This window comes from Mauremys reevesii, linkage group 22, assembly GCF_016161935.1.
Source record: "Mauremys reevesii isolate NIE-2019 linkage group 22, ASM1616193v1, whole genome shotgun sequence".
Classification (NCBI taxonomy): domain Eukaryota; kingdom Metazoa; phylum Chordata; order Testudines; family Geoemydidae; genus Mauremys; species Mauremys reevesii.
In genome coordinates, this window is record NC_052644.1 from 5,305,058 (window position 1) to 5,369,274 (window position 64,217).

The 64,217-nt window shown below is 58.3% G+C and overlaps 2 protein-coding genes across 3 annotated transcripts; both read left to right on the forward strand.

Moving 5' to 3' along the window:
* Nucleotides 1-275: 275 nt before the first annotated feature.
* On the forward strand, nucleotides 276-5,919 carry GNG8 (G protein subunit gamma 8). Of its 2 annotated transcripts, none has more exons than XM_039510744.1 (3): nucleotides 276-339; nucleotides 5,002-5,108; nucleotides 5,621-5,919. In XM_039510744.1, the coding sequence occupies exons 2-3, from the start codon at nucleotides 5,025-5,027 to the stop codon at nucleotides 5,747-5,749; spliced, it is 213 nt and encodes a 70-aa protein (XP_039366678.1). In that variant the 5' UTR covers nucleotides 276-339; nucleotides 5,002-5,024; the 3' UTR covers nucleotides 5,750-5,919. The 2 variants fall into 2 exon arrangements, with proteins under 2 accessions (XP_039366678.1, XP_039366676.1); XM_039510742.1 differs by lacking the exon at nucleotides 276-339 and adding an exon at nucleotides 3,315-3,376.
* A 25,950-nt stretch (nucleotides 5,920-31,869) lies between these two features.
* On the forward strand, nucleotides 31,870-47,042 carry PTGIR (prostaglandin I2 receptor). The gene is made up of 2 exons (XM_039510676.1): nucleotides 31,870-32,871; nucleotides 46,212-47,042. Exons 1-2 carry the CDS (start codon nucleotides 32,020-32,022, stop codon nucleotides 46,440-46,442), a joined length of 1,083 nt encoding a protein of 360 aa, XP_039366610.1. The 5' UTR covers nucleotides 31,870-32,019; the 3' UTR covers nucleotides 46,443-47,042.
* Nucleotides 47,043-64,217: the final 17,175 nt, after the last annotated feature.

A 64,217-nucleotide genomic window follows, 5' to 3' on the forward strand; every position in this document is an offset into this window, starting at 1 on the left:
TGTGCCCACATGTCTGTGTCTATCAAGGGGCTGGGGAAGGGTGTTTGCCCTTGGGTCTGTGTGTCCGTCCTGCCGTGTCTGCCCGTCTGTCCAGCCATGAGCGTGCTCACGTCTGTGCGTCCGTTTGTCCTTCCGTGTGTGAGCACGGGGCTCTGGTGCTGGCCCTGCCTTCCCCCACTCCGCCAGCCGCTGCGAGCCACCCTGCTGAGCCGGCGCCCCCCGGGGGGCAGGGGGAGGTGACACTCAGAGACGCTCCACACCAGAGGCTGCTGTGCCAGGGGAGCCGTCGCTGCTCACTCCATCCAGAGACAGCGAGAGACCCGGACACTTTGGCAACAGGTAGGAGCTGGCTCTGCACCCCCCCTCCACCCTGCGTCCCCTCCAAAGTGACCCACCCCCTCCTAAACCCCCCTGGGCTGGGGCTCTGACATGGGGAGTGCTGATCTCCCCTCTGGGCAGCTAGCGCCGAGTTGCAGAAGGCTCCCTGTTAGCTGGAGTGAACCCTGCTGTCCCCTAGGAACTCCTGGGACCCAGGGGGCATGGGTCCCCAGCTGCTCCCCGAGCATCTGACAGCCCAGCTAAAGCTCCCCCATGCCCCACACTGCTCCGTGCAGTGCCAGCGGGGGCCGGTGGGAGGCTGGGGTGCAGTCATGGCTAAAGGGGCATCTGGTCCTTCTCTGTCCTCTGGTCTCATAGCCTTTGCCAAGCAAGACTAACTGCCCCCTTCCCAGCATGCAGGTCAGGCTCCTTAGCCCTGTTTCAGGGAGGGGGACTCAGGGACAAAGACAGGAAGGGGTTTGCCCAGGGACCCCCAGCGAGTCAGGACTAGAACCAGGTGCTCTAGCTCCCAAGCCTCCCAGCTCTGGCCCCTAGACTCCATTCTGCTCCCAGAGCTGGGGCTAGAACCCAGCAGTCCTGATGCCCAGGTCCCTCACCTAATCTCTAGACCGGCCTTCTCTCCCGCTGCTGACACTTATTCCTTCTCTTGCACTCCCTCAGTGACAGGGAATAAAGTATCAACCTCCGGGCCCAAATCTCTGCCCATTCTTAGAACCGAGCAATCTTGCCCAGATACAATAGAGATGGCACTTATGTAAGAAGATAGATAGATAGATAGAGGGGGTGTATGGGGATGGATAGATAGATAGATAGAGGGGGTGTATTGGAGATAGATAGATAGATAGATAGATAGAAAGATAGATAGATAGATAGAGGGGGTGTATTGGGGATAGATAGATAGATAGATAGAGGGGGTGTATTGGGGATAGATAGATAGATAGATAGATAGATAGATAGATAGATAGATAGATAGATAGAGGGGGTGTATTGGGGATAGATAGATAGATAGATAGATAGATAGATAGATAAATAGATAGATAGATAGAGGGGGTGTATTGGGGATAGATAGATAGAGGGGGTGTATTGGGGATAGATAGATAGATAGATAGATAGATAGATAGATAGATGGGGTATATGTAGATAGATAGATAGAGGGGGTGTATGGGGATGGATAGATGATAGGGTGTATGGGGATAGATTGATCGATCTATCCCCAGAAGTTCTGAAAACTCTTTATCCCCAGCTCACCTTTGTTTCCAAGAGCTGCCGCCGAATAAACCAAATCACTGGTGAAGGTGAGTTCTAAGCCGGTCCGGATCCGTGCTGCAGGCCCTAAAACGGAGTGAGATTCCCGAATGGGTTTTGCAGGCTCAGCAGCTTCTGATCCATTTGGGTCAGCCCCAGAACCAGCCCCAGCCCCGGACTCTCCTGAGGCAGGGGGGACGTGTTCCACTGGCTCTGGGGTCTCAACTCACCACGCTGGAACTGAGTGGTCCAAGGATGTAGGAGATTTGATTTGTAATAACCCCCCATTCCCCCTCCTTCCTGCCCCATCTCTGCCCTCCCACCACAGACTTGCCAGTGTCCCTGCGGGTGGCAGCGCAGAGCCAGCTGTGCCATGCATTGGCCTGGCTTCCCAGGCAAGAGCTCTGTGGCTGGTGACCCTGCCCGAGGAGGCATGAGTCCAGCTGGATGTGCAGATCTGGAAGGAAGGAGGGCGTTTGTGCCTCCAGCAACTGATAGGGGTCAGATTCCAGGTCCCTGCAGCGGGGGACAGATCTGGAACTGAAAAACAAAGCAGCTGAGGCCCAGCCCCTCTGTTATTACCTGCTGAGAGCAGGGACCAGCATCTCCCCCAGCAGCAGCTGCGAAGCTAGGGAGGGCCTGGGGCAGTGAGAGGAATGCAGCTGGCACTTCAGGGCACCTGGGACATCTCCTCAGCAGGGTAACGTGTCTGCACGTGCCCACCCGTGCACGCTCACCGTTTGCAACCCCCCTGCATGCACACGCACACTCGTGTCCATGTGGAAGTCTTTGCACTCTCATATGCACACTTCAGCACACACGTACCTTCCCCATAGCCTTGTCCACACAGGCGCGTGCCCATAAGCCCATGCCCTCACATGCCCTTTCACACATACACGTGTGCAAATCCTTGCCCTCCCATGTGCACACTCATGCACTCCCATGCCCACATCCCCACAAGCACTAATGTCCGCAGGAACCTGCGCCCGGGCACACACACCCATTCAGACAAGCATGCAGGCATTCGTACACTAACACATGCCCTGGCACTAACTTGTGGATGCACGTCCGTGTGCCAGCGCACGCCAGCAACACGTACGTTTAGCTCTGCTGTTTCACGTGTAGGTGGCCTTCCTTGCTGGGGTGGGGAGCCTTAGGCTGCTGACTGGGGAAGCAGCCACAGCTGGGCCATGCCCCAATCAGGCCACAGCTGGCCCTTATAAGAGAGAGAGGGGGTGGGCTGCTGGGAAGCTCAGGGTGCCTAGAGTGAGGGAGGGCTGGGGAGCTCCAGGCTGGCAACTCCCCAGGCTGCAGGGCCTTGTCCAAGGCCCTATAGAGGCACTGGGTTGCAGAGAGATGCAGCAGGTCCAAACCCCCGTTGCCTGTGATGAGTGGCTGACACTGCAGCCTGCCCCAGGGCGCGGAGGCTAGTTGGTGACTGGCAGTAGCCTATGACTGAGGTGAGGTGGGGATAGTGGGTGGGGGCTCCCCAGGGAGGGGAGACCCTGAGAGTGAGGGGTTACTGCTGGGGGCAGCACCCCAGATAACAGGGCACCAGAGTCCAGGGGGGACGTGCGGGCCCAGCGGCAGGGGGCCTGCAGGGGGCACTCCGGTGGCTGAATGAGCTAATTCCCGAGACGACCAGTGGGAGGCGCGCTGGGTGAATCCCACATGCTTACAACCCTGCAGGCTCATAGGGCCGTGCAAATGAGATGCCCAGACAGCTCCCCTGGTGTTTTCTGTATGGAAGAACTGGATCAGGATGGGGGGCCTTTACAGCAGGACAAAGCAGGTGGATTTGACTTGAACCATCACCCCCCCAAACTCTAACAGACCCCTCTGAAAAGCTTCTCTGCTTCTCACTAACCTCCCAGTCACCCCCTTCCCTAGTATTTTAACAACTGCCTCTGCCCGAGGGGTCCTGGTGGGCCCCCATTCCTGATGGAGACTGTCACCCCAATATTCCTAACCCTGATGGGTGGGACCTTCCCCGGCGGAGCCATCTTCGTGGGATTTTACAGACCGGATCAGCACCTAGAACCGCCAAGATTCGCAGTGTTTCAGGCCTCCCTCCACCCCCGGTCCCCGCACAGCTAAGGGTGGGTTGGGTAAAGGCTGCCGGCACCGTCCCTTTAAAGGCCCTGCCCTGGGCTCCTAGCCATGCAGTGCCCCCTGCGGTGCCTTCCCTGTGCCAGCCCCGGGAACAGGTGACCTTTCCCTGCACCTGGCTGGGCAATTAGCCAGCTGCTTTGAGCATAGCTGATCAGGAGCCTCCTGCGGGCAGGGCTGGAGGGGAGGGGGATGCTGCTGAGCGGCCCTAATTAACCAGGCCTCCCAGATACAGCTCCCCCTCTTCCTGGAGTGTGGCTAATTTCCCTTCCTTGGATCAAGTCTGAGGCGGTGGGTTCCCCGCGGTCCCCAGCACAGCCGGCCTCCAGCCCCCTTCAGCTGCAGCCCCCCCTCCTGGCCCAGCGGCTCCACTGAGCTGCCTTTAAAGTTTAGCTCCGTGCTGGGGGGAGAGGCGTGGCTAGAGCAGAGGGGTTGGGGTGGGGGGCAGGGTGAGCTCATAGGCACATGCAAACATACCCGCATGCACATACATGTACTCTGCTTCCTTTCCCAGACGGGAAGACGAGCTCTGTGCAGCTCGACAGCGTGTATGCTCTGTAACAGATCCCCACAGGGTGACCAGATGTCCCTATTTTATAGGGACAGTCCTGATATTTGGGGCTTTTTCTTCCATAGGCGCCTATTACCCCCCCCCATCCCGATTTTTCCCACTTGCTGTCTGGTCACCCTAGATCCCCATCAATGCCTCACATAGGTGCCACTCAGCGAGGATGAGCTTTGCCTCCGACAAAGTGGGTATTCACCCACGAAAGCTCATGCTCCAATACGTCTGTTAGTCTATAAGGTGCCACCGGACTCTTTGCTGCTTTTACAGATCCAGACTAACACGGCTACCCCCTCTGATACTCAGCACGGATGATTCTGTCCTTCCTGATCAGGAGCCGTCCTGGAGCCAACACCTGGAGGGGAAGGGCCCCGTATCCCATTGCCTGCCCGCCCGAGCCAGCCAGTCCCCACCGCCCTGGGGCTGGATCAGAGCTGGCGCCCCCTATAGATGAGTAGGGTGACCAGATCTCCTGATTTTTGAGGGACAGTCCTGATATTTGGGCCTTAGTGTTATATAGGTGCCTATTACCGCCCCCCACCCCCATCCCGATTTTTCATACTTGCTGTCTGGTCACCCTATAGACAAGGGAGCTGGGAGGGGCAGGCTTGGCCCTGGGGCTCGGGGAGTCGTGTCCCGATGGTGACAGCAGCCCGTGACGAGTTACATCTGCTCTCTCTGCCCCCCCCACCTTCCCCTTACTCCCCCCGCTCCACTCGCCCCTCTCCGCCGGCTCCCTGCAGGGCAAGCGCCTGGCTGGGGAACCATGTCCAATAACATGGCCAAGATCGCCGAGGCTCGCAAGACGGTGGAGCAGCTCAAGCTGGAGGTGAACATCGACCGCATGAAGGTGTGACCCCCCCCCCCCCACACACACACGCCACTGTCTCCACTGCTGTGGAAGCTCCACCCCTAATGCCATCCCCTCTGCATGATGGCTGTGTGGGGAGCTCCCGGCTATGCCAGCCCCAGCCTCTCCCAGCAGGGGGCGCTGTGGGGAGTGGGGCAGAAGCTGGCTGGGGGGGAGCTCCTGGATACTCCAGCCCCAGTCTCTCCCAGCAGGGGGCGCTGTGGGGAGCGGGGCAGGGGCACTGGCTGTGGGGGGAGCTCCCAGCTACTTCAGCCCCGGTGTCTCCCAGCAGGGGGGCGCTGTGGGGAGCAGGGCAGGGGCACTGGCTGTGGGGGGAGCTCCCAGCTACTCCAGCCCCAGTCTCTCCCAGCAGGGGGCGCTGTGGGGAGCGGGGCAGGAGCTGGCTGGTGGGGGAGCACTGGCTGGGAGATCGCCCAGTGGCTCTGTTGCCAGCAGAGGGTGCTCTCCCTGGGCTCCAGCTGGCGTGTTTAACCCTTTCCTCCCCATGGCAGGTGTCAAAGGCGGCGGCGGATTTGCTGGCCTACTGTGAGGCGCACGCCAAAGAGGACCCACTGGTGACCCCGGTGCCCTCCTCGGAGAACCCCTTCCGTGAAAAGCGGCTCTTCTGCATCGTGCTGTGAGCCCTGCGGCCAGCGACTCAGCGCACACCCCCCCCCGGGTGCCGCTTCAGAGCGGCACCGCTAGCTTTAGTGTAGGGGAGCGGAGAGTGGGTCAGAGACCGGCAGGGGGAGACACTGGGGCTGCACACCTTGACTGACCTGGGGACTCTGCTTCACCTTTCCTCCTCTTCCCCCCCCCCCCCGCACTTAACATTATCTCTGTGGATTCACCCTTGGCTGCTGTTTTCAAGGTCAATAAACACATTGCTGAGTTTCCCTCCCTCTGCCCCTGCCCGTTCATTGCGTCCCCAGCCCCTGTCCCTCCACACCCCCAGCTCCTATCCCTCCCACTGCCCCCACGTGGTCACTGAGCCCCCAGGTCCCATCCCCCCTGCTGCTGCTACCTGGTCACTCAGCCCCCAGGTCCTGTCCCCCCTGCTGCTGCTACCTGGTCACTCAGCCCCCAGGTCCTGTCCCCCCCCGAGTCCACTCCTAGGGTTCATCTGCCACCACCCACTCACAGGGCCCCCAATCCCTGAATCCCCAGGTCCTGTCTCCCCACCCCCGCTGTCCCCATCCAGTCACGAAGCCCCGAGGGCCCGTCTCCCAGGGGGATGGGGGATGCCTAGAGTGGCTGACAGATATTCAGGGACTCAGTCCCCTCCTATGTAGCAGGCTCTGTGGCACCGTGGCCCTCAGTGGGGGGAGATGAGGCTGTGTCCCCATTGCCCAGGCCCCCGCGGAGGTGTTTGCTCCCCGCCGGGCAAGCGAGTGCTGTGGCTGTGAGGCCGTGGGGTGCCATGTGTCTATGAACAGGGGAGGAGTGGGGTGGGGGGGAGGGACCAGAAGCCGGCATGCTGCCCCTCCCCTGTTATAACAGGGTGACATCCAGGGCTGTGGGAAGAGATTGGAGTTACCGGCTTAGCCCCATAGGCAGGACCCAGGTCAGAGTGACTCTGGGTTAATGTGCCTGCCGTACAGCAGGGGCTGGAGCCACTGGCTGCACTGGGAGCTGTTACACACACACATGCACAACATCCACACATATGCATGCCTGGATGCGCACGCCTGCGCACACACGTATGCACATGGATGAACATACAAGCATGCACAGGCATGTGTGCATGTACACACCTGCACACAAGCCTGGATGAACAGGGATGCAAACACAGACACATGCCTGTCTACACATGGATGCACAGATGCATGCATGGATGCACACGCATACCTACCGACACATGCACACAGTGGCATTGGAACACGTTTAATGGCGGGGGTGCTGAAAGCCAGCGCCCTTACCTCTCTCCATGGCCCCCTCCCTGCTGGGGCTGGGAGCAGGGCCATGTCTCTAAGGGGGGGACGGACGACTGGGATGGGGTAAGGGGGCCAAGGCTGGGGCCACATCCATCTCTAGCGAGTATACACCTGAAATGGGGAGGACCCACAGAGGTTGGGGTGCTAATGGGTAATGACTTGGAGGACTGGCCGGATGGCACTCAGAGTGCCCTGGTCCTTACCCGGAGCCAGAGCCAGCGAGGGACATGGGACCTCCCAAACGGGGGACCAAAGCACCGAGGGTAGGGCTTGACAGGGCTGGGCTGGAGCCTCCGTCCCAAGGTGGGGAAACCGAGGCACTGCCAGCCGGGGCTGTATATTCCAACCCAGCAGCTGAATTCCAGACGGAGCTGCGGGAGGATCCCTCCTTAGAGAAGCTGAGGGCCCTGGCTGGCCACAGCAGTGCAGGGTCCCAGGGGGAGGACCACCGGGAGAGATTCCTGTGGGAGAAGGGATTCCTGTTCTGGGGATGGGCTGGTTTGGGGCAAACGGAACCATGGAAAGCCAGGAGGCAGGGAGTGGCCCCAGAGGTACCACCGCAGACTGTTGTACTTGGCCCACGATATTCCCCTGTTAGGGCATCCGGCGCTCCAGGCAGAGGCTGCTGCAGAACTTTTACTGGCCCGGGATCTTTGACGCTGCCCAACAGTATTGCAGGTCCTGTGACTCCTGCAGAGGGTGGGGAAGGCCCAGGATAAGTGTAAAGCAGCTCTGAGACCTTTGCCCATCATAGAGGAGCCTTTCCAGAAGGTGGCCGTGGACATAGTGGGGCCCCTCAGCAGGGCGACCTGGTCGGGAAAGAAATACATCCTGGTGGTGGTAGATTTCTCTACTCGCTACCCCGAGGCGGTGGCCTTGTCCTCTATTGAGGGGGAGACCGTGGCTGACGCGCTACTGACCATTTTCAGCAGAGTGGGGTTCCCCAAAGGGGTCCTTACAGACCAGGGTCCATCCTCATGTCAACCCTGCTCCAGTGCTTGTGGGAGACGTGTGGGGTCTGGCACACCTGGGCCTCGGCGTATCACCCTCAGTCCAACGGGCTGGTGGAGAGGTTCAATGGGACCCTAAAGATGATGCTGAAAACATTTATGGACCAGCATCTGCAGGACTGGGACAAGTATTTACCTGCCTGCTGTTTGCATACAGGGAATTACCCCAGGGGTTTCCCCGTTTGAGTTGCTGTATGGGAGGAGAGTGAGGGGACCCCTGGACTGGATGAGGGATGAGTGGGAGGGGAAGGCCTCTCCCGATGGAGAATCAGTGGTGGAGTATGTACTGACCTTCTGGGAAAAGCTCGCAGAGCTCATGGGCTTGGCCAGGGGAAACTTAGCCAGGGCACAAAGGAAGCAGAAGGTCTGGTACGACCGCTCAGCACGTGCCCGCTGCTATGCTACCGGGGACCAGGTGATGCTTCTCATCCCCGTGAGGAGGAACAAGCTGCCTGGGACGGCCCCTTCAAGGTCATCAGACAGGTAAACGAGGTGAACTATGTCGTGGAACTGTCCAGCCGGGCACACAGCCACCGGGTGCATCATGTCAACATGATGAAGCCGTACTGGGACAGGGAGAAGTTGGTGCTGGCGGGGTGTGGGCAGTGGGAGGAGAAGGGGTGGGTCTCCCACCTGAGCTGGGGCTGACCCCTCGCTGGAATCAATTCCCCTCTCAGAGCAGCTAACTCCTGTCCGGCAGGCTGAGATCAGAGGGGTGCTGCATTCGTACCAGCGGCTGATCTCCAACAGGCCTGGGCTCACTAACCTGGCTGTTAACCTGGTGGAGACGGGAGCCAACCTTCCCATCAGGTGTTCATGGTCACTGGGAAAACAGCCCAGGACCTGGTGAGAGAGGTGAGAGACATGCTGGCTTTAGGGGTGATCCAGCCGCCCTCCAGCCCCTGGGCCTCACCCATGGTGCTGGTCCCCGAGAAGGACGGGTGGATCCGGTTCTGTGTGGACTATGGGGAGCTCAGTGCCATCACCATGTCTGATGCCTACCCCATGCCTAGGACTGACGAGATCCTAGATAAGTTGGGGGGGCGCCCGGTACCTCACTACTATGGATCTCACCAAAGGCTACTGGCAGGTGCCTTTGGACCCGGAGGCCAGGGCGAAGTCTGTCTTCACCACCCCAATAGGGCTCTGCGAGTTCTTGGTCCTGCCTTTTGGCCTCAAGGGGGCGCCTGCCACCTTCCAGCGCCTGGTGGATCAGTTACCGAGGGGGATGCAGGACTTTCATCTAGTGTATATTGACAATATTTGTGTCTTTAGCCAGACCTGGGAGGAACATGTGCCCCGGGTGGAGAGGGGGCTGGGGCACCTCCAGGATGCAGGACTGACCGTAAAAGCTGGAAAGTGCAAGGTGGGCATGGCAGAGGTGTCATACCTGGGCCACAAGGTGAGGGGTGGCCACCTGAAGCTGGAGCCGGCCAAGGTGGAGGCGATCCAGGATTGTCCGGCTCCCCAGACTAAGAAGAAGGTCCAGGCTTTCATTGGGATGGCAGGGTACTACCAGAGGTTTGTGCCCCACTTTAGCTCCCTGGCAGCTCCCCTTATGGACAAGGTGGTCTGGACCGAGCGGTGCCAGAGGGCTCTCTGTGCGCTGAAGGGGGCACTCATCCAGAGCCCGGTGCTGGTAAACCCGGATTTTAACAAACCCATCCTGGTGTTCACTGGTGCCTTAGACACGGGGCTGGCTGCGGTGCTGATGCAAACTGATACTAAGGGCGAGAGACACCCCACTGTGTACCTGAGCAAGAAGCTGCTGCCCCGGGAGCAGCACTATGTGGCCATGGAGAAGGGAGGCCTGGCCGTGGGGTGGGCCCTTAAAAAGCTGCAGCCGTATCTATTTGGGCGGCGCTTCACTGTGGACACTGACCGTTCGCCCCTGACGTGGTTGCACCAAATGAAAGGGGCTAATGCCAAGCTGCCGAGATGGAGCCTGCTCCTCCAGGGGTCTGACATGGAGGTGGCACATGTGAGGGGGAGGGCCAGTGTTATAGCCAATGCTTTATCGGGGGCGGCGGCCCTGAACTCCCCCAGGTCACTGGCCAAGTGACCCTGCTCAGTTCAGACTCGAAGGTGGGAGAGAGGTGACAGTGGGGGGGATTTTCTTGTTTTTTTCAACATTTGCGTGCAGGAGGGTGGGACGCAGTTTCCCCGGGTGTTACTGGTTTAACAAGGTGAGGGGAGAGGGAGTTTGTTGGTACAGAGGACCAGCGAGGGAACTTGGGACCCCAGCCAATGGCCTGGAGAATGGAGACCCCAGCGACTGGGGACCCGGAGGCCCAGCTTGGATGCCACAGCCGGTTCTGGCCAGTGGGAGGACAATGGGCTGCAGAGAGAGGACCCCGGTGACCTGACCAGCCGGCTCCAGCCAGAAGGGGACAGAGGAGGACAGCTGAGAGGAGAGGAGGCCCAGGGGACCCTGTTTACCTGGACAGAAGACAAAGGACAGAGGTGGGGCTTGGAGGCAGGTGATATCAGATGCCCAGCTGGAAAGCACCCAAGGGGCTCGGGACTGGAGAGAGAGAGCAGGCAGAGCCCACCCGGATGTGCTGGGCTGAGGGAGGCCAGGCCTGAGGCCCTGAGAGGTTCCTGCTCTGTGTTCAACCCTCAATAAACCCTCCTGTGTTACGCTGGCTGAGAATCGCTCCGGGCTAGAGAGCAGGGTGGCATTATTCCCTCTGGGTGTGGAGGCCCCGGGGGTCCAGAGCGGGGCACTCCCTGAGGGGGCCACGGGGAGAGACAGGGGTGCTAAGGCTCAGAGAGGTGCGGTTCCAGGAGGCAGGGGGGCTTAACCCCCGAGAGAGAGTGGAGCCCCGAGAAGGGCTGTCGCACTGAAGGGGGTCCCGCCCCAGGGACCGTACGGGGCCAAGACTGGGCACGACCCGTGAGTCCGGGACAGTGGCCAGACACAGTGTCCTGTGTGTTTCCTCCCCAAGGGAGGCGGCGAGTCCCTTGCTGGGATTCCTGGTGCCAGCCCACCACCTAGTGGTCATCTGGGCAAGTGCTCTTCAGTGCAGCTGGCCGTGGGTGCTGGGTGATGGCTTGCCTGGCTGGGGGAGTGGGACCACACAGCACCCATTGCCCCCAATGCACTGCTGCCTGCTCCAGCTGGTCGTCGCCAGCTAAGCTGCGTTGGACCTGGCGAGAGCTTGGCTGGGAGCCACCCAGGGAAAGCTGGGAGCTGCCCCGGGAATGGAAGTGAATCAATGCCCGCCCCCCCACGCGCCCCCATCACCCCGCGGTTAAGGCTCAGCAGACCCAGGTTCTGGTCCCTATCGGCGACTCACTGCCCACTCCCTGCCTCAGTTTCCCCTCCCACCCACTGCGTATCTCGATTGTGCGCTGGCAGGGGCTGTCTCTCACTCTGTGCCTGTGAGCACCTGGTGCAGAGGGGCCTCCGGATGCTATCGTAATGCCCCTAATAGCACGCCCATTGCCCTGGGTTGGGGGCTGTGCTCAGAAGGGGGGGTCAGACCAGGCAGGAGCTGCCACCTGGTGGTTTATTGTGTCGCTTTGCGGGGTGGGGGCAGGGACTGGACACTGCGACACCCGGATTGGGGCACTCTCTCTGCTGTGCAAGCTATGGCACAAGAAAAACCCCAGCGCTAAAAGCATGGGGAATGCCCCCCCCAACCAGCCCCCTGACTCCCCTTTGAGCCCAGCCCTGCTCCCCCCCCAAGGGAAAAGGCCAGGACAGCTGCCTCGTCACTCAGTGGCAGGAAAAGGGGCCAAACTGACTCTGGGCTGCCCCCCCCCCCCCAAAGTGACTCCTGAGGCTGGGTTTCCCCCCAGTGAATCTGAGCTTCCTCCCCATGGCTGCTCCTGTCCTCCCCCCGCCCCCAGTGCCGGAGCTCCCTTCATGACTCCTACTAGGCTCCCCCCACCCAAGGTTCCTGGCTCCGTTCCCCTGTCCCTGTTTCTTGTTCTTCGCAGAGTCCCTGCGCTGCGCCAGCCCATAAAGCACCGTGACTGCTTTACTAGCCGGCCTCCCGGCGCGAATACCTTTCCCCTAAGAGGAAGAGTAAACAGGTCCCTGCGTGGCTGCCCTCCCTCCTGCGCCCTCGCAGCCCGGCTGCCCCTGGCCATGTACATTCATGGGCATGGAAAGAGAGGCAGCCAGAGGGACCCAGCTGAGCCCAGCGTACCCCAGCTCCGGAGCGAGGCAGGGCCCATTCTGACGCAGCCCAAGAGACACTCGCCGCGGATGGTCCAGGTTGAATCGGGGGGCTGATAATGTGGCCCAGTGCACCCCCTTGACTTGCCCAGTGCACCCCTTTTCCCAGGGTGTGCCCCCTCCTGCAATCTGCCCCCCCCCCCTGTGGAGCCAGCCACCTAGCGATTGCCAGTTGTCTATCCAGGTCTGAGGAAATGCACTGGGCCGTCGAGGGAATTAGCTAATGAATTAGCCAGTCACCTGCCCTGTTCCACATTTGTGCCTTATTTCTAATGGGAATTTGTCTGGCTTGAACGTCCAGCCACTGGTTCTCGTTCTGTCTTTCTCCCAACTGCTAATCTTTGGACTCTGTTCCACCCCAGACGTAGCCGCATTTCAGACCCCCAGCCTGGCCTGCAACACTGATCTCTGCCTGCAAGCCTCAGGAATTATTATCCGGCTTGGAGCAATCAGGGCCTCCCAGTACCTCCTTCGTGCATTTGGAACATGATAGCTAAATTGCTTACCGCTCCCGTGATTAGGCTCCAATCTCAGCCATGTTCAATTATTTACAGCCCTATTAGCCACTATTGATTTACAATCCTTCCTGCTCATCAGGGCTATAATTGCATCTGACTTCCCTCCGTCTCCCCCGCATCTAGGCCTCTGAAACTTGCATCATGTCTCCTGCTCTGCCTGGGATGCGCCAGCTGCGGTTAAAGCGATACGGCCCCTTTTTTCCTCCCCCACTCCTGCAACCCCGGAGTGCCTCAGCTGAGACGAGCAGCGGCCAATGCTAACAGCATCGACGTGGACTGTCAGTAGGTTTCAGAGCCAACGCTGCCTTGAGCTGATTGGAGGGCTGCCTTCGAGCTGTCGTTTCAGGCCCTGTGCAGACTCAGGCAGAGAGCTCCGTGCCAGGTCTGTTTGGAAGGCTTTCCTTGTGAACACTTCAGGGCAAGGAAAAATTGCCAAAGGCGCAGACAAGAGCCAGGGAAATGAGTCGAGGACTGGCTGCAATGGCTTATACTGAGCTCAAGGTGGTTAGTTTGTTGATGAGTCTGAGCGGTGACTTGCTTACAGTGCATAAGAAATTCCCGGGTCCTAAAGGGCTCTTTCATTTAGTCCAGAACAAGGACCAGCGGCTGGGAGTTAAAGCCAGACACATTTAAGTGAGAACTGCGGCCTGATTTTTAACAGCGAAGGTGACTGAGCACTGGAGTCAGTTGCCAAGGGACGTGGTGGATTCCCCATCTCCGAGTGCAGCCGGGCGGCCTTTCTGGAGATGTGTTAGCCAAACACGAGTCACGGGGCTCAGGACAGGGGGAGCTGGAGGAAGTTCTGTGGCCTGTGGAGATCAGCCCAGGTAACTTAATGGTCCCTTCTTGGCCTTAAACTTGATAAATCTTCCTCTGGGCTTTTGAAGTGCCCAAGGCCCTGTATGTTCTGAGGGCTGCTGGTGGGTAAATAGATGCTCATAACAACTCCCAGGGCTACTCAAAGCCAATTTAAATCCCATGGGATATGGTGAGTCAGCAGGGTCATCTTGGTTCAATCAAACCAGTAGGAATGTAGTACTGGGACCTGGCTTTCAAGGCGTGCTGGGTGACCCATGTCTTGGGTGTGTGATAAGGCGAGAGGCAGGAACCTGTGCAGCTAGAATCCATTAATAAAAAACAGTCACAGGGACTTGCAAAGTTGGGGGAGGGTCAGCCTGGTGGTTAAGGTACCTGCCTAAGCCTCAGGATACCCAGGTTCAATTCCTAGCTTTGTGATGGAGAGTGAGTGATTTCCTTGTGCCTCAGTTTTTCCTGTCTGTATAATGGGTGTGATGACACAACTGTAGCTCTAGCAATGAAAATGGCTACGTAAAAGTGAATTATTAGCATCTGAGCCACCTGTTCTGACTACCAGAGACCAGACTAGTTCAACCATTGGGATTTTCTGATTTGGCATAAGGCAAACCACTAATGAAGAAGTCAGTTCTTATTATTTATTTGCATTATGGTAGTTCCCACCTGGAATCAGGGCCCTGTCGGGCCGGGTGCTGCCCAGACACACAGTGACCGAGATCAGGGCCCCGTCGCACCAGGCGCTGCCCAGACACACAGTGACCGAGATCAGGGCCCCGTCGTGCCGGGCGCTGCACAGACACACAGTGACCGAGATCAGGGCCCCATCGTGCTGGGCGTTGCACACACAGCGACCGAGATTGGGACCCTGTCGTGCCAGGTGCTGCACAGACAGAATGAGACAGTCCCTGCCCCCAAAGAGCTACCGTCTACATGGACAAGACAGACAGCAGAAGGGTGGTTATTCCATGGGATCACACAGGGAGTCTGCAGCAAAGCTGAGAACTGACCCAAATCACTGGGATCCCTGGCCAATGCCTGAGCCCCGAGATCAGCCTTTGCCTCCAGCAGGGCTCTCAGCCTGGCCAGGCAGGGCTGGCGAGGCCGGTGGGAAAGGAGGACAATTGTACCTGAGCTCAGGAGGCCCCCACCCAAACCTCTGCAACTGGAATGACGTGGGAGGGGCTGGGGCCCCAGCTAATGGGGTGTCCCAGGACCCCGAGATCCTCTTGCTGGGCCTTTCTCCTACCTGGAATCGGCACCAGCTGAAATCTCACTTCTTCCTGCTCGCACCGAAGCTAACGGCTAAGGCACTGCAGCGGGGCTGGGCTGCGGGAGGGAGATGGGGATGGGGGAGCTCAGCTGGGGGGCTCCATCCTCGGCCAGCAATAGCGCTTCCCGCTGACAGGAAATGCCTAACGCCTGACATAACCCCAGTGCAGTCCTGGGGGAGTTAGAGGCAGAGCCAGCTCCTAAATCCCCTGCTCTAATCACTACATCACCCCGCCCCCCACCCCCGACCCAGGGCCAGAAATAGAACCCAGGAGTCCTGACCTCCAATCTTTTTGCCCGAGACCCCGCTCCCCACCCAGAGCTGAGGACGCAACCCAGGAATGCTGAGCCCCAGTCCCACCCCCCTCGATTCTAACCACCAGCCAATGCCCCCTTCTAGGGCTAGTGGCCCCCGGCTTTGACGAGCCCACCCTGCTGCCCAACGCTTGAGCAGCTGCTGCCAGCAGAGACCATCCAAGTCTGCGTCACTCCTCAAAGATCCCCATAGGGCGACGAGGTCCCAGCGCGCGGGGGGAGCGGCACAGATGAGCCCCCGGGTCACAAGCGGATCACCCTGCCCAAATCCAGCCCCACAGCGCTGTCACTCTGGAAGGCCACCCAGAACCCCCTCTCCAAGGAGCGCTTGCCCCAAGCCCAGCCCAGCGCCCACCCCCTCCACGCGGTGGAAGCTGGTGAGTGACGAGCCCCGGGGGGATCGTGTGGAAGGAAACATGCAGCGTGAGTCATGGAGACACATGGAAGCTCTTACAGCTGGGGGGATTCCTCCCCCCCCCCCAAATAACGGGATGCCCCAGGGCTTTGCTAACAGACAGCTTGGAAAATCCAGTCACACCCACATGGCCATTCCCCAACTGCTGCTCACAGCTGGTAGCCATCTGATTGGGAGGCAGACCCCTCTCTAGCCATCCATGTATCCATCCATCCCCCTTTATTTATCCTGTCCCAGACTCACCCCTTCCCCCTTCTCTCTGTCCCCAGGCACACCCCTCTATTGATCCAGCCAGCCCCATAGCCACGCCCCTCCAGCCCCATTCACACGCTGTCATTGATCTACCCCTCTGCCTATACACACTCCTCTCTCTATCTAGGCGCATACAGACCCTTTTACCTCCCTATCCTCATGCGTGCCCCTTTCCCCATAAATCCACCCGACCCTATACACCCCCATCTATCTAGCTATCTAGCTAGCTATCTATCTATCTCTCCTCATGCGTACCCCTTTACCCTCAATCCACCCAACCCTATACACCCCCATCTATCTATCTATCCATCCTCATGCGTACCCCTTTACCCTCAATCCACCCAACCCTATACACCCCATCTATCTATCTATCTATCTATCTATCTATCTTTCCTCATGCGTACCCCTTTCCCCATCAATCCACCCAATCCTATACACCCCATCTATCTATCTATCTATCTATCTATCTATCTATCTATCCTCATGCATACCCCTTTACCCTCAATCCACCCAACCCTATACACCCCCATCTATCTATCTCTCCTCATGTGTACCCCTTTATCCATCTCTCCATCAATCCACCCAACCCTATACACCCCATCTATCTATCCTCATGCATACCCCTTTCCCCATCAATCCACCCAACCCTATACACCCCATCTATCTATCTATCTATCTATCTATCTATCTATCTATCCACGATTATCAGCTCAGGAGTAGAACGTATCAAATTATAACCAATCCAACACCAGTTAGGGTTTTCCCAGCAACACACACAGCCCACTTGGTCCTTCCCAGCCCCGGTGAGGATACAGCTCCGACCTTCCTGCTTCTGAAGCCCAGGCCTCCCTGCATTTGATCTAAAGGAGAATCTCCATTTGATCTTAGCACTATAGGGCCTAGGACACACCGCTGTCATGCCAGCTCACGCTGGCATCTTGCGCTAAGCAGGGCCAGGCTTAGTCCACAGTTGGATGGGAGACTCACCAAGTCCCCAGCTCAGTGGGAAGTGGCGTGGATGAGGCAGGAGGGGGCGCTCTGCCTTCTCTGTACCCAAATTGACTACTTTCCTCCCCGCAGGGCTGGGATCTGGATCCATTTCTTCTTGGTCCTGCCAGTGATTGTGGGCTGGGATCTGTAACCTAAACTCCCCACGCAGGCACTTCCCAGGGGAGCTATTACTCTCCGTGTGTGGCCCTGACATGCGTGTTACATGGGCGGTTTGGCAGGCAGGGCCCCTGCACCCCACCCCATGTCAAGCCGGGTTATAAAATCAGTGATTGAAAGCGGCTGGGCCTGTGGCTCAGGAGGGAGGAAAATGGCCCTGCTGTGATCAGAGCCGGAGGTGAAGCCTATGTCATTGTTAATTTCAGCCCCAGGAGTGGCTCTCTGTAAGGCCATGGTCAGGGGGTCTGCATGACCAGGCAGGGCTGGGCAGGACATGCCTGGGGGGGGGGGGTGTGGCAGCCATTGGAAGTTCACCCTTCCCAGGCCCCATCCTTAGTCCGAGTAGGTCTGAGGTCCTGTGTCCTTGAGATTAGATCTTCCTGCTCCCTAAATCCGCTATCGCAGATTGAGGGCTAATCACCTTCACACTGCTGGCCAGTGCCAGATTAGCCAAGAGAGAGGGTTAATCCCCCCCTCCCCCAGCACAGTGTTGTCCTGGCTCCAGATGATCTGAGACTGAGGGTACAATTCCCTCACAGTGCTGTCCCGTGCCAGGTTATCAGGGCTAATCCCCTCACAGTGCTGTCCTGTGCCAGGTTATCAGGGCTAATCCCCTCACACTGCTGTCCCGTGCCAGGTTATCAGGGTTAATCCCCCGACACTGCTGTCCCGTGCCAGGTTATCAGGGCTAATCCCCTCACACTGCTGTCCCGTGCCAGGTTATCAGGGCTAATCCCCTCACACTGCTGTCCCGTGCCAGGTTATCAGGTCTAATCCCCCACACTGCTGTCCCGTGCCAGGTTATCAGGGCTAATCCCCTCACACTGCTGTCCCGTGCCAGGTTATCAGGGCTAATCCCCTCACACTGCTGTCCCGTGCCAGGTTATCAGGGCTAATCCCCCCACACTGCTGTCCCGTGCCAGGTTATCAGGGCTAATCCCCTCACACTGCTGTCCCGTGCCAGGTTATCAGGGCTAATCCCCTCACACTGCTGTCCCGTGCCAGGTTATCAGGGCTAATCCCCTCACACTGCTGTCCCGTGCCAGGTTATCAGGGCTAATCCCCTCACACTGCTGTCCCGTGCCAGGTTATCAGGGCTAATCCCCACACACTGCTGTCCCGTGCCAGGTTATCAGGGCTAATCCCCTCACACTGCTGCCCCGTGTCAGGTTATCAGGGCTAATCCCCTCACACTGCTGTCCCGTGCCAGGTTATCAGGGCTAATCCCCCCACACTGCTGTCCCGTGCCAGGTTATCAGGGTTAATCCCCTCACACTGCTGTCCCGTGCCAGGTTATCAGGGTTAATCCCCCCACACTGCTGTCCCGTGCCAGGTTATCAGGGCTAATCCCCTCACACTGCTGTCCCGTGCCAGGTTATCAGGGCTAATCCCCTCACACTGCTGTCCCGTGCCAGGTTATCAGGGCTAATCCCCTCACACCACTGTCCTTTGCCAGGTTATCAGGAATAATCTCCTCCTGGTGCTCTCCCATGCCAGTTTATCAGTGACGGTGCAGAGTAGCCCAGCTTGGTGGGTGAGAACCGGTAGCTCCCCCCGACCCTGTCCCACCCGGTGGGCAGACCTGACCCCCCCACTCCCAAGCTGCAAATCCATTATGCAGCCATTTGGGCGGGTGGCTGCCCAGGCTGAGGGCAGCAGGTCCCTGTCAGGGGCATTTGTGCACCAGCCAGTACCCCAGCCCCACTGGCGCCGATCTCCCCTGGCCACATGCAGCCTCCGGCTCTGGTTCCTTCCCTCATTTCCTCCCTAATTAATTGAGCAGTTTGGCTAAATGAATTGCAAGGGAACCTGCTTTTGGAGCACACTGCAGGCCTCCAGGGTAACCCCTTCCCTGCCGCTCTTGGAGAGGCTGGGTCTGGGAAGTAGCTGCCCAGCCTAGCAGCTGGGCTAGGGTGGTCCATGGGTGGGTGTGTTTGCCTTCGGCTAGGGGGTGGGGCTGGGCTCAGGAACTGGAGTCTGAGCTGGAGAAGGGGGCTGGGGTGCCAGCTGATTTAGCCTAGGCTTTGGGGACTGCCTAGTGATCTTGCAGAAGGAATGGGGACGGATCCCTTGGGATACCTCTTGGGGGCGTGGGGTGGATCTCCAGAGATTGTGAATGAGCACTGAGGGCAGAGGCCTTGTGAGCTCGGAGCAGGCTGGAGAGGAGACCCTTCGGTGATCTGGCTTGGAGAGGAAGTCAGGACTCATGGGTTCTAGTCCCAGCTGCGGGAAGGCAGCCTGGTGGGGGGAGGAGTGTAAATCACGATGCCCGGATTCAGCTCTTGGCTCTGCTGAAGACTTGCTGTGCGAGCCCTGTGCCTCAGTTTCCCCAGCTGTACAATGAGCATAATGAATGTGACCTAGGAAAGCTGAGAGGGTTAGTTGATGGAAGGGGCTAGAGACCAGCAAAGCATCCTCTGGCCTAGACCCACTTGGCTGGGCTGGGGGCAGAGGGCAGATGGAAGGGAGGGGGGTCAGATGGGGGATATGCAGGGGGCAGATGAGGAGGGGCAGACAGGGACCACCTGCGGCCCTGCAGTGAGACTGCATGGCTGACTCCAGCCCCCTGTAGTTCTGGTCCAGCCTCCTGGAGTATCTTTGGGGGGGGTTCTCCATCACCAGGTGGGGGGGGGCGCCTGAAGGGAGGACCCACCCAGGCTTGGGACGACAGCTGCTAAAGGTCCCACCTAAAGCCAGTCTGGCTCAGCCCATGGGGCCCTTCTGCACCCAAAATCCCATTAACCCCTGGGTCCCCTCCGGTGCCCGGCATGGAGGCAGCTCGCCAGGGTCGGGGGGATCCTGCCTATTCAACTCCACTCCCTTCGCGTCCTACAACTCTCCTGGGAACTTGCAGGTGGGGGTGAGGAGAGTGCTGAACGGTCTGCCCCAGGGGCAACGCTGAGGCAGGTGACCTGCAGGGGGTCACCCACACCCTCACTGCTGGGCTGGGCCAGGTGGGGAGGGGTGCAATCCTCCCTTTGGCCAGAAGGGGTTGCTGCCCCCTGGGGGGTGGGAATGTGAGGCCAGAGTTGAGGAGGGAGCAAAGCTTTGTTTCCACTCCCCTCCCCCCCCGCCCCCGCAGCTGCTGCAGCCAGGCTGGGTGGGGGGCATTGCTCTAGGCAACAGTGTTGGATCCAGCCAGGGGCTGGGATAATGGCAAGGCTGGAGCTGGCGAGGGCGCAGGGGAGGGAGGCTTTGAACTGGCAGCATCTGCCGCTGCTTAGCATACAGAGAAGCAGGCAGCCGAGCCGCCGGTGCTGGGACCCCGTCTAACCCCACTGGGACGCTTTGAGGGGGGGTCACCCAGACCCGTGAGGGGCTCTGTCACCCCCTGCCCTGTAACCTCGGCTGCTTCTGTGCTGGGGAGCTCGGGCTCAGAGCCTGGATACCAGTAGCCTGCTCACGGCATAAGGGTCATACCCGGCCTTCCACCAGTTCAGTGACTTCATGCCGGTGACTCCAATAACCCTCCCGGTCTCCCCCAAACCAGTGACACATGTACATGCATGTAAACACATGTATGTGCACTAATATAAGCACTAATATAAACACTTAGCATGCAGTGCCTTGGACTGGAGCAGCCACCCATTCAGCTAAGCCAATACCTGCTGCCTCAATACAAGGCAGTATTTGAATCTCCAGCCATCCTGCAGCAGGGAGTTCCACAGATTATTCACATGCCAGTTTCGCATGTTCTGTCTTCCAGCTGCAGTAAGCGCCCCCCACCCCCGGCTTTCTCATTGCAGGCAATGGTGCCGGTGGGACCCTGCCAGCCTCTTGGGAGGGCGTCCAGGCTGCTCACCGGCACCAGCGGAGCAGGGACAATGGTGGCCCAGCACAAGGGCTAGCGAAGGACAGTCTCCCCTCCCACCCCCCATAGCCTGAAGCCACCTGTCACTGTCCGGGTGCCTGCCTTCCTCAGACCTTGCCATCGGAATGCCAGGCCTTGTGTGTTTGGAGTGAACTCCATGGAGATCTGTCTAAGCATCCTAACTGGAGGAAGTGCAGGGGCCCAGCCGTCACCTCCAGAGCATGGAGCGAGATGCCTGTCAGCCGCCCCAGGGCTGCCGTTTCCTAATAAGTAGGGCCCTATCAAATTCACGTCCATTTTAGTCAATTTCGCGGTCATAGGATTTTTAAAATTGTAAATTTCATGATTTCAGCTATTTCAATCTGAAATGTCAGGGTGCTGTAATTGTAGAGATCCTGACCCACAAGGGAGTTGTTGGAAGGTTGCAGTATTGCTACCCTTACTTCTGGGCTGCTGCTGCTGGCGGCGCTGCTTTCAGAGCTGGGCACCTGGCCAACAGCCACTGCTCTCTGGACACACAGCTCTGAAGGCAGTGTGGCAATACCACAACCCCCCTAAAAGAACCTTGTGACCCCCCCCCCTGCAACTCCCTTTTGGATCAGGACCCCCAATTTGAGAAACGCTGGTTCCCCCCTGTGACATCTGTATAGTATAGGGTAAAAACACACACAGACACAAAAAACAGATTTCATGGGGGAAGACCAGATTTCATGGTCCGTGATACGGTTTTCATGGCCATGAATTTGGTAGGGCCGTATAGACAGATAGATGGAGGAGTGTATGGAGATAGATAGATAGATAGATAGATAGGGGTATGGGGATAGATAGAGAGAGGGGGATGTAGTGGGGTAGATAGGTAGATAGAGGGGGTGTACGGGGATAGATAGATCCCACCAGCCCTGTGCTTCGTCCCACTGAAGGGCAGATGACACAGGGCTAGCGGCTGGATGCTCAGCCCAGCCCTGCTCTCCAGGAAGGGCCCCCGGATTGAGCCAGGGCAGCTAGTTAACAACACGTGCCCATTTCCCAGCTGTGCTGAGACGCTCCTGTGGGCGGCGGGAGCTTATACCTTTAAAGGGCAAGTGGTGCCAAGTACACTGCTGTTTAGCTCACGTCCTGAGGCCTCGGAAATGACTCTGCTGCTGGCAGGGGTGAGTGGGAGGCTCCCTGCAGGGCAGGGCAGGATGGTGATGTGGCGGAGCTGGGAGTGAAAGTACAGTGGTTTGTGGAGGGGGTGCGTATGTACGTGCGTCTGTGTGTGTGCATCTGCGTGTGTGTCTGTGTGTGTGCATGTGTGCCTGTGTCTCTGCATGTGCATGTCTGCGTGTGTATGTGTGCCTGTGTGTGTCTATGTGTGTGCATGTGTGCGCATGTGTGTGTGCATGTTTGCATGTGTGCATATGTATGTGTGTGTACATGTGCGGGTGTGTCTGTGGGGGGCATGTGGGTGTGTATGTGTGAGTGCACACGTGTCTGTGCACATGCATGTGTGGGTGTGGGTGGGTGTGCTTGTGTGTGTCTGCAGTGTGGGTGTGCATGAGCATGTGTGGCTATGTGTGTTGGTGTGTGTCTGTGTGTGCATCTGTAAGTGTGTGTGTGTGTGTCTGCGTGTGTGTATGTATCTGTAATGTGTGTGTCTGTGCATGTGCATGTATCTGTAAGTGTGTGCGTGTGTGTCGGCACATGTGTCTCTGTGTGTGCATGGATATGTAAGAGTGTGCGTCTGTTGGTGCATGTGTGTGTGTCTGTGTGTGCATCTGTAAGTATGTGCATGTGCTTCGGTGCATGTGTCTGTGCGTGTGCATGTGGGTCTGTGCGTGTTTCTGTAAGTGTGAGTGCACGTCTCTGTGTGTGTGCGGAGGGCTGCACACAACTGGTCCATCAGGGAAGTGATGACAGTCACTAGCTAAGAACTAAAAAGGAAAGGTTCCCCATTGACCGTGGGGAGGGAGTGGGGGGGTTCAGAGCGGGCGGGGCGGGCGGCAGTGTGGTGGAGGCGTCTAGCCGTGGGGGCAGGGCCCGGGGGCTCAGCTCTAGAGCCCAGCGCTGACATCCTGTGGCTGAGGTGCCCAGTGTGTGGGGGGAGAACCCAGCCCCACTGATGGTGGGGACCCGGAGCAGAGCCGAGCGGGTCGGCAGAACTCTGGAGCGGGTGGAACCCAGCCCCTCCGTTAACAGGGGCAGGGCAGCTGCAGGTTTAGTCCCTGTCTGTCTCAGGCCTATTTGCCTTGTTATTCCATGTGAACTCACCTGGCCCCAGCGCCCTGGGTCAGAGCCCTGGCTACCGCTCTGGAGACGCTAACAGCTTGCAGCCAGGAGCCCGCCTGGGTCACCAGCAACTGGAAACGGGGTGCCCATCCCCCCAAAGGCCTCTGATCCTGGACCCCCTTCGTTCTCCAGGCCTTGGGCCTCTCTGCTCCGGATCTCACCCCAACCCCAAGCCTTCCCAGGCCCCTTTCTCTGCTCCAGACCCCCCCCATTTCTCCCGCCCCCCCTAGATTCCCGCTCATTATCGCTAATCACCATTGGCTCTCTGCCCACACCTCCCACCCCGCTATCGAAAGGCCTCCCCACAGAGTCCCAGCTCTGCCCCTCACGCTCTGGCGGCTCTAAAACGGGCAGCGCCTGTGACGAGTTGGATCACAGAAACCCCCTTGGGAGCTGCCACCCGATATGCCAAGACTACTTCTATTCCTGTTTTCCCTGCCAGCTCAGGACTCCAGGACCCCGTTTTGCCGAGCCAGACACTCCCGTCTGCTCCAACAAAGACCCAGGGTCTGAATTACCTGCCCCAAAGCTGCAGGTTTACCTGAAAGCAGCTAACAGAAGTGTGCTTGTCTTTAGCACTCAGATGCCCAACTCCCAATGGGGTCTAAACCCAAATAAATCCGTTTTACCCTGTATAAAGCTTATGCAGGATAAACTCATACATTGTTCGCCCTCTATAACACTGATAGAGAGAGATGCACAGCTGTTTGCTCCCCCGGGTATTAATACATACTCTGAGTTAATTAAAAAGTAAAAAGTGATTTTATTGAATACAGAAAGTAGGATTTAAGTGGTTCCAAATAGTAACAGACAGAACAAAGTAAGTCACCAAGCAAAAGAAAATAAAATGCGCAAATCTATGTCTAATCAGACTAAATACAGATAAGTTCCTCCCCAGTTCCAGAATACTCCCTTTTACAGGCTAATCTCCTTTTAGCCTGGGTCCAGCAATCACTCACACCCCTTGCACACTGTCCTTTGTTTCAGTTTCCTTTCAGTATCCTTGGGGGTGGAGCCTTTAGCCATCTGAAGACCACCTGGAGGGCTCTCCCAGGGATTTAAATAGACTCTCTCTTGTGGGTGGAGACCCCTTCCTCCCCCTGTGTAGAATCCAGTCACAAAATGGAGATTTGGAACCACATGGGCAAGTCACCTGCCCATGCATGACTCAGGACTTGCAGGGAGCAGCCATTACCCACATGCTACCTTGAATGTCCTCAGGTAGACGTCTTATGTGGATTGGAGTCTTCCAAGCTCTTTTGTCTGTTAAGCTTCCTGATTGAGCACATTCCTTTCCCCAGGGGTGACCAAATGTTCTAACTAAGGCTACTTAGAAATCAAGCAATTATACAGCCGATGTTCATAACTCTGAACACACAAATGGTGCCTGCATACAACTAGGATGAACATAACCAGGAGATCGTAGCCTTCACATAGATACGTTACATGGCCTATGGAGCAAAACTCTATTCCAGTTGCATCATATCTACCTTTGTAAGCACCCCCCATAAAGCCTTATGGGGTACACTGTCACAGCGCCCTCCCCTGTCCTCCGGGCGCCTCGTCGTCCGCTCAGTTCAGCATTTCTAAGTGAGCCACAGGGCCCTAGGGCTTCATGCGATGCTGCTATGTCACACGCACACAGAGGCTAAGCTAGACGCCCCCAGCCCTCGATCCAAAGGCCTGGCCCCTGGAGCTTGAGAAGGCTCCCCATTCGCTGCTGGCAGTATAGGGTCTCTGACCCATGGATAAGTGTATCTGATCCCAAGTGGGAGAGGCCTGTGATGTGCTGGGGTCGTGCGTGTTGGCTGAAGGCTGGCTCGCCCCAGGCTGGAGCCTGAAAGGAGCGCTGCCACGGGGTTGGGCGCCTGGCCGAGGTTACTGTTGTACCAATGCAATGGAGGTGATAATTTTTAGGCAAATAAAAAGAAGTTAAAGCCAGGGGGGGGCAGGAGACCGGGGGAGGGGGGGCGGAAGTGGGAGGTGTCAGAATCTCGCCACTGGGAGGGTGCGGTGGGAAAGAAGTCAGGAGAGATAAGGGGGCTGTTTACATGGCCCTGAACGACCTTATTCTGGTACATTTGTGCCCGCCTGCAGCAAGCAGATTTAACCACTAGAAGGATCCTGTGCCCGCCGGCTAATGGGGGGGGGGGGCATGGAGGGTTCAGCCCTGCACCCTGGTGGATCGTCAGCTGCCATGACGGCTCCAGGGTGTTGCATGTGGGAAACCAGGAGGGGAAAAGAAAGGGGCTTTTTTTTGCTGTTTTTGTTTTTTTTTTAAACATTACTGATTCAGGCCTCGGCTGTTGCTATGGGCAGATAAGGACCAGGTAGGAAATACCAAGTGTAATCAGAGCAGCAGGGGATTTTCCTCCCTACTCTTCAAATCATTTCCTTTTTGTTAATGCTGATTTCACTCAAATGCCCAAAGAGCCATTGGGAGAAAAGCTCTCATCGTTAAAGCTCTCATCGTTAAAGATGGGTGGAGTTGCCATAAAGTCATGCCCAGTTTACACTGGGTTTGAGTTTCCATGAAGTGACTCCTTGTTGACACTGGGTTGAGTTTCAGTGGAGCTACTCCTGGTTCACACTGGGTTTGAGTTTTCACGAAGCTGGTTTACTCTGGGGTGAGTTTCCAGTGAGTTACTCCTGGTTTACTCCAGCGTGAGAGGAGAATGTCTCTCTGGGTCACAGAGCGCTGTCCCTCCTCCCCACTGGGTATCTTTGGTGTGTGTAGTTACATGGGGCAAACGGGGTGCATCATATTTCCATCCTCCTCCGCAATTGGGCTATCGCTGTTAAACAGCTGCTGGGCTCCACCCCAGAGGAGTTGTAGCTCTGTAGTGAGCGAAGCTCTGTGGGGATGTGTTGGGCCAGATCTCCAGCTGGATTAACTCAGCCATTGCTCCACTGGGGCCAAAGGGGTCAGATCCCCGGCTGGCGTGAACGGGCGTCTTTCTGTTGGACGCCCTGGGCTAGCCCCCCTTCACCCCCCCCAGCTGGGGCACATCAACACAGTTGCATGGGAGTCAATAGCACTATCCAGATTTTTACTAACTGAAGAACTGGTCTACTGACTGCAAACCACTTGGGGGTTTCTTCCGCTGGGGCTGTGCTGCAAGCGTACGAGATGGCACGGTCATAAATCAGAAGAAATAAATGATAGTGCCAGGAGTAGTTCAACACACTCTGGGCTCCCAAGCCCTCTGGCTGTGTGGGAGGCAGAGAACTGGCCAGGACTCCTGGGTTCCATCCCTGCCTGGAAAGGGGGCTGGAGACTGAATGATATGAGCAGGAGACTGAGATCCAGTTGTGCTCCCTGCTCTGGGAGGGGAGTTGGGCCTAGTGATGAGAGTGGGGTGACTGGGAGCTAGGACACCTGGGTTCTATCCCTAGCTCTGGGAAGGGAGTGGGGTCAGGTCTAGTGGTTAGAGCAGGGGGGCTGGGAGCCTGGGTTCTTTCCCCCATCAGGGGAGTGGGGTCCAGTGATGAGAGTGGGGTGGCTGGGAGCTAGGATTCCTGGGTTCTATCCCCTGCTCAGGTGGTGGGGTCAGGTCCAGTGGTTAGAGCAGGGGGCTGGGAGCCAGGATTCCTGGGTTCTATCCCCTGCTCTGGGAGGGGAGTGGGGTCTAGTGTTTGGAGCAGAGGGGCTGTGCACCAGGGCTCCCAGGTTCTAATCCCAGCTCTGCCATGAGATCATGGGCAGGTCAGTTTCCACTACTGTAAATGAAACTATTGTTATATCTCCTGGGAGGAGTGGGAAGGAACTTGCTGCTTAATTATTTAGTGCCCATAAACATCCAGCTTCAAGCCACTTAACATGAGGCCAGATTCCCCACCACCACCACCACCCAGCCCCAGCTGGTGTCAATCGTGCTGCCCTGCGGAGCTGGGTGGGTTTACACCAGGGGGGCATTTGGCCCCCTTGCCGGAAGGGAGAGCAGCTGGGTGGCTGCAAGCCAGCTTGGCGGTTCCACTGGCAGTGGCTGGCTCCGGGAGATAGGCCTGGGAGCGAGCGTGCCAGGCTCAGCCGCCCACGCCACGGGCAGAAGGAGGCTGCGGCTTTTATCCGGGCTTTTGGGGGGAGGAGGGGAAGAGTGATGGCCCCCACCAGCTATGGGCAAAGGGAGTTTCTGCTCCCCTGCCACAATACAGCTCCATCTGAGTCTGCCGGCTCCAGGGCTTCACCGTCTGCACCTCAGCACCAAGAGGCACCTGCTTGTCCCTCGTCAGGTTAGGGAGGAGCTGGGAGGCAGGACTCGTGGGACCTATCCCCACCTCTGGGAAGGGTGTGGGGGGTCTAGTGGTTCGAGTGGGTGGGTGGACTGGGAGTCAGGACCCCTGGGATCTATCTCCAGCCCTGGGAGGAGAGTGGGGTGCAGTGGTTAGAACACACTGACTGGGAATCAGGACTCCTGGGTTCTTTTCCTGACTCTGACACTGTCGGGTGTCACTCCACCCCCTTTGGGCCCCAGTGTCCCCAGGTGTATGAATGATCTTCAGCTGGTGGAGGGGTCACACTGGCTGAGGGTCTGGCCCATCAGCGCTGGCTTCTGGGGTGCTCTGTTCCAGCGCTGCGAGTGGGCCCACGCTGGACACGTAAATCACCCGGACAACACATACGTGGGGCTTCTTTTCTGCTGAGCTGGGTCAGCCCACGGTCTGCTGCATTCTCACGGCTGGGTCTGCTGAGCCAGTAGTTTCCACCCTGATTCCCCATCTCGCCATCAGGATGTTTTTAATGCTCCTCAGCAAGAACTGTCTTGGGCTTCCTTGGCTGGGGTGTGGAGCTGTGGGATAAGAACGGGTCAGACCAAGGGTCTATCTATCCCAGTAGCCTGTCTCTGGCAGCGGCTGGTGCCGGATGCTTAATGACCAGAACAGGGCAATTGGAGTGATCCATCCCCTGTTGTCCAGTCCCAACTTCCGGCAGTCAGAGGTTTAAGGACACCCAGAGCATGGGGTTGCATCCCTGACCAGCTTGACTAATAGCCACTGATGGACCTGTCCTCCAGGAGCCTCACTCATTCTCGTTCTGAGCCCAGTTTTACGTCCTTAACAACATCCCCTGGCAAGGAGTTCCACAGGTTGACAGTACAGTGGGTGGAGAAGCACTTCCTTTTGTTTGTTGTAAACCTGCTGCCTGACCCCTCGTTTGTGTGTAACGTGAAGAGGTAAATAACTCTTCCCACTTCATTCTCTCCACACCAGTCATAGTTTTATAGACTTCGCTCATATGCCCCCTCAATTGTCTCTTTTCCAAGCTAAACAGTCCCCGTTTTTTTAAATCTCTCCTCACATGGATCATTTAATCATTTTTGTTCCCCGTCTCTGTTCTTTTCCCAGTTCTAATCTCTCTTTGCTGACATGGGGGTGACCAGAACGGCGCGCAGTATCCCAGGCGTGGGCGCAGCCTGGATGGCAAAGGGATGGATCCAGGACCCGATCACGCCCGACGGCTCTACACCAGGACAAAAGTGATGTGTAGACCAGACTCTGGCCCTGTAAAGGGGTTGTAAATTATGCTCAATTTAAGGCCTCTTCGTGCAGCCCAGGAGGCCTGAGCCCGAATGAGAATCAGGCTCCAAGTTCTTTTCATGTCTCCCCATCAATCAATCCAGCCCTCGGAGCTGCCCACCCGCTCTCTCCCTTCTGGTCACAAAGTGCCCCAGATGCGACAGCCGTCAGCGCTGCAGAGTGAGGGACTCTGGCGTCGAAGGGGCTCAGAGCTGGGCACTGGACCCCATGGGAGGGTCTGCTCAAAGCCAGATGGGGCAGGAGGGATGCTGCTCTCTGCTCCCACATGAGGGGGCTCTAGGCCGCCCCCAAATAGCGTCAACATTTTCTGTCAGTGGATCACATCCAAGCAGCCGCCCACTCCCCCCACTGGGGCTTTTTCTGGGCCAGGGCTCCCGGGGGATGTCCCCTCCCACACAGCAGGCTGCGTCTAACTATTTTCCCTTTGACTCTAGTTTACTAAGGGGAAACTCATTAATGTTTTTTTGGAATTTTTCATTCGTCCAACCAAAGTTGGTGCCTCGGTTTTCCCGGTTGATCAGCTCTGACACTGACCTTGGCAGGTCTCCCCTACCCCTGGGCCTGTTTCCACTCCCACCCTTTGTCGATGTTGACTGTGAGATCTTTGAAGCTGCCTGTGTGTGTGCAGCACCCGGAGCAGTGGGGCTCGAGATCTGAGAGTGCGTACATGTGTGTGTATGCACCCGCGTGTGCAGCACCCGGCGCGACGGGTCCCTGATCTCGGTCACTGCGTGTCTGGGCAGCATTCAGCACAACGCCGCCCCCATCTGGATCACTGTGTGTCTGGGCAGGACCCACCAGGATGGGGCCCTGATCTCAGCTGGGGGCTTTCGGTGTTACCGTAATCCACTTAATAAATAAGACTCATATTTCTGGATCTTTCTATTTTGCCGTATATGTCAGATGGCCCAATGAATCCATTAAATCTGACTGTAGAAATTGTCCGGAGCGCATGGAAGCACCACCCCATGGCTGCTGATGCTGAGGCTGGGAATCGGTCTCCAGACCAGGGCAGGTATTTGCTGGCTCACTCTCTTCCCCCATGGCTGAGTGGGGAGATGCTCTCTGGATCCCTGGGTCCCACTGAACCCCCCACCCCCCCATGATTAGGCACAGTTGAGCCTGGCACAAAGCGTGCTTGGTCTGGATTCCCAGGCACCTTCCACCCCCCCCCACCCCCGCCACCATCAAAGATCAGGGTGCTGGGAGCCTGCTCTGTGATTTCTTAGGGCATGATGGAAAGATGCCATGGGCAGGCTCTGGGGAATGGGCCCTCTAAGAGGGTGCTGGCTCTGATCCAGCCCCTGGGTGGTTGGACGAGGGCTGCGGGGAGCGGGGTGGGGGTGGGGGGAGAGAACCGTCTGGCTCTGTTGGTTGTGGGGGAAGGGTGGAGAATTGGATCTGGAGCATTTGATGTTTCCAAGGAATCTGCTGATAAAAACCAGGCTCTGGAATACTGGCAGGACACGAGCGCAGAAGGGGGTCCTGGGCCGAATCCTCAGCTGGCGTAGAGGTGTTAATCTATTCAAGGGACTGCAGAGGGGCTGGGGACCTGGCGCGTTGACTGCACCGGAGTGACACCCCTTTGCAGCAGCTGGAGATCTGGCCCCGCGGATTCCAACGAAGCCAGATTGATCTACCTCAGCTGGGGCTCTGGGGCTTAGGGTTATTGGGATGCAGGGACGCACTCCAGGGTCGAATTATTACGACACCAACACAGAAAATGTGGAGTCCAGAGAGCCGCGACCTCCCGCCGCGCGCAGTTGTCTGGAGTCAGAAGGGATCTGATGGTGAATGCAAGAAACTGACGAGGAAGCTGCCTCTCCCTTTCCACAGTCTCTGCTCTCCATCCATCCTCCCTCTCTGGCGTTATCCACCTATCCTCCACTCCGAGCCGCGGCTCCGGGCACACGGTCCCTTCCAAGTCGCCCACGCCGCGGTCCCTCCGGACGGCTGGTCACGGCCCTGCAATCTTGTGGGGCCTCGCTGCTGGAACGTGGCTGGGACGCCCGAGACCTTGGCTTTCTTTATATCCTGGCCACTGGCCTGTGGGGTGACCTTGGACAGGTCCCGACCCTGCTCTGTGCCTCAGTTTCCCCATTTTACAGATGAGACCTCCTTTGTAAAGTGCTTTGAGACCCAGTGGTGAAAAGAGCCAGGGATTGTTATTAACTATCCCTCCATCCACGCCCGTCTCTCCCTCCCCATATACACCCATCCATCTAGCTCTCCCTCCATACACACCCTGTCTCTCTCCCCATATACCCCCTCCACCCCCGCACACACCCCTCTCGATCCCTCTCTCTCCCATACGCCCTCTCCACCCCCCACACCCCTCTCGATCCCTCTCTCCCATACACCCTCTCCACCCCCCTCTCTCCCTCTCTCCCTCCAAGCACCCCCTCTGTCTCTTCCCCCTATCGACCCCCCCACACACCCCTCTAGATCCCTCTCTTCCCCCATGCACCCCCTGTCTCTCCATCCCATACACCCCGTCCATCCCTGCACACACCCTCTCGATCCCTCTCTCCCCTACACCCCCTCTGTCTCTCCCCCCCATATACCCCCGCGCACACCCCTCTCGATCTCCCCATGCACCCCCTCCACCCCGCTCCGGGTGCCCCCTCCCTGGCTGCGCGGGAGTTCGAGTCCCCGCGCCCGGCCCAGGATGCGCGGGAGGCCACGGGCCGCTGTCCCGGGGCTGATGTTGGCAGCTGGTCCCCGCCCCCCCAGCTTCAAGAAAAGGAAACAAGTGGGCGGTGGCTGCCCCGCCCCGGGCCGGCTCCTCCTCCTGCAGCCGGGACAGGAGCAGAAGCTGCTTCCCAACCGCCGCTGGAGAGTCCCGGGCTGAGCCGAAGCAGCGGCATCTGCAGGACGCGGATCTCCGGGGGTCCCACGTGGGCGCGTCTCATCTACAGGTGCCCTGGAGCCTGGGACAGAACCCAGGAGTCCTGGCTGCCAGCCCCCGACCCTGCTCTAACCACTAGACCCTGCTCCCTTCCCAGAGATAGAACCCAGGAGTCCTGGCTGCCAGCCCCCGACCCTGCTCTAACCACTAGACCCTGCTCCCTTCCCAGAGATAGAACCCAGGAGTCCTGGCTGCCAGCCCCCCACCCTGCTCTAACCACTAGACCCTGCTCCCTTCCCAGAGATAGAACCCAGGAGTCCTGGCTGCCAGCCCCCCACCCTGCTCTAACCACATGACCCTGTTCCCTTCCCAGAGCCAGGGATAGAACCCAGGAGTCCTGGCTTCTGTTTCCCTCTGCCCTGACTGCTCCATCCCACCCCCTTCCCAGGCTTAGGATAGAACCCAGGAGTCCTGACTCCCAGCCACCCCCTTCCCGCTCTAACCCATTAGACCCCACTCCCCTCCCTGCGCTAAGAACCGAACCCGGGAGTCCTGCCCCTGCCGATGCTCCCCCTGCAGAAGAGTCCGGGTCCCTCGGCATCGCCCTCCCTGGGGCCCCTGGCCGACCCGTGCGCCAACACCACCCAGCTGAGGGAGGATGGCAGCCCAGTGCTGAGCTCCTTGATGTTCTGCGCCGGCGTGGCCGGCAATGTGGTGGCGCTGGCCATCCTGGGCGTGCACCGCAAGGAGGTGCGTACCAAGTCCTCGCCCTTCTGCATCCTGGTGACCGGCCTGGCCACCACCGACCTGCTGGGCACCTGCTTCCTCAGCCCCGTGGTCTTCGTCAGCTACGCCCGCAACGCCTCCCTGCTGGGCCTGGCGGAGGGCGGGCGAGGCCTGTGCCAGCTCTTCGCCTTTGCCATGACCTTCTTCGGCCTCGCCCCCATGCTCATCCTCTGCGCCATGGCGGTGGAGCGGTGCCTGGCCATCAGCCACCCCTATTTCTACTCCCAGCATAACTGGCGCGGCTGGGCCAAGCTGGTGCTGCCGGCCGTCTACGCCTTCAGCGTCCTCTTCTGCTGCCTGCCCTTCCTGGGCGTCGGCCGGCACAAGCAATACTGCCCCGGCAGCTGGTGCTTCGTGGAGATGGCAGACGACCAGCCGGGCACCGCCGCCTTCTCACTCACCTACGCCACCCTCATGGCCTTCCTCATCCTGGCCATCTTCCTCTGCAACGGCTCCGTCATCGTCAGCCTCTGCCAGATGTACCGCAAGCAGCGGGCCCGGCGCGGCTCCCTGGGGCCGGCCCAGCGCCGCCGGAAAAGCTGGCTCAGCCAAGGCGAGCAAGAGGTGGATCACCTGATCCTGCTGGCCCTCATGACTATCATCTTCGTCATCTGCTCCCTGCCCCTCACGGTAAGTGCCGGCTCTGGGAGGAGAGCGGGGTCTAGTGGGTTGAGCAAGGTTGGGGGGCTGGGAGCCAGGACTCCTGGGTTCTATCCCTGTATCTGGGAGGAGAGCAGGGTCTAGTGGGTTGAGCAAGGTGGGGGGCTGGGAGCCAGGACTCCTGGGTTCTATCCCATGCTCTGCGAAGGGACTGGGGTCTAGTGGTTAGAGCAGGGTGGAAGGGGGCCGTGAATTCTTGGGACCCTGGAGGGCACTGGGGATTCCGACACCCTGGGTTAGGGAGGCTGTGGGTCGTTAGGCTGAGGATGCCCCTAGGGAAGGTTGGGCGTGTGGGGAGACTGAGCCCACTGGGGAGAGCTCCTGGGCTGGGGTCCGGGGAGTGGGCTTGGGGAGGCCATGACTGGCTGGCCAGTGACTCCTGGCCAGGGCAGAGGATCCTGCCTGGTTGCCCCAGTATTTGCTGTGGCACTTGCTGGGATCAGAGCGGCTGAGGCCCCTCGTCCCCCCTCAGATCTGTGGAACACTCGATTCCTTCCGGCCGGGCGGCCTGGGCCAGGCTTCGAGCTGCTGCTCTGGGTGTCCTTGGGCTCTTCTCCCCAGGGACGGGACACGGGGCCAAGACAAACACAGCTGGGCCCAGTTCCCAGGGGTGCTGCTCGCCCCCTCTCTCCCCTGGCTTTCCGACATCACACTCCCTAGATAGGCACACTGCCCCGCTGGCACCCTAGGCTTACCTGGGGGGAGGTGGTCAGGGATGTTATAGGCTCCTGTGGTGGTGGTGGGGGGCAGATGGTCAGGGAGATTCCTGAGGGGGTAGATCCATCGGGGAAGGGGGTTGTGACTCTTGTGAGGTGTTCTATAGGCTCCTGGGGGGTGTGTGGATCCACCGGGAGGTGGGGTTGTCAGGGATGCTGTAGGCTTCTGCGGGTGTATCCATTGGGGAGGTGGGTTGGGGGTGTGAGGTATTCATTCTATAGGCCCCTAGCCGAGTGTGGACCCATTGTGGGGGTTGTCAGGGATGCTATAGCCTCCTGGGAGGGTTGGTGTGAGTGAGTGTGAGTGTCTGTGTGTGTGAGTGATGTAGGTTCCTTGAGGGGAGAGCGGGATTCTGTCAGGATGGGGGTTGTCAGAAAAGGACGGAAGAATCCCATGCCCTGCTACAGACTAGGGACCAAATGACTAGGCAGCAGTGCTGCAGAAAAGGACCTGGGGGTTACAGTGCATGAGAAGCTGGATATGAGTCAGCCGTGTGGCCTTGTTGCCAAGAAGGCTAACAGGATTTTGGCCTGTATAAGTCGGGGCATTGCCAGCAGATCGAGGGATGCGATCTTTCCCCTCTATTCAGCACTGGTGAGGCCTCATCTGGAGAACCGTGTCCAGTTTTGGGCCCCACACTACAAGAAGGATGTGGAAAAATTGGAAAGAGTCCAGCGGAGGGCAACAAAAATGACCAGGGGGCTGGAGCACATGACTTATGAGGAGAGGCTGAGGGAACTGGGATTGTTTAGTCTGCAGAAGAGAAGAGTGAGGGGGGATTTGATAGCAGCCTTCAACTACCTGAAGGGGGGTTCCAAAGAGAATGGATCTAGACTGTTCTCAGTGGTGGCAGATGACAGAACAAACAACAATGGTCTCAAGTTGCAGTGGGGGAGGCCTAGGTTGGATATTAGGAAACACTATTTCACTAGGAGGGTGGTGAAGCACTGGAATGGGTTCCCTAGGGAGGTGGTGGAATCTCCTTCCTTAGAAGTTTTTAAGGCCCGGCTGGGATGATTTAGTTGGGGATTGGTCCTGCTTTGAGCAGGGGGTTGGACTAGATACCTCCCGAGGTCCCTTCCAACCCTGCTAGTCTATGATTCTATGAAAGACTCTTGGTGGGGTGAATCCATTGTGGGTGTATGTGGTTGTCAGGGTGTGTGCGCGTGGGTGACAGGGATGCTGTATGCTCCTGGGGGGGAAGGGGAATCTGTCGGGGGGGGGGGGTTGTTGTCAGTAATTCGACAGGTGCCAGGAGGGGTAGGTCTGTCGGGGAGGGGTTGTCAGGGAAGTTATAGATGGGGGGTCTGTCTGTCAGGGGGTGTCAGGGAGGCTGTAGCCTCCTGGCTGCAGGGCCCCAGGGCGCTGGAGAGATGAATGAGGGGAAAACGTGTGGGCTGATGGGAAAACTGAGCGGCTGCCCAGGGGAGTCCCTGTGAGCCCATGGCTATCCCTCCCCTCAGCGGCTCGGGGTGCCGAGGGGCTGGGAGCTGAGCCCTGACTCGGGCTCTAGAGAAGGAGCAGCAGGTGCTGTGGACAGCATGAGACTGGGGACGGGCCCTCATGGGCTCTTGATAAACCCAGGAGTCCACCACTCCAGCACTGCAATGCAGCCACTTCTGGGGCGGGCCGCGGTAGCCAATTAACACTGTCATCTATCCCCCTGCACACCCATCCATCCCTCTGTGTGTCACTACATTCATTTATCTAGCTGCCTAGGTATATCCACCCCCATACACACCTCTCCATCCGTCTGTCTCTTGATAAGTGTATTTGTCCACCAAGGTACAAACAGAGGGGATATGATAGATGGATGATTGATAATACTGTGGATGGATGGATGGATGGATGCCTTGAATTAAGATGTATCGCATGTGTCTGCAGTTGAGGAGCTATGTGAGAAGGCAGACCCATAAATGGAGGCGGCCCAGGTTGCTTGAAGCAGGGAGTGTCAGACCCATTGGAGTGTCCTCATTAGACTCCAGGGTTAACACCCAATGAACAAATTGATACTAGAGACGTTCACCCCCCCTGGTCCCAGCGGCTCAGGCTGCCTGCAGACTCAGGCAGACCTCGCAGCCTCAAGTCACGGATGGGAAGTTTTCTTTGTCACCCTGCAGGCGAGGGGTGGCTGGGCTGTGATCCTTCTAAGTGGCATGGGGCAGATGCTGTGGTTCTCTCCCATGTGCGGCCCTTAAGACGCAGCCGACTGCACTGACAGCTTTGCTTCTGCGCCTTCTCTTTCCTGGGAATACAGGGGCGGTGGCGGCGGGGTGGGGGGGGAGATTCCAGGCAGCTGAGACTCCCTGCTGCGTATCAGCAAATAGCCAGAGATCAGGATTTACATCTTGGCATGAGCCTTTTCTGGGATGGTGGGGGCGATTCGGTGATCCGCAGGGGAAAGGATCGGAGATTTCAAGTTCAAAACGGGGAGGGGGCTTGTTTAAAATCCAGCAGAGGGAAGGGGAGACCTGGAGTATTTTCCTGATCTGTTCTGGTGAGATGTTACAGCAAACAGCTGTGGGTTGGGGGAGGAAAGTCCCATCTCCAGTAAGAACCAAGTGGTTGCAACAGGAAGTTTCCAAGGACGCCGGGATCCTGTGATACTGGCATAGCCGCCCCTATGTGGCAGGTGTCCCAGGCGCTGGGGACCAGGTCTTTAGCTCGGGTCCAGCTGAGCTCACGCCACCTGCCAGGGTTTCCCTAGTGTGGCTGGGCTCTCCCACAATTCAGTGCGTTTCTTCGGGGCTACTGCCCCCAAATCCCTTGGGCCTGGGTGCAGCTGGGATCCCAGAATGCACCAGTGCAGCCCTTGGGGAGAAGCTGCTGATTTGAGGCATGAGAGTCAGGGTTGGGAATCTGAAAGCGGGAGGGGGGGTGCTGTCCCCCTCCCAGCTCTTGAGGGGAGGATACGGGCCTGATCCCCTCCATAACTCCACCGACTTCAGTGGCGGCTCCTGTGTGGTGCTGAGGGGGCCGATATCAGGGTCATATTCATGGGGGAGGCCCCAGTGCACACCGGATCCAGGAGTGAGTGCTGGTGCCAGAGTCCTGGTGTACTGGTGCACAAACCCAGTGCACACTGGAGCCAGGAGTGAGTGCTGGTGCCAGTGCCCTGGTGTACAACCCCCAGTGCACACCGAATCCAGGAGTGAGTGCTGGTGCCAGTGCCCTGGTGTACAACCCCCAGTGCACACCGAATCCAGGAGTGAGTGCTGGTGCCAGTGCCCTGGTGTACAACCCCCAGTGCACACCGGATCCAGGAGTGAGTGCTGGTACCAATGCCCTGGTGTACAACCCCCAGTGCACACCGGATCCAGGAGTGAGTGCTGGTGCCAATGCCCTGGTGTACAACCCCCAGTGCACACCGGATCCAGGAGTGAGTGCTGGTACCAATGCCCTGGTGTACAACCCCCAGTGCACACCAGATCCAGGAGTGAGTGCTGGTACCAGTGCCCTGGTGTACAACCCCCAGTGCACACCGAATCCAGGAGTGAGTGCTGGTGCCAGTGCCCTGGTGTACAACCCCCAGTGCACACCGGATCCAGGAGTGAGTGCTGGTACCAATGCCCTGGTGTACAACCCCCAGTGCACACCAGATCCAGGAGTGAGTGCTGGTGCCAATGCCCTGGTGTACAACCCCCAGTGCACACCGGATCCAGGAGTGAGTGCTGGTACCAGTGCCCTGGTGTACAACCCCCAGTGCACACCGGATCCAGGAGTGAGTGCTGGTGCCAGTGCCCTGGTGTACAACCCCCAGAGCACACTGGATCCAGGAGTGAGTGCTGATGCCAGAGTCCTGGTGTACTGGTGCACAATCCCCAGTGCATACTGGAGCCAGGAGTGAATGCTGGTGCCAGAGCCCTGGTGTATTGGTGCACAGCCCCCAGTGCACACTGGATCCAGGAGTGAGTGCTGGTACCAATGCCCTGGTGTACGGCCCCCTTTGCACACCGGATCCAGGGCTTCAAATCCTTCTGTGCTCCTGGTCTAACAATCAGAAAAGCAAACCCCTGGGGGTGATTACTAGGCAAACAAGCTACTTATTGTTCTCTGATCGTTAAACCAACATTGGGGCAGGAAGGCGACGAGACTGGTTTGCAGAGAGCTCCGGGCTGTGGGAGAGCAGCGTGCGGTTTAAAACAGTGGTTCCCAACCTCGCTGGCCTGTCGCGACCCAGTAAATAGCTTTAGTGCAAAAATCACCTGGCAAAACATTTCTTACATATACACGCAGTGCACTGTGCAGACCACAGCAGCATCTCATACGGCTCCCGTCCCATGGGGCCGGCTGGCCTCAGCTGCCCACTCTGGGCATTGCAATCTCTGGGGTGGCTGCGGACCTAGGCAGCCTGCGGGTGGGCTGAGCTCTGCAAACAGTCCCACAGAGCCTCCTGACTTGACACCCCTCCCTTGCGACCCTTTGATGGGTTCTGGGTCGCGACCCATGGGATGAGAAACTCCGGTCTAGTACACACAGCACAGGCCTGGGTTCCGTCCCTAGCTCTGGGAGGGGAGTGGGGTCTAGGGGTTAGAGCAGGGAGGGCCAGGTGCCAGGACTCCTGGGTTCTATCCCCAGCTCAAGGAAAGAGTGGGGTCTAGTGGTTAGAGCAGGGGAGACTGGGAGCCAGGACTCCTGGGTTCTGTTCCCGGCTCTTCTGGGTGGCTTTTGGCAGGTCACTTCCCCATGCCTCCCCCCCATTTATGAAACAGACGGCAAAGGAGTGGGGCCCCCTGACCTTTACAAAGTGAGCGAGGGCTAAGAGATGGCGCCTTAGTACAGAGTACTGTCCAACCCCATTCGTGTGTGTGTGTGTATGTGATATCACTGTTGCTTCCTAGTGGGTGAAATCAGAACTGTTCATCCATGTGTCATAGCCCCCGTACTGCTCCCAGCGGATGGTGATTTCCTTGTAGCTCAGGCACTGGACATTTGGGCTTTAGAAGCTGGTCTGATTGGCTGCAGTGGCTCCGTAGCCAGGAAGGGCTGTGGGCTTGTTGCAGTGTTTGCTGTGGTCCCGGCAGCTCATGGGACTCCGTGGCGTCTTGAGCAAATGCTGCCGTGGGGCGTCTCGCTGAACGCGGCTCCTAACACACTCCTCGTCCTTCCAAACCCTCCCTGCTCTACCGTGCTTATCGGCTGCCCGACGCTGATAGCATGCATTGGCCAGCCCCACCCCATGTTTTCTTCACCTGTTTCAATATTGCCTTTCTGTCCTATCGCTTCCCCCGGCTGGCTCCCAATGCTCCGGCAACACGCAACAGCCCCACGGCGGGCCCAACTCCCTGCCTGAGCACCTCTGGAGTCCTCTGAGCGATGCCGATTTACCCCGATCTGGCCCACCCCCATTGCCTGTTCATGTCTGGAATCCCCAACATGCACAGATCTGCCCGTCCCTGCCGTCTGTCCCAGCGTGATTCATCCTTTCCTCATTGGGTTCAGTTTTCCTCCCGGGTCTGCAAATTACAGCCAGGCCTTGGCTCTCACAGTTCATTTTCTTGCCTTTCCAGGCTGAGCCTTTAAATAGAGAGGGTGAGGATCACAGGGCCTGAGGCCGCGCCAGGGCCCCACGTCCATGCCCGTGGGTGAGCAATGGGGGAGCTGCACCCCGATTCTCATTTTGCTCACACTGGGTGCAAATCAGGGGATCACTCTGCTGACACCCGTGCAGTGATGCTCATCTAAAATCAGCCCCTCTCTTTTCTCAGGGCGGAGAATCAGCTGAACAGAGGCGGCAGCTGACTACATTTTTTTTTTAAAAACCTCCTTTCAGGTGTTTTTCACCAGGCCTGAGTTTGCTAGGGGTGACTCTCCCCTGCTATCCACACCGTAAAGAGCGAACGCCAGATTGGCTGGCCAGCATTTCACACTTGTTTTGCACTGGTGTGCAAGGTGCAGGGCAGAGAAGAAATACGCCCCCCACGTGAGTGTGCGGGAGCACGTCTGTGTGTGTTCATGCACCCCTGTGTGTGCGTGCATCTGGATGGGCGGGGGGGGTAGAATGCACATGCGTGTGTCTGTGTGCGTGTGACTTAATTTGATTCCCTCCTTTCTGGTGGTTGTCCCGGCTTCGCTTCCACCCCCTAGTGTGCACGTTGCCCTCCCCTTGCACACTCATGTTGGTGCAAGTGACACTCCTTGGCCACGTGCACTGGCTATCTCTCCCATTCCGCAGCCTCTAGGCTTGATTCTGATCTTCGCCCCCTTCTTCTTTCTCACTCGAGCGTCACTGATTTCCTTGGGGTTCTGCGTGTTTTCTCCTGGGGTGACTGAGGGCAGCAGCTGACGGAGGGAGGCTGAGATACCAATTCCTTTGCAGCCACGTTCTGCTCCGTTTCTCTTTCACCATCGATCACATGTGGTGTGCGTCTGGGCTCTCCCTGGGGCATGACTCACCCTCCTCCTTACACTAGCTGGTTACAGAGCAGGCATAAAGAAACCTGAACCCGAAACGCCTCTGATTTCGGTGGAGTCACTCCTGGCCTGCGCCGCCGGGAGAAGAGAATTAGGCCCGCTGGTTTCCGTGCCTTTATTTCTGATTTACACTGGTCCATGTCCTCTGTCTTCAGTGCAGCCGTTCTGGATTTACATGGGGCCTGCTGATTTCCGCGGAGCTACTGCCCATTCACACTCTGTTGTGAGATCCGGGTTCTGGCACCGTCGTTAAAAAAAAATAATGAAACAAACAAAAATCACACGATCAAAAGTCATGAAACTTTCACTGATGGTCCAGTTAGAACCTTAACCCCTCTTCGCACCCCCGACCAACAGCCCTTTTCTCACCGCTTCTGATCTTTCCTCGTTGGACTTTCTTCTAGTTTTTCCTCAGCCAGCATCATGAGAATCGGTCAGTTTCGGGTCTCTGGAGAGTCCATTTCTGGCCAGTTTCATTTCACACCCTCTGGGGCCTCTACAAAGAAGGGGATGTTTATTTACAATCCGCTCCTTCTTAAGAAGCGAACTTGGCTGGGGACTGATGGGAGCTGTCCGCCTAGCTAGCGACCATGCAGCGTTGAATTTAATGAGGCGTCTGGTATTAAATTTAACAAGGGTGCGTTATTAAGGAGGAGGCAGCAGGTGAGGGGATATATGTTGGGGCAGCTGGAGTCCTAGTGTTCAAGGCCAGGCGGGACCGTGACTAGAAGATCTAGGGTCTCTTCTGGACTGAAATGCTATGAAAGTCCCGTTCAGACTCGCTTCTCCTGCGAGTCCCGCTCAGCCCTTTCTTCCAGGCAGCCCATATCTGGTGGTTGAGCTAGAGCGGAGCTTTTAGCCAGAGTCAGCTGATCTTGAGGGTGAGACTCCGCCCTGTCCCTTGGGGACGATTCCCCTCCCGTGTTGTGGAGGTGCACCTTATCTCCAGCCTGAATTTGTCTCGCTTCGGCTCCAGCCACCTCGCTTTGTTCGGGGTGTTTGACTAAAGAAATCTCCCCGTGGAGGCGTTTATAGCCTGTAATCAACCCTCTCCTCCCCGTGGAGGCATTTATAGCTTGTAATCAACCCTCTCTCAACCTTCTCTTTGCCGAGCTAAATAGACTGAACTCCTCTTATGCATCGGGTATTTGTATCCATTGTGTCCTGCTCCCTCCTCTGTCTGGTGTCTCTGGCGTTACTCGGAGATTGTGGTGTAAATCTGGAATCAATGGGCCAGATCCCCAGCTGGGGTAAAGCAAGACACCCTGGTGGTGAACACCCCCGGAAGCCTTTCTGTCTCTCTCCCCGCGAGCGGGGGAAGCTGCTGCCATCCTGGGAGCGTGTGTGAAAGGGGCCTGGAGATAAGGGCTGAGCTCTCCGTTACAGTTTATGGTTAAAGGGCAGTAATCTCCTTCCTCCCATGCCCCGGCCCCTCTCGCCCCTTTCATGAGGCTGTTTCCTCTCCTAGGATGTTGCCCTGAGTGATACGGATGCTTGCGTCTGCTAGCTGTTTAGTGCTCAGTGCTGTTCCCAGCGGGCCGGGATCTGGGACTCCGCCCCCGCAGCACGCACACTCAACCCCCTCCCTCCTTTGAGTCGAGCAGCATTTTTTGAAGACTAGTCAGTTACCTCTCCGGGGAACACGCTCCGGCCTGCCCGGGATCGAATTTATCCTGCATCCACCCCGATGCTGCTCCATGGAGCGACTCCAGATTCACACCAGGGTCTCTCTGCAGCTGGGTGGTCTTCCCGGGCAGCCTGACAATAACCAGGGCCTGTAAAAGGGATGATTTTCAAAGGTGCCCTTTGATTCACAAAGTGTCATTAACAAGTGCCGGGGATCATTTCCACTTGCGTCAGCTGTAGGTTCTAGATTTCCCCTGGCGATAGCCACCAGCCCCATAGTGACCCCGGCTACCCTCCCGCCCCTCCAGTGGCTGGGTCCTCGTTGCTGTGGGGGACCCCGATCGATAGGAGGAGACGGTAGAGTCTTTAGGGCACTCCCCGGATGGGCCTGGGGGGAGCGTGGCGCAGCCGGGGGGCGCTGGGGAACCACGGCATGGCACAGCCCCAGTTTGTGTGGGCGATCTGGGTGGAGACCCAGGGCAGGAAGCGCTGACAGTGCAGGGAGGTCCTCAGGGTGGAGTGGAGGGGCCCAGCAGGGGGTGATCCTGCCAGGGTGGTGTGGGGGGGGCACTGACAGCACAGGGACACAGAGGGTCCCCAGCGTGTGCCTCCCCTTCTTGCTGGGTGCTGGCTTCCCAGTGGGGGAGCAGCCCTGGGCACTCTCATGGGGACTCTCGCCCAGCGCCGGGGCATGGCTGCCAGCACACCTGGGAGATGCGCCTGGCTCTGGGGAGGAGGTGGGGGGATGCTGCTTTCCATCCTTCCCTCCTCCAACCAGCACCGGGGCTTTAAGAGTCCAGCTGAATTAATACACACCTGGGAGAGGCCATGAATAAAGGGGGGCAGGGGAAGGTGCAAGGGGACGAGGGGTAACTTCCCCCGGGCTTAGATTATCCCATTGTTCCCTGCTAAGGGGCGGTCTGCACCCCCTCTTCCCGCCAAAGTAGCTAGTGTCGGGGACGGGATACTGAGCTCCGTGAGCCCCTGGCCTGATCCAGCTTGGGGGGAGCACAAAAGTGTGTAGCCTCGGGAGGCAGCCCCACCACTGGCCTGAGCGGGGGTGTGTGTGTGTTACAGCTCCCCGTGCCTCAGTTTCCCTGCCTGCCTGTCTAATTTAGACTGAGCTGTGTTGAGCCTGGATGGTCTCGCTGGTGCTTTGTGGACAGATGCTGCCCACATCTGTCCCCTCACTGACCCTATCTGCTTCTGTTCCTGGGGGCCCTGGGGCGCCAGCCCCCCCCCCTCAGCTGACCCTGTTGCCATTAATCCTGGCTAACGCAGAGTGTTCATCACCGTTATCTGCTAAGAGCCCCCCAAGGCCCCCCTGGCCGGGTCACACATGAGGATCTATCCACCGCCAGCGAGGGCAGCTGTCGCCCAGTGTGTGTGTGTGTGTGTGTGTGTATGTTTATCGTAGAATCACAGAATAGCAGGGTTGGAAGGGACCTCAGGAGGTATCTAGTCCAGCCCCTGCTCAAAGCAGGACCAACCCCAACTAAATCATCCCAGCCAGGGCTTTGTCAAGCCGGGCCTTAAAAACCTCTAAGGAAGGAGATTCCACCCCCTCCCTAGGTAACCCATTCCAGTGCTTCACCACCCTCCTAGTGAAATAGTGTTTCCTAATATCCAACCTAGGCCTCCCCCATATGGGGTTATACAGACGGAGCCCAGGTCTCCTGGCCCCCCTGACAGGTCGTCCCCCCTTCGCCTCTGCTGGAAGGAAGATAATGTAGGGAGCTGGGCTGAGGTCTGAATGGGCCCCCTGAGGCTGGACCCTGCTCTGGGAGGCCCTGTGGGCGAGGAGGGGGGACCCTGCATGTGCTCCAGCACCAGGAGGCTGGGAAGGGCCAGAAATAGCCTCCAGCGTAGGGGTGGGATATCACGGCCCAGCAAGGCTGCTCCATGGGCCATTAACAGCAGCCAAGCCCCGGGCACAAGGGTCGGGGGCAGGACAGTGGAGCCCGGCTCTGATCGCTGACAGACCCAAAACAGCAGGCGGCCTCCCCTGCCCCATCTGTGACGTGGTGCCACACGGCACACAGGCCCACGTTAAACGGATTCAAAGCCGGCAGACGGGTCTCCAGATGGAACCGTCCGTGGGTCCGTTTCCAGTGCGGTCCCACAGGGATCGGTTCCTGGCCCCTCGCTGCTTAACTGTGTTATCGATGGCCTGAAAGAAACCATGAAATCCTCCCTGATAAAGTTTGCAGAGGACACCCAAATGGGGGCCACTGGCACAGAGCGATCTGGGTCGCTGGGTAAACTGGGCGCAGGCCAACAATACGTGTTTTAACCCGGCTAAATGTGACTGTTGTATCGATCTGGGAACAGAGAATGTCGGCTGCACTTATGGGGGAGGGGGGATCCTCTCTCCTGGGAAGCAGCGACTCTGAAAAACATTTTGGGGGTCGTGGTGGATAATCAGCGGAAGAGGAGCTCCCAGTGCGATGCTGGAGCCAAAACAGCTCGTGCCATCCTGGGATGTATGAACAGGGGAGTCGCGGGTAGGAGCAGAGAGGTTATTTTCCCTCCATGTTTGGCCCTGGTGCGACCGCTGCTGGGATCCTGGGTCCAGTTCTGGTGCCCACCATTCAAGGAGGACGTTGATCAGTCGGAGAGGGGGTCAGAGAAGAGCCCTGAGAATGATCAGAGGGTGAGAAAACCTGCCTGGTCGTGAGAGACTTAAGGAGCTCGATGTATTTAGTTTAACAATGAGAAGGTGAAGAGGGAGGACTTGAGTCCCATCTATCAGTACCAACATACAGGGCCGGCGCTTCCATTAGGCGACCCTAGGCGGTCGCCTAGGGCGCCAGGATTCGGGGGGCGGCATTTTGTGCGCTCCCCACGGGGCACACGGGAGCTTCCGGTTCCGCTCCTGTCGTGCCGCCGAAGAAGGACCTTCTGCCGACGTGCTGCGGGAAACAGCGGCAGGCAATTGAGCAGCTCAATGACTGCCGCTGTCGCCTGCGGCATTTCGGCGGAGGGTCCTTCTTCGGTGGCGCGACGGGAGCGGAACCGGAAGCTCCCGCACGCCCCGTGGGGAGCGCACAAAATGCCGCCCCCCTGAATTCTGCCTGGGGCGCCAGAAACCCTGGCACCACTCCTGCCAACATAGAGAATAATATTGCACAATAGGCTTTCCAGTCTAGCAGAGAAAGGTCAAACACGATCCGATGGTTGGAAATTGAAGCGGGACAAATTCAGACCAGAAATACAGGGTCAGTTTTCAATGGTGAGAGTCATTAACCCTGGGAGCAGGTTGCTGAGGGTCGTGGTGGATTCTCCAACACTGACAAGGTTTAAATCAAGGTGGGCTGGGAGTTGAAGAGATCTGCTCTAGGGATTATTGTGTGTCATACAGGGGGTCGTTTTAGATAATCACAATGGTCCCTTCTGGCCGTGGAATCTATAAATCCCTCCTTGAGATTGGCCAGTGAGCCTGGCTTGGGTCTCTGGGGGGTTTGAAGCCAGGGCCAGCTAAGGCTATGTGGGGCCTCAGCTCCTCGATGCTCCTGATCCCAGCGCCAATAGAAATATTTAACCAGGTGTTTCCAGCCCGTGGGGTTGGCGAGAAAAGCTCTGCAACGTGACACAGGTGTAAACGGTGCAGGGACGCTGCCGGGGTTTGCAGAGAGCCTGAGCCGATTGTTCCGAGGGGTAGCTGCCCTGTGCAGCCCTGGTGCTAATTCCCAGCCCCGCTGCTCTGTGTGGGGCAGGAGGAGAGGAGCGCATTGGGCCCAGCCCCCTCTTCCTGCAAGCAGAGACACCCCAGCTGCTGGGGTGAGCACTGGGAAGGGAGGAGAGCCCCTGCCTCTGCCAGGAGGAGCCAGAAAGCGGAGCCCTGGGCTGGGGGGTAAATCCAGTCTTGTTTGAGCCTGGGGCTTTCAACAGATGCTCTGCTGCTTGAGATAAAGGAGCAGCTCCCCCAGCAAGCAGCTGTAGCAGACTCTTTTCCTCAGGCAGACCAGTCATTGGAGGGTGACATGGCCCCGGTTTTTTGGGAGAGGGGTTGTAACCCCCCGTCACACACAGCTAGAGAGCAGAGACCTTGAGCACATAGTCATCCATGGGCAGAGGGGCCTGACACTGGCCCCTCCTGAAACTGGCCCCTGATGGCTCTGGGAAGAGTGGGGACTAGTGGTTAGAGCTGGAGGACTGGGAGCCAGGATTCCTGGGTTCTCTCCCTGGTTCAGGGAGGGGAGTGGGGTCTAGTGGTTAGAGCTGGGGAGCTGGGAGGCAGGACTCCTGGGTTCTATCCCCAGCTCCAGAGTTTGGCTCATACTGGGGCACCCCAGGTAGGTGGGTTCCCAACACTCTATGGGTTTTTCCCAGCACTGGGCAGGTAGCTCTGGGGGCAACCGCTGTGTGTAAGAGCTGGGGGGGGTGGGTGGGTTAAAAGGTCCCAGAGCTGAACACACACACCCAGCCCCAAAGGGCCCCTGGCCCCTCCTGCTCTGCATCCCCTCCCCAGCTCCATCCCCCCTTGTAGCCTCTTCTAACATCACCCCCTGCCCCGGGCAGTGGCTGTAACCTCCCCTTTCCTCTCCCCCCAGATCCGTGCCTACATCGGCGGCCTGGCCCCGGACCGCAATGAGAAGGGCGACATGGTAGCCTTTCGCTTCGTCGCCTTCAACCCCATCCTGGACCCCTGGATCTTCATCCTGTTCCGTAAAGCCGTCTTCCGCAGCCTGCACACGCTGCTCTGCTGGCCCTGGGCCGGGCGCCGGAGCCCGGAGCCCCGCAGGCTGGACGGCGTCCCCTTCCAGCCCAACTTCTCCTGCTGAGCCGTGGGCCCCGGGCACCGCCAGGCCCTGCTGCAGGGACCACGGGCACTGAGCTCGGCTGTGGCCCCGCCAGGCCCCGCCGGGGGCACCATGACATCTCCGGGCATGGGGCCCCAATGGGCACCTGGGGCTCTCCGCCCCCAGCCCCACCCACCGGCTGCAGAGGAGACCCAGGCACACGGCTGGGTGGGGCCGTGACTGGGGGCGGTGACAGTGCGAGACTGAACATGAGCTAAGGGGGCCAAGGAGGGGAGATGCCGTTCCCGGTGTGGGGCAGAGGGACCTGGCAGGGAGGGGCGGGGATGCCCCCCAGGTGGGGTATAAGGGACATTTCATACCCCCGCCCCCCAGCCACCTGGTGGTGCTGGAGGCCGAGCACCCGGGGGGACACAAGGTCAAGGGGAAAAGGGGCAACTTTGATCCCATCACTGATTTCCCCCCCATACCCTGGGCATGATCCAAATGGGGGGTGGAGAGGGGCATAGGGATTACGTGGCTGGGCTATATGCACACACACACCCCCTTGTGGAAATGGCACAGTCCGGCCTCTGGCTTGTTAATAGCACTTGCAATTAAATGCCTCCGTCCTCCTTATTAAAGATAATTTAACAGAGTCGCTTCCCAGTCATCAATTTGTCTTGTGGGGGGGGAGCCCAGGGCTGGGATAACATGGGGGGGCTGTGAGTGGGTAGTGAAGGGTGTTTGCAGAGCTCTGGGGACCCCAGGGCTGGGATAACATGGGGTTGCAGGTCGGCAGAGCTGTGGGGAGCCCAGGATTGGGATAATATGGGGGCTGCGGGTTGGTAGTGAGGGGTGTTGGCAGAGCTCTGGAGGGGGGGACCCCAGGGCCAGGATAACAGGGGGGCTGTGGGTTGGGATTAAGGGGCATCAGCAGAACTGGAGGGGGGAGCCCAGGGCTGGGATAACATGGGGGGGGGGTTGCGGGTCAGGATTAAGGGGCGTCGGCAGAGCTGCATGCGTGGATGCCATGGGGTGGCCTGGGGGTTGTGTGTGCCCCCAATTGCCTCAGTCTCCCTGCCCGGATCCTCCCCTTCCTCTGCCTCCAGTGCCCACTCTGCCTTCCAGCTGGTGCCGCGACGCCCCGGCATGTCTCTGTCCTGTCCGGCTCTGCCCCGCGCTGGGATCCGGGTGCCGGAGCTGACGCCGCAGCCAGCACTGAGCCCAATGTAAATATTGCCTTTGCCGAATTAATCCCCCTCTAGCCTCCCCCACGCAGCCGCTGGCTAATCCCCCCATGTCTAAATATTTGCAGCGCTGTCCTATAACCTACTGGCCCATGGCACCCTCCCACTCGCAGCGGTGGAGGCAGCCCCCCCCCCCAGGGCTGGTGGGGCGGCTGATCCTTGGGCTGGGGGTCTGGCTTAGTGAGTGTGGTCACAGAGAGCTGCCCTGTGGCACCTGTGCCTTCCCCCCCGCCCAGAGAACGCAGAACCCATCAGCCTCCCCCTTTCCCCTGGGCGGTGGGGTCAGGCTGGAGCAAAGATCTGCCACGCCCAGGCACTGCCCACCTCGCCCTCTTCTGGGCTGCTCATCCCCTGCAGCAGCTGTTTCCTTCCCCTGAAACCCGCCCCGGCCTGCGGCTTGGCTTTGCTCACTGAGAGCTCAAGCCACTTGTTCAGGGGCCGTGTCTGAACAAGCGCTGTGCAAATGTGAGGTCACCGGACGGAGCAAATCACTGCCTAGGAATTCGGGTGGGTAGCTGCATCACTCAGCACAGACAGAACCCAGCCTCTGCCCCGCTTCCGCCCCCCCTGGAGGCAAAGGGGAATCTCTGTTAGCAGAAAGCGGTAGAGGGGTCTGTGACACACAGGAGCAGTTCTGATTGTGTCCAGGAGAGGGCAGAAGCACACATGCAACCACCCCCAATACACTGCAGTAATCAATAAAGGGAATAATAACATATGGCTAATTAACACCTTCCCTCCTGCCTCCTACTTGCTCTGCCTCAGTTACCACGCAGCGCTCGGTGCGATGGGGCCCCGATCTCGGTCATTGTGTGTCTGGGCAGCGCCCGGCGTGACGGGGCCCTGATCTTGGTCACTGTGTGTCTGGGCGGCTCCCGGCACGATGGGACCCTGATCTCGGTCATTGTGTATCTGGGCAGCTCCCTTCATGATGGGGCCGTGATTTCGGTCACTGTGTGTCTGGGCGGCTCCCGGCACGATGGGGCCCTGATCTCGGTCACTGTGTGTCTGGGCAGCGCCCGGCGCGCTGGGGCCCTGATCTCGGTCAATTTGTGTCTGGGTGGCTCCCGGCACGATGGGGCCCTGATCTCGGTCACTGTGTGTCTGGGCAGCTCCCTGCGCGATGGGGCCCTGATCTCGGTCACTGTGTGTCTGGGTGGCTCCCGGCACGATGGGGCCCTGATCTCGGTCACTGTGTGTCTGGGCAGCGCCCGGCGCGCTGGGGCCCTGATCTCGGTCAATTTGTGTCTCTGCAGCGCCCGGCACAAATCAGCGCCTTTTTTCTGATTGTAATAAATAAATAAAATGAATTAAAGGCCTGGTATCAGATGCTTCAAATATCAAGTCTATAAAAATCTTTTATGAGGACTCTGGTTTTTGGCATGTGTTGTATGTGGAAAAATGAATTAAAACTATAAATAAAAAGAATAAAAATGTCTCTAAAGCCTGTGACAGCCGGAGTGCATTTCCCAAGGCTGGAAGGACTCATTGCATCCCTGACATTGAAGTGGCTCTACCCAATCGACTTCCCCCCCGCACACACACTCGTAGCGTTAAAAACCCTCACTCTTGGTGGTAGAACATCCTGGGGGCCATTTAGGGATCCAGGGCAAAAATCTGTCTGGGGATTGGTCCTGCTTTGAGCACGGGGTTGGACTAGATACCTCCTGAGGTCCCTTCCAACCCTGATATTCTATGATTCTATGAAATCAGACCAGAAACAGTTCCGGGACGGTCCGATCATGACGGAGTTGAGGGTCATAGTGTTGAAGGCCAGAAGTGACCACTGATCGTTGGGTGCGTACAAGGGCACGAAATGCCACCCAAATATCAAACCCATCCACTTTAGTTAGAGCAAAACGTTTCAGTCCTCAGAGCCATAGAAAGCAGCCACCTCTGAATACCTCCATGGCTCTAGGCCACAGACAGAGGCCGAGGTGGATGCTGGGCTATGTGAGCAGGTGAAGGCTGGTTAAAAGGAGACCTGCATCAGTAACATGACATTAACTGCAGCTCCCACTAGGTGCTTCGTGGAGAGCTGCAGAAAAGAGGCAGGCCTGGGGGGTGGGCACTGCGTTCACCCCCTTGCCCCCGTGCATGGGGGCACCTGGGGGAAATTATGCAGCTGACACACCTTTAATAATTGGATACAATGCCAATACACCCATATTAACGCCAGGGGCTCCTTATCTCCCCCTGCTGGCTGGGCTGTGGAACAGGTTTCCAGTTTAACGGAGTTAGATCTGGTTTGCAAGTGCCATGTATAGGAGTGGGCGCGTAGAAATTAAGTGGGATCCTTTTTAAATAGTTTGTGAGCCCTCTGGTGGCACTCACCGGCTTGCATGCTGCAGAAGCTGCCAGAAGCTAGCTAGAATGGCTGTGTGTGGATGGGGGTGGGTGTGCCTGGCAGGTTGTTATATTATTCAGTAGATATTCCAGCTCATTGTTCCCCCCCAGCAAAACACCTGCAGATTTGGGTTGGCTGAAAGATTCAGTTCGTTCGTTCTTTCTTGCAAAGTTGTGTTGTTTGGCTGAATTGTTCCGGTCAAAAAAAACCCTCTTTAACCAAAATGAATACAGCTGAAAAAAATCAAACTGTTTGGAGGTCTTTTGAGCAGTTTGCGTTTTTTTTTAAATGTTGCTTTTTAATGACTTTGTTTGGTTCCAAATGGCTGTTAGTTTTAGTTAGAAAATGTAACAAAAAATGTTTTTTTTAAAAAATGCTCAAAATCTAAAGGCGCCAGTTCATTTGCCCCCAAAGCTGGCCGCCGATAAAGTCTGAGGATAACACAAAAATCGGAGACATGGCAAACAATGAAGAGGACCGGTCACTGATACAGAGCGATCCGGATCGCTGGCTAAGCTGGGCCCATGCAAACAAGCTGTGTTTAATATCGCTAAATGCAGACATCTGGGAACAAAGAGCACAGGCTGTACTTAGCGGATGGGGGACTCTCTCCTGGGAAGCAGTGAGTCTGAAAAACACTGGGGGGTCGTGGTGGATAATCAGCTGAACATAAGCTCCCAGCTGGGGCCAAAAGAACCTATTTGATCCTGGGCTGTATAAAGAGGGGAATCTCGAGTAGCAGCAGAGAGGTTCGTTCCCCTCTGTGTTTGTCGCTGGCGCGACCGTTGCTGGACTCCTGTGGCCAGGTCTGGTGCCCACCATTCAGGAAGGATGTTGATCAGTTGAAGAGGCGTCAGAGAAGAACCACAAAGAGTCAAGTCGGGGGGTGACTGGATCCCCATCTATCAATACCGACAACTATTGAATAACGGGCTCTTCAGTCTAGCAGAGGAAGGTCTAATACGATCCGATGGCCGGAAGTGGAAGCTGGACAAATTCAGACTGGAAATATTTAGTGGTGAGAGTCGTTAACTGTTGGAACAATTGACCAAGGGTCATGATGGATTCTCCAGCATGGACAGTTTTTAAGCCCCAGTTGGCTGTGTTTCATAGAATCATAGACGATTAGGGTTGGATGAAACCTCAGGAGGTATCTAGTCCAACCCCCTGCTCAAAGCAGGACCAACCCCAACTAAGTCATCCCAGCCAGGGCTTTGTCAAGCCGGACCTTAAAAACCTCTAAGGATGGAGCTTCCACCACCTCCCTAGGGAACCCATTCCAGTGCCTCACCATCCTCCTAGTGAAATAGTGTTTCCTAATATCCAACCTAGACCTCCCCCACTGCCACTTGAGACCATTGCTCCTTGTTCTGTCATCTGCCACCACTGAGAACAGCCTAGATCCAGCCTCTTTGGAACCCCCCCCTTCAGGTAGTTGAAAGCAGCTATCAAATCCCCCCTCACTCTTTTCTTCTGCAGACTAAATAACCCCAGTTCCCTCAGCCTCTCCTCGTAAGTCATGTGCCCCAACCCCCTGATCATGTTCGTTGCCCTCCAATTTGTTCACATCCTTTCTGTAGTGGGGCCCCAAAACTGGACGCAATACTCCAATCATCTTTCTAAAAGATCCGCTCTGGGAATGGTTGTGGGCCGTTCTCTGGAGGGCAGACAATGGTCCCTTCTGGACTCGAGGAATCTATTAAGTAATATTTTTAAACATTTCCAATTCTCCAACATTTCGGCAGGGGGGAAATCATTTTCATTCAGCCTGGAAATGATTGCTTTTTCCCCGATTTTTCAGAATGGCTGGGCAGGCAACTTTTCTCCCAGTGCACCTTCTCCTGCATGAGTGTTGATCCCGGCGTAATGGTATCGGTAAAAGCATCACCCCCCCAACACAGATAGCACAAAATCTGGGTATAGAGCAGGGCTTACGCTAAACAGATCCTCAGGAGAATTGCCTCTGAATAACTAAACCTGTTGAAAAATCGCACCTTTCGTTTCCTAGATCCATAGAGTGTAAGGCTAGGAAGGAGCAGTAGATCATCTCGCATTAGATTGTCAGCATCTTGGCCAGTGGTTTTCAACCAGTGGTCGGTGGCCTGGACCCTTGGCAGACTGTGTCTAAGATTTCCAAAGGGGTCTGTACCTCCATTCGAAAATGTTAGGGCCCCTCCTGCTGTAGGCTGACCTCCTGTCTACCCCAAGCGCTGTCCCTATGTTGAGCCTGATGACTTTAGTTAGACGAAAGCATTTCGGTTTGCAGGAGGCTAAACTTGTGTGTCCCCTGGGCAGAAAACAGAGGAGGCCGGGGTGTCGTGGATGCCCCACGGACCGGTCACCGGCAGGGAACGGGTGCGGCGAGCCAGCCCATCTTGCACCAGCACCATCCGAGTGTGCAGCAGACCCTGGGCCACCGTTTTCACAAATGGCTAGTGATTGGGGGTGCCTGAATTCCGCTCCCTTAAAGGCAAGCTGATGGGAGGGAGACAGTGAAATTGACCAGGGCTGCTGTGCGGCTGGAGCCAAGCGCAGACACAAATCCAATCCAAGGGGATGTGGGGTGAGTTCGTACACGGGACCTGACATTCTTTCCGAGTTAATAATCGAAGGAGCTATTATTAGGAAGGCAGATAAAGACGTCGGCCACGTGTCTTTAACACCAATCGCAGCCCCTGGAACGGGACCGACCGGGACTGACGGGTTGGGGAACTGTTCCCTGGCATCCTAACCTGGGGCTTCTCCCCAGGAAGGGTTTAACCCTTTCCACGCTGCTGGGCCGAGACGGAGGTTGTGCTGCTTCCCAGCCCCGCTCATCCCAACAGCTCTATGCTGTTCAATCCTCACTCCCGAGAGGGATGAGCCAGACTTCCAGGAAGGGAGAGGAGGCATCAGATATGGTGTCCCCGGAGTGGAATCAGTGTCCCAGGGGAGCAGAGAATATATATATACATATATATACACACACACCATTGCCCTCTACTAGATGGACTCAGAACTGTGTGTCATATGCCCTATAATGCTAATAGTGGATGGGGATTTTCCTTTAGCTCAGATGCTGGTGGATTTTTGGAGCAGGGAGAGGGGGTCTGAGCTCTGCCTCTACCCATTGACAAAGGCAGCTGATCAGAGCTCCTCTCCCGGCTCAGCGACTGTAGCACAAGGCCCCCCGCTGCCCCTGAGCTGCTCTAAGACCAGGCTTAGCCTCTCAGGGCCACCGGAGTCTGCCCAGGGAGGGTCCTGTCTCATTAAACCCAGCTGGGCTCTCACAGGGAGAATTTGCCCTCTGTGTGTGTCGAGGAGCAAATGCCACCCCGGGAAGGGGCAGCATGGGGGAAACAGACGTCGGCGGTGTCTGGGTGCTGGGGCAGGCAGGACGGACAGGAAGGGTTCGGTCTGGCGAATTCCTCCCCCTCTGTCTCCCCTCCCCCCCCCCAGCACAGCTGTGCTGTGCACGACATCAGGTCTGGTGGGGGGGGGGAGGGGAAAAACCCAGCGCCCTGCACCTGGCACCTTCCGTCCCTCAGCTGGGCCCAAGGGGGTGTCAAGTCCTGCTCAAAAGGGCTCTGTGCTGGGGTGTTCCTGCCTCGCCCCTAGAAGGCAGACGGGTTCCCCAAAGTGCAGGGGCTCTGCGACCCCGGCCATGTCCCCCGGCGATGCCTGCTTCGGGGGAAGGCCAGGGGGGAATGACAGGGAGGTGGGGAGGGGCTGCTGTCCCTCCCCCTTCATCCGCAGAGCAGGTTCCAGAGCCGGGGGTGGGTGGCAAGGGCTGGACTGGTACAGATCCCAGCTCTGGGGGGCTCCCAGAGGGCACAGAGAGGGAACCGTGCAGTCTGCATTGTGTGTTCTATCAATGTGCTGCCTGTGTCACATGTGTTTTCATGTGGAGCTTAACTTCTCCCTTCTGCAAGCCCCCTCCCACTGCAGCTACCCTGCAGGACCTAGGTTCCCCAGGGCTGGGTTCCTCCAGCCCCAGAACCGGATGAACACACACACACACACACACACACACTCTCTCTCTCTCTCTCTCTCTCTCTCTCTCTCTCTGTCTGTCTCTCTCTCTCTCTCTAACAGAGCAAGTGTGAGCGGACCGGGTCAATCAGCACTGTCAAACTGACCCCTTATATGTCCCTGGAGCCACTGGGCTGGATGAAGCAGCACTTCCAAGCTGCCCCCCGCCCTATGTGTCCCAGATTCAGCACGTCCCCATCCCCACTCTCACATCACAATTGCACTGGCAGTAACCTACCGGATGAGCAAATCCCACAGGATTCGGGGCGCTGCAGGGAGCTTTAGCTCAGGTAAAAGCAGCGTTGCTGTAGAGTGAATGGGGGAAGCTAAAACCACAGAAGAGTAAAGTTCAGCAAGAGAGAGAGAAGCAACCAGCTTAACCATAAAAGTTATTTATTGAATACTAGTGACAACCACACAAGGAGCCTAAACCAACATAACCTACATGATGACAGGTTAATACCTAAGGTAGAAAGGAAAACAGAGAGAGAGAAAGAGGGGGGATCTCACCCACTCCATGAGGCTTGAACTGGTCGGGAGTCCCAGGTGATGGTGGTAGCTCAGGGTCCTGAGTGCTGGAGACAGGCAGAGCCCCCAGCAGGATCAGTCAGGAGAATACGGAGTCTTAAGCTTGTCACCCTTGTCAGGAGGGGTCTAGGTGTGTCTCCCGACGCCCTTCACTGCTCTCTGCAAGCCTTTTCTCTGATCAGCCTTGGTTCAAGCAGAGACCTGCGTGGGGGTGTCCCCCTCAGGAGTCAGACAGGCCAGACATTGCGCCCTGGTTCCCCCAAAACACAGAGCTGACTGGTATCAGTGCACACACATGTGCACACACACACACAGACCCCCCCCCCCGCCCCCCCAGCAGTAACATAGCCCTGTGCCAGGTGCTTCCCAGTGACACCCTCCCCCAGCTGCTGTGTCGTGCGTTTCCACCTGTCCCCTCCGGCCGCGGGGGCTGTGCTGCAGGGACCGGATGCAGGAGGCCCAGGGAAGCTGAGCTGCAAGCCAAGCCCCAAGGGACGCCAGCAAGAAAATGCTTCCTGGGAGCTCCTTTGTCTTTTGAAGCCAGGAGCCACGAATCCAACCGGGGCAAAACGTTTGTGACAGAGCCAAAAACCCCAGCAGTGGGGGCAGATTGTCAGCTGGGGGAATCGGCGCTGCACCCTCAGCTCCAGTGGGGCGACGCCCATTGACCGCAGCTGGGATCTGCCCCATTGACTCCAGTGGAGCTATGGCCCATTGACCCCCAGCTGGGATCTGCCCCATTGACTCCAATGGAGCTACAGCCATTGACGCCAGCTGGGATCTGCCCCATTGACTCCAGTGGAGCGACAGCCCATTGACACCAGCTGGGATCTGGCCCATTGACTCCAGTGGAGCTACGGCCCATTGACCCCAGCTGGGATCTGGCTCCATTGACTCCAGTGGAGCTACGGCCCATTGACGCCAGCTGGGATCTGCCCCATTGACTCCAGTGGAGCTACGGCCCATTGACGCCAGCTGGGATCTGGCTCCATTGACTCCAGTGGAGCTACGGCCCATTGACGCCAGCTGGGATATGGCTCCATTGACTCCAGTGGAGCTACAGCCCACCGACACCAGCTGGGATCTGGCCCATTGACGCCAGCTGGGATCTGCCCCATTGACTCCAGTGGAGCTACGGCCCATTGACCCCCAGCTGGGATCTGCCCCATTGACTCCAGTGGAGCTACGGCCCATTGACTCCAGCTGGGATCTGGCTCCATTGACTTGGAGCTACGCCCCATACCCCCCTGCTGGGATCTGGCCCATCCCAGTGGAGGCCGGCCCCATTGACCAGCCATGGCTGGCCCCCCATTGACTCAGCTGGGATCTGCCCCATTGACTCCAGTGGAGCTATGGCCCATTGACCCCAGCTGGGATCTGCCCCATTGACTCCAGTGGAGCGACAGCCCATTGACGCCGGCTGGGATCTGGCTCCAGTGGAGCTACGGCCCATTGACCCCAGCTGGGATCTGGCTCCATTGACTCCAGTGGAGCTATGGCCCATTGACGCCGGCTGGGATCTGGCCCATTGACTCCAATGGAGCGACAGCCGATTGACCCCAGCTGGGATCCGGGCCATTGACTCCAGTGGAGTGACGCCCATTGACACCAGCCAGGACCCTTGGGTGCACACACAGGCCTTGTTATTTTCTGCAGGAAGCAGCAGCCCAAACCACACGTGCGCGATCCCCAGGCCGGGAAGCCCAGGGGAAATGATGATGCAGTAACTGGGCTGTGACAGGCCCGGATGTCGCTTCCACAGCAGCGTGGAGCTGAATGCTCCTTTCATAACCGGTTGCATAACCCCTTCCTGTTTACGTTTCCTTTGTTACTATTACGGCAGAGTCTAGCAGTCCCAGCTGAGATCGGGCCTCGCATATTGCTGGGCGCTGCACAGACCCCAGCCAAAATCAGGGCCCCCGTTGTGCCAGGCACGACACAGACCCCCACCCCGGCTGAGATCAGGGCCCTGTCGTGCCGGGCGCTGCCCAGACCCCCAACAGAGATCAGGGCCCCGTTGTGCCGGGCGCTGCACAGACCCAGGCCGAGCTCAGGGTCCCGTCGTGCCAGGCGCTGCCCAGACCCTGGCTGAGATCAGAGCCCTGTTGTGCTGGGCACCGTGCGGACACACAGTAACCAAGACTGGGTCCCTGTTGCACTGCACAGGCACAGAAGGAGAGATAAGCCCTGCCCCAAAGCATGCCCACACCAAATAGCCAGCGGGACCATGCCCCTAAGAGCCCCTCATGCCAACAGCCAGAGGACACGATGCCCTCTAACCCCTGTCAGGCCTGACACACTCATCACACCTAACACGCTGGTGTCACAATATTTATCCAAAAAGTAGCTTGTAAGATCTCAGCAGAAAACTGGTTGCTGGCTGAGCCTTGATGCTGGTGCGGGCTGCGTCTGGACCATTCAATACGGTGTCGGGCGGAATCTCACTCCCCCAATCCATTGCCACCAGCTCGGATATCAAAGGGGAGACGTCAGAGCTGGCTAGGGAGCCATCAGCAAAGGGGAGACATCAGAGCTGGCTAGGGGCCCATCAGCAAAGGGGGTAGGGTGAGCAGACAGCATATGTGAAAAATCAGGAGCGGGGGTGCGGGGTAATAGGAGCCTATATAAGAAAAAGACCCCAAAATCGGGACTGTCCCTATAAAATTGGGACATCTGGTCACCCTAAAAGGGGGGGGGCAGGCTGCTACAAGGAGAGAGGGGCACTTGAAGAGTGTGTGTGGACGGAGCTGTGGGGGACAGAGCCCCCAGATCTTCTAGCCACCTGATCGCCGCCCCCAGCAGCCGCATGCTGCAGCTGACATGTGAAACCGACGGAGAGCGCAGCCCAAGGGGCCGCAGGCAAAGAAGCACCGGTGGGTTGCCGCAGCTTGTGGGCCGTGGGCGGGGGGAACTGATCCCAGCAAAGACAAAGGATTCCCCAGAGCTTAGGCTGGAGTTTGCAACAGGCTTCACAGCAGCGTGTGCTGAGCCACTGGGCCAGAGACATGCCCACCCCCCGCCCCGAGTCAGGAGCAGAGCTCAGGGGCTGGAGCCATGCGGAGAGGCCGGGAACGGAGCCTGGCCTAGCCAGGCACCTGGGGATGGGCAGGGGCAGCCCAAGGAGCGACCAGACTGGGCCTCGGGGGAACTGGGCCTCGGGGGAGAGCTCGGCAAGGAGGGAACCCGCTCACATTTCATGCTAGACGCACCTTGGGGGCCAATGCCCAGCTCCCCCCTCCAAGGCTTTTAAACCCCCTTAGTCCTCCCTATGGGCCCTGGGGGGCAGAAAAAAGCCACAGCACAGCGCTCTCCGGCCATGCCCCCGATCTGCCCCCGGGGAGCCTGCCAGGGGTCCGGCTTTTGACTGGGACGTTAAAAGTCCGGTTGGCGCGGGGCTGGCAGGCTCCCTGGCAGGCTCCCCGCATCGAGGGGCACTGCAGTCATTGACAACTGGATGTGGGGCTGGGACTCAGGACTCCTGGGTTCTATCCCCGGCTCTGGGTTGGGGAGTGGGGTCTAGTAGTGAGAGCTGGGAGTCAGGACTCCTGGGTTCTATCCCCAGCGCTGGAAGCGGAGTGGGGTCCAATGGTTAGAGATGCGGGGGCTGGGAGTCAGGACGCCTGGGTTCTATCCCCAGCTCTGGGAGGGGAGTGGGGTCTGACGGTTTGGAGAAAGGGGGGAATGAGAGGCAAGACTCCTGGGTTCAAGCCCTGGAGTGGGGGTGGGGAGGGGACCAGTGGTTCCAAAGTCTAAGGCTGGAAGGACCCCCCCCCCCCAACCCGGCACATCCAGTCTGACCTCCTGTTGCTCGCAGGCTGCCCGCACATTAGCTGAAATGAGCCCAAAGGGATGGGGGAGGGGCTGGGAACCAGGATTCCTGGGTTCTATTTCTGACTCCTTGCGTGAGTTTAGCCAGGTCACACAAACCTCCACCCCTTCTCTGTGGCTGTATCTCCCCAGCTGTCGCCACCTGTACTAACCACTGCGAGTCTAGCAGCACCTCACTATGGGGTGAGGGGGGGGCCCCGTTGATTAGCTCCCCGGCCCCTTTGCAGGTGGATAGCAGCCTGCCCATGCACTGGGCAGAATCCCCCACAAGCCAGACCCCTGCCCCACCCCCTCAGCATGGCAGAGAGCAGCCGGGGTCTGTGGCCTCCTCCTGCTTTGTGGGCTACAGATACAGGCAGGTTTCGGGCAGGAAGTGGCGGCAAAGCGAACAGGGGGCTGGCGGGGGGGAAGTGAAAACTGATGTTTCAAACAAAAATGATTCCCAGAGCTGTGCTGTGGGGGAAGGGCAGGAGCTGAAACCCCCAGCACAGAGATGGGGAAACTGAGGCATGGACTGGGGAACTGCGTGAGCCTCAGGGTCCCACAGCAAGTCTGTGGCAAAGCTGGGAATGGCAGCCAGGAGTCCTGGCTCCCAGCCCTCGCTACCCACTAGATCCAAGTCCCCTCCCGGAGCTGGGGATAGAACCCAGGAGTCCTGACTCCCCGCCCCCCTGCCCCAAATCCATCAAGCAAAGACACAGGATTCCAGCCCCCCCCCATTTCGATGCACAGCAGAGAACTAGCCCTCGCACGGCCCCTTGCCTAACCCCGGGCAGCGCAGTGGGGCTGGCGCTATGGGCCCTTCCCTGCACTCCTGGTAGGCCCAGCCAAGAGCAGATGTTGCAGGGGTGGACCATCCGATTCCCTGTAATGGGCAGGACACCAAGTAAACAGACCATCCACCCTCCAGCCCCAGGCAGGCTGGCCCTAGGAGCTTTGCCTTGTCTCCAGCCAGCCCCACTACTCCACCCGCTGGGTTTGTCTCCTCCAAATGTTTGGCTGGGCAAGAGGTTAGGGGTCAGCAGTTAGAGCATGCGGCACCAGGACTCCTGGGTTCTATCCCTGGCTCTGAGGGGAGTGGGGTCTAGTGGTTAGAGTGTGGGGTGGGGGAAGAGAGGACGCCTGGCTGTTCCCACTCTGCCACTGTCAAATCACCTTGCCGCCCCTGTGCCTCAGTTTCCCCATGTGATTGTAGATGTTTGTCCCACACTGAGAGCACCGTGGCTGGATCGACCGGAGTGTTTTCTATTAAGGGGTCAGGGTGGCTCAGGGTCACCCTGCCTGGGGTGGGGGTGGGGGTGGGGGAGGGGAGCGCCTGCCCCATATCATGTTCTGCACGTTGCTCAGCCATCCTGTGCCGGGAAACATAAACAGCCGTCGAGCCCGGTATGGCAGAAATGTACAAGCCGGCAGACGAGAGCCAGGCACAGGGCAGGTAGTGACTGGAAGCTTCACGTACGCGGCTCTGCTGATGCCCCTCAGTCCCGACCCGCAGCCCCCTGCAATCCCAGGCCTGAGCTCCCTCCTCCCCCTCCTCCTGCCAGGCCCCCTCAGTCCTGACCTGAAGCCCCCTGCTAGAACCAGCCCTGGGCTCCCCCCTCCCACTGCCAGATCCCCTCAATCCCAACCTGCAGCCCCCTGCTGGCCCAGCCCTGGGCTTCCCCACTCCTCCGATCCCTGCCAGGTCCCCTCAGTCCCGACCTACAGCCCCCTGCAATCCCAGCCCTGGGCTCCCCCCTCCCCCAATTCCTGCCAGATCCCCTCAATCCTGACCCACCCCACCCCCCTGCGATTCCAGCCCTTGGCTCCCACCCGGGGGCCGTACTCCCTTGCGGGAAGGGGCTGGCCGTTGGTCTGAAAAGGCAGGGAAGTGGCGTCTGATCCCCGGGTGCACCGACGGGTCACCCCGGATTGACGAGGTGCAGAACGCTCCCTTGACTGTGTTTATGCAGCCAGAGCCAGGTCGCGGCAGGCACATTTTCCATTGTGCCAGGTGTCTTGGCACTCGCCGGGCCCTGGGGCTTAAAGAGACACTGGCCCTTTTCCTTCCACCCCATCAGTCGGCCCAGCTCCCAGACCGATCACATCGGGGTGTTTGCCCCCTGTGGGCTCCCCGTTCCAGCCCAGCAGCCCTGCCTGCCCCTGGGAATGGGGGTGCTGGGAATATCCTCAAAGACTTTCCTGGGAGCCAATGTTTGACGGGGCTCCGCTGCTGAGGGGGAGCCTGACTCGACACAGGGTGTGTGTGTGTCAAGTGTCAGTCGCGCTTGGGCCCCTCAGTGCAGCATGGATGGGAACAACCCCCCACCCCCGACACCCCCAGAGAATCAGCCTCACCGAGGGTTACCAATTTTCTAATTGCACAACACATAACACCCTTGCCACGCCCCCTTCTCCAAGGCCACGCCCCATGCTCCGCCTCTTCTCCGAGACTCCACCCCCCCACACTCCAGCCCCTCTCCCTCTTTCGCTCGCTCTCCCCCACCCCTCCATCCCTCACTCATTTTCACTGGCCTGGGGCAGGGGGTTGGGGTGCAGAGGGGTGAGGCCAGTGGCTGGGGGTGCAGGCTCCGGGCTGGGGCCAGGGATGAGGGGTTTGGGGAGCGGGAGGGGGCTCTGGGCTGAGGGGTTCGGAGTGTGGGAGGGGGCTCTGGGATGAAGCAGGGGTTGGGGTGCAGGAGGGGATACAGGCTCTGGGCTAGTGGTGCGGGCTCCAGGCTGGGTCCAGAAATGAGGGGTTCAGGGTGTGGGAGGGAGAGTCAGGCTGGGGCAAGAGGTTGGGGTGGGAGTGAGGGCTTCAGCTGAGGGTGCAAACTCTGGCATGGGGCCAGGGATGAGGGGTTTGGGGAGCGGGAGGCGGTTCCGAGCTGGGGAAGGGGGCTGGGATACAAGAGGAGATTTGTGGTGCGGGCTCCGGGAGGGAGTTTGGGAGTGGGAAGGGGCCCAGGGCTGGGCAGGGGGCTGGGGCATGGGATGGCTTTTGGGGTGCAGGCTCTGGGCAGAGCTTACCTCAGGCGGCTCCCCACAATTGGTGACATGTCCTGCCGGCTCCTAGGTGGAGGCATGGCCAGGTGGTTCTGCGCACTGCCTCCGCCCACAGGCACCCCCCCATCCCCGTAGCTCCCATTAGCTGTGGTTCCTGGCCAACGGCAGAGCCAGCGCTTGGGGTGGGAGCAGTGCACGGAGCGCCCCTCCCCCCGGCCATCCCTCCACCTAGGGAGGGCTACAGATTCACATCTCCCTCCTGGCACACTGGCCTTTGGACCTGCCTCACCCCCCGTGACCCACCAGCCAGGGTGAAAACCGCGGGCCAGCACCGGCCTGCAGTTACCACAGGGTAAATCAGGAGCAACAGGAGCCGGGGGGCTGATCCCAGCATCACGCAGCCCAGCACAGGTCAGGGGAGAGGGGAACACGGGGCCTTTCCCCTGCCAGGGGCACTGGCTCTGATCCTGCCCCAGAGCAGGGGGACCGGCTGGCTCAGGGGGGTGGCCCCCAACTCTCCCATACCCACTCTAGCAGCAGAAGGCACCTGCCTTCCCACCCATCCACCTTGTTGGTCTCCCTTAGCCAGCTGGGTCCCTCTCTGTGGTCACTGCCTCCCTCCAGCGTCCTCCCCTTGTAACTGCAGCCCCAGGTGCCTCTTTCCCAGCATCAGAGCAACTAGCTGCGACATCCAACCCTTCCCCAGCGCAGGGATATTCCCAGGGGAGATTTTCTGAGTCCCCAAGCTCAGGCCAGCTCCCAGGGGCTAGCAGAGCCCACTAACAGGCCAGTTCCCCCACTCCCAGCTCTAGGGCCTTTACCTCCCTCAGCAAGTCTGGCTCCTGGGCATGGCCCTGCGGGCAGCTTGTCAGGCTGGGGCCTAGGAATTGGGAGGCAGTTTTGGTGTTTATAAATGTCAAGCCCAGCCCTGCTGCTTGCCCCTTCCCACCCTGCAGGCCTGAGCAGGCCGGTGGCCAGATCCGTCAGCAAGGCAGTGCTGGGGCCACCAGGGGAGACTAGGCCCCACACTGCAGCTTGGCAGAGATTTGTCCGTTTCAAACAAGCTCCTAGCGGCACGTTTTTACTTTTGCCGGCAGCCGGAGACAAAGCTGGCTCAAGATCCCTGCCCAGCACCGGGACTCGGAGACTTCCAGGCCAGACGGGACCAGGGTGATGATCTAGTCTCACCTCAGGCACCCTGCAGGCCAGAGAACCTCACCCACCCACTCCCTGACTAGACCCCTAAGCTCTGGCTGAGTTACCGGTGTCCTCAGCTCAGGGGTTAAAGCCGGTGCTCGCTTGCCAAGCAAAAGGGGACAGAAGTATTGCAAGTCCCCTCGCTGGCCTCTCCCGCAGGGCTGGAAGGTGCAGTGGGTTTTTCAAGGCAGAGAAGGCAGCTGGCATCTTAGCACACCACAAAGGCAACAGAACGAGGCCCTGCCCGGGTGCTGTTTTGGGTCTGTCGCTGGGTTGGATGCTGGGGAGATGAAGCAGGAAGCTGGGGGTACTGAGTGTGTCGGGTTACAGGTGATTGATAGGGGAATGCACAGGTTACAGGTGATCGATAGGCTTGTGGCACACACCTCGCAGCATCGAGGTTAGAAAAAAACCCTAGATGTGACAGGAGCACCCAGAGGTCCCGCAGGGAGCAGAGGCCGTCCCAGGGCCAGGCGCTGCCCGGGTCACCCCAGCAATCAGAGCTCAGCTGCAGCAGACACATGGTACAGAACAGCCCCACGTGCTCAAGTCTAAATCAGCCAAGGGGAGCCAGAGGGAAATGGACACAGAGGTCACCCAGCAGCTCCGTGGGAGCCGGGCTTTGAGCCCCAGTCCAGAGGTCCCCGCTGCCTGCCTCATGTGATGTCTTCTACATGGTGACACACACCAGAGCAGCGGCTTCCTAAGTGGGGGAGGTGAGCTCTCGGCAGGGGATACACAAGAAAAATCCTGAGGCAGCAGACAACACATTTCATGTACTGCACAAGTTATCAAACTGGAGGGTATGGATTAAAGTTTGGGGAGGGGAGAAGGCAGCAATGCCAGGCAGGCTCAGGGTGGGAGCACCAGTCCACCCACCGACTCACCTCAGGGGGCTACGCGGCGTGGCTGGGTTGGTAAGGTGCCACCAAAAATTGTAACTCAAAGGAACGTGCTTGGCTCACCTCTGCAAACATTCCTCCATGGCCTCCTGGGGAGGGTACATCCCACAATTTGCAAGCCTCTAGAAGCCCTTGCGAAATGGAAGACAAATCTGGGGGGGCGCATGCAGGGTTTGTGCCCCCCCAGGTGAAATCAGAGTTGACATGCCCAGCCTAAGAGAAGAGCGGGACCTGTGGTCCAACAGCCATCACGGCTTCACCGAACCCTCCCACCAAGAGTTTCCATGAGAGTTAGAGGTGTAGAAAAAGGGAGGAAAGTGTCGCTCCTGTTAGGCCTCAGCAGCTGTACGCTTGGGATCTGCTTCCCTCGCTCTCCAGCCGGCCAGGGAGTCTGCCGGGAACCAGAGCCAGCTAGGAAGGGAATTTCTGCAGGCAGGCAGAAGCTGAATTAAACCCAGGCCCTCTCGCTGCGGCAAGATGAAGATGGGGTTTGGGGGGAGAAGAGAGACGATTCAGCAGCGTCAGGTAGTCACTGTATTTTATTGGAAAACATTGATATAGTTTTATTTTCACAGCTTGAACTGAACACAACATCGCCCGCTTTCAGACAGCCTCGCTCCCACCAGCCCCGCGCCCCGGCTCTCGAAACAGGCGTCCCCTCCCCCCGGTTCCGCTCACAGCCCCGGTTGCGCCACGGGGCACGCTCAAGCACCTGCTTTCCGGGGGGAGGGCGGGGAAAAAAAGGCTGCTGTTTTATTTTCTGAGCGCTCCG

Bases quoted from the DNA above. Each gene is read 5' to 3' on its own strand.
- GNG8 (XM_039510742.1), top strand. From the start codon at position 3,328: ATGGAAGAACTGGATCAGGATGGGGGGCCTTTACAGCAGGACAAAGCA. The intron at 3,377-5,001 runs GTGGATTTGACT...GGCTCCCTGCAG, and splicing joins TTTACAGCAGGACAAAGCAG to GGCAAGCGCCTGGCTGGGGA. The intron at 5,109-5,620 runs GTGTGACCCCCC...TCCCCATGGCAG, and splicing joins TGAACATCGACCGCATGAAG to GTGTCAAAGGCGGCGGCGGA.
- PTGIR (XM_039510676.1), top strand. From the start codon at position 32,020: ATGCTCCCCCTGCAGAAGAGTCCGGGTCCCTCGGCATCGCCCTCCCTG. The intron at 32,872-46,211 runs GTAAGTGCCGGC...CTCTCCCCCCAG, and splicing joins TCTGCTCCCTGCCCCTCACG to ATCCGTGCCTACATCGGCGG.